Source organism: Rhipicephalus microplus, chromosome 5, assembly GCF_043290135.1.
Source record: "Rhipicephalus microplus isolate Deutch F79 chromosome 5, USDA_Rmic, whole genome shotgun sequence".
NCBI lineage: Eukaryota > Metazoa > Arthropoda > Arachnida > Ixodida > Ixodidae > Rhipicephalus > Rhipicephalus microplus.
This window is the reverse complement of record NC_134704.1, coordinates 71,199,799-71,271,887: the sequence shown is the minus strand read 5'-3', so window position 1 is coordinate 71,271,887 and position 72,089 is coordinate 71,199,799.

Genomic DNA, 72,089 nt, shown 5'->3' with positions numbered 1-72,089 from the left:
TTGGTGCGGATACGTCTCTGTGGCGCATGTAGACTAGATATTAACCTCCAAGAAAGCGTGTGATCACTGCTCTTTTCCTAACAATTTTATATGTCTTTTCACTCATTCATCTCTTTTCATCAGTCAACACCATTATCATCATCATCGACATAATCATCAGCACCAGCCCAACTTCGCCCAGTGCAAAGCAAAGCCCTCTGCCATGTTCCGCTAAAGAACGCTGTCTTGTGCTCGCTGATGCCACGTTATACCCGCGAACTTCTCTTGTGGTCACATAACTGAACTGTCCGTCTTTTGGTGCGTTTGTCTTGTGGAATCCAGCATGACCGTGGCGAGGGGGGTTGAACTTTTCGAAAATTTCGAAGTTTGCTGGCTTATATATACACGCGCACATACGAACACACGCACATGCAGAAAGTATGATTGAAACCCTAAACATGCCCATATCTTCTTGATGGCGACTAAGATGTCCTCATCACCCATTACAGTTCTCTGACTCGCGCTCTGCTCTCTTCTTAACCTTTAAGGCTCCACCTGTAATTTTTCTTTCTACTGCTCGCTGCGTTGTCCACAGTTCAGGCTGAGACGTCTGCTCCGCATGAGAATACCACATGAATACAACAATTACCCCAGTGCAGGGCAGCAAATGGGGCGTGTCTCAGTTAACCTTGCAGCTTTTGATTATACTTCACTTCTCTCTCTCTCTCTCTCTCTCTGGAGAGCGACAGCTTCGTGTCCTTCGTGTCCTTCTTGTCTCTGTGTCATCGTTTTATTCTCGCGCTATAACTATCGTCATGACCGGTTCAAAGTTGACTTCAGAACTGAGGCACGCTACAGGTAGGGTTCTCATGTGGGATGCACATGTGACACATGTACACGACCCTTCAGTTCACCCTCATAGAAAGAGATACCACAATTCTTGTAACCAAGGTATTTGCGATAATTTCAAGCCAATAGCTGCACAGTGGCCCTGCCATGGTGCCGGAGCATGATCCGTTCCTTCTCTCGATTAGGCAAAAAAACGCAGTGGTACTTACATGTTAGAGCGAAGGCAAACATTCTTGGACATTCGTCAGGACCCTCGATTCCTATCGATCGTTCATGCCCTACTGTCTTTCTCTTTTCTTCGCCCTCTGTAGGCCTTCACGAACAAAAGAAAAACAGAAAGAGAAAAGAAAGATGTCTAAATAAATAATGAAAAACATATGTTGGTGAAACGAAAGATTGGGAAAGCCCCTCCCCGAGCCACGGGGATCCGACAGAGGGACTTCGCGAGATGGAAAGTACTAATTGAAATCGTGACTGGTGTTCCCTATTGTCCGCCGCCGCCGTTTTGCTCTCTTTCGCGCCGTCCACCATGCGTCCTTTCCCATTTCTCGCGTTCCCCTTTCTCCGCCCTCTTCGATTTCACTTTCGCGAGTGAGAGAAACGGCGAGATGCGGCGAGTATTTAACGTTCGCGAGACGCCAGGGCCCCGAGGCTTGGCCGTACCTCTACCGGATAATATATTTGGAGACCGTGGATTCAGAAAGCATGGGGCGGAGGGCTGCGAGGACGAGTCGACGTTTTCGGGTCGTTTTCCGCTGGAACGAGCGAGCTGCAACGTACACGCTCCGCGACTTCTTCCACTCGAGGACCCGGCCGCGAGCGGAGGACCGTGCTGAGGACCGTAAGCTCGGTTTTCTACCTCCACCAGTCCTCGCCCTCACATCCAATGCCCCCTCGCGTTGGCTGCGGGCGTTATCTTCCGCTCAATGCTGCTGCGGGAACAGCAGACTCGATGTGTTCCTCCTGGTTTTCCTTCTCCGTTTTCTCCTCTAAATGCTCTGCTCGTACACCAATTTTCCTTTTTTTTTTCTACTCGCGTTCCATAACTGTTCTTTTTGTTCAGAAGGAGGAAGGAAAAGACACACTCGGGGAACAACGCGATGCGGCCTTCACTACAATTTGGAGCAGTGCGCTCGCAAGAGCGTACAACGTTTTCCCCTCTGAAAGGGTGAGGAGGACATTCCGAAACATGTGTTATTCCGCTGGACGAATGATAACACCAGTAAAGTAGCAACACATTCCGATAATAGACAAAATTCCGAGGCCCAGTGTTGTCACAAAGAAACGGCCACGCGGAGGTGCTGCCCATGGGAGCATAAAGCCACCGGTTTCGAGCTTACGTAAAGAACTATTTCTTGTCTCGGAAAACAAGCATTTCGGCTTGCGTTCTCGAGAACTGCGAGACTTGGCATCGCTGCACCGAACTCGTCGCGCAGGGCTCGAAAGAGCCACGGCTGGCCGGGTACTCAAGCGCGGATGCACCCCCTCTTTCGTGTTCGTCGTCTGTATACTTCCGTGCTTACTGCGCGAACTCCTTCTTAGCTGCTCAGTCCACGTCGGCGAAGACGCCGTGACCGGCGTGGCAACGGCGCCACAACACCCGAGTCTGTCCGTCCGTCGCTGACCCAGACCAGACGCTCTCAAAGGGGAAAGCCCGGGGTTCGCCGAAAGGGCCCTTATGGCTGGTGCAACTTCAAAAAAAAGGAAAAAAAAGAAACGCGAGTGGAGGGTGATGCCTTCACGAGTGGCTATAGTGAGTGTATACACCTACACAATCATGCAACCGCTAAAGGGCACTGGACGTCGCTGCATTTCAGGAAAAGTGCTCGCGATATAGCTGCAGCCCTTGCTCTGGCAATCGAAATTAGGCTGTTCTCAAGTGCACCAACCAGTTACCAGTGGTCTTATTCATTCTTTATTTATTTATTTGTCATACTGTTAACCCTCACTTGAGGGTCGTTACAGGGAGGGTGAAGAATTGAGTTGCACAAAATTAAATATTTGAAAAATCGTGAGATGAACTCTGTAACATGTAGCATAATTATACAATATAGCAATTCTTAATTGAAGCGGTAATGCTGATGTCCGCTTGAGAGCGACACTGCGATTACCACTTCTTAATTTTCGAACCGATATATTGGTGTTATAATGCATTGTTCCACTTGTATATTTTGTGTGAGCTGCATATTTGTTATGGTCTGGTGTTACTGCGAGAACACTGTTTTCTATGTAAACTTTGAGCCCTTTATGCTCTGGTGTTCGACCCACCAAAGAGCAAAGGGGTAGCCGGAGCTTCACTTGAAAACCAACTTATTTTTACATCGTCGCTGAAAGAAAAAAAAAATAGTTGTGTTACGCTAATATGAATTGGTGGGAACATAAACAGCTGTATCATGACCTTTGGAGATAAGCCCCTGGTATATCGACCTTTATTTTAGTACCAATGCACCGAGACACTGTACACCCTCAAGCACTATATAGTTTGTACGTTAAAAACATGTATACTGAAAGACCCGTGGCGAATTTGAATGTATAATTATGTGAACCGAGCTGTTAGGAATTACGTAAGATACGTTTATTAGAGATGTTTACCATGAAGATGCAGGATTTTAAAAAAATAAACGAAGTCAGAAAGAAAGCATGTAAAGAGAAAGGCATTTAAGACACGAGCACCGGAGACACAGTGGCAAATAGCGACACGTTTATCTGTATCATGCTGGAGGGCCCTCCGGATGATTGAGCACAGCGAGAAGAGATTTCGGTTTCCGGTTTCTGTCACAATGTTGTCTAAATTCTATAAGCTCTCGATGTGGCCGTTGCGGAAAAACAAAAACAAAAATTATTCCGCGTTCCGGAGTATCACCGCCGATAAGAGCCCCCAGGCGGCGCTCGTTGTTCCCGCTGAGTAAAATCCAGTGACTTTATCGCTAGGGGCAATTGTGAAGCCTCCGCGAAGGCTACACCGTAGGCGGCCAACATTATCGACAGGAAGTTAGTGAGAGGCACCGACGAAAAGGAAGAAAATGAATAAAACCAACACTTGCAACATGTAATACAGCTACTCGAAGGAGAAGTTAATAATAAACACTGCTGCCCAAGAAGGGCATGTATCGTTTACCTTGATAGATGCAGGGGGATAACAATTATGGCAGTGATTATTATACAGACGCCAATGTCAATAACGGCAATAATTAGTGAGATAAGCTAAGCAGGATGAATGACTTGGTGGTGGCTTTATCAATAATTATGGAAGTAACATTGGTGGTCCTACGCGGTGAAGTTGTATCTGTAGATACGCAACTTATTGATTTTGTGATTATCTATGTGAGGAGCTTATAGAATTTGTACCTCCCGGTATGCGTACTCGAGAATAGGGTATCTTATGACTAACGCGAAACGTTACAAAAAGACTGGCAGATGTATTCTTCGTGAACTAAGCATAATAAGCAAAAATCATCCCACACTTTTTCCAATGATGTACTTTACCAAATACAGAAGATCATCATTGTCTTCATCGTCGTCATCATCATCATCATCATCATCAGCCTGGCTACGCCCACTGCAAGGCAAAGACATCTACCATTATCCGCCAATAAACCCGGTCTTGTGCTTTCCGGTGACACGTTATACCTGCCAACTTTTTAATTTCATTGCCCACCTAACTTTCTGTCTCCTCTTCGTGCATTTGCCTTTTCTGCGAATCAAGTCAGTCACCCTTAATGACCAGCGGTTATTAAAAGTCACTGACTGTACACGTTCCCCGTAAACGGATACAATATTGCGGATGACACCACCTCAAGGATTTTTATTGGCATCTCATGTAAGAACTATGTTTGCGTCTTAATTTGTGCCTAAATTTCGTGCCTAAATTTCTTGAAATTTGTTTCACGAGCAGGCGTATATTGACGCCACCTTGACCGTCGCGTTGTAGACCGGAAACATACCACGAATATGAAGGCGCAGACCGGTAATTGTTTGACTTATCTTCCGCAGCTGTTGAGTGGCGCAGGTGCGCCGTTCCAATTACGGTTGTCACCCGCGGCATGGTCACTGGACTTGTGGTTTACGCGAGGGCACAGGCGCAACGACGAAAAAGAAAGCCCAGCGAGTGCCAGAGGCGGTGCGGCGCGCGTGTTACAGACCAATAGAGGGGCTTATGTAGGTTGAGGTCCTGCGTGGTGTACACGGAACGCTTCACCCTGCTCGGCGGTCGCACGTATACGCACACCGCTGGCGTTCGCCGGTCGTCTCTTCCTCGTCCGACGACGACGACGATGAACGAGCCCTAGAACCGCAATCTTTACGGCTTTGGGCGGCGGAAGAGTGGGAGAAAACGAAAAAGAAAGGTCTCTCCCGAGGACACTCTCTCGTTCCATTAACTGTGCTGGTGCTCTCCGACGGCGGGCAGCTAGCCCTGCCCAAGGCTGTCCCCCTCGGAAATAAACGTACATGTAGGCAGGCACGAAAGAAACCAGTGACCTACGACGTTCCTTGCGGACATTTAGGCGACCATGAAAGTTTGGAGAGCAAGGGAGAATAACAACACGGAGGTGGCGTGTGAAATGTGAGCTTGTCAGGGGTTACCAACAGGCCGAGGCTGACGTCTTTCTGTCTACTTGATTCCTTCCTTCGGAGAAAGAATATAGTTGTGATAACGCGTATGGCTTTGATGATTTTGACGTGGTACTTTGGAGCTGCTGTTTCCCATTGAAGCAATCAGCATGTTTTTATGTTTTTTACAGGTAAACTAAAAAGCCATTCCACACACACACACACACACACACACACACACACACACACACACACACACACACACACACACACGCACGCGCGCACACACACACACACACACACACACACACACACACACACACACATACACACACACGCACACACACCGGCAGAAGTTCAGAGGTAGATCGAAGCTTACCGAGAGGAAAATTGTCAACGCGGTGTGCCTAAAGGCTCCAGCGACACCTCGGTTTCGTTTCCTGAGCATTTTCGACATAAAAAAGTGAGATTATGGCCTGTTTTTAGATGTAATTTTTTTTACAACATTACAGCACGCCTCATTATCCACCCAGAAGGGATGGGCTGCGTCAGTATTACAAAACCTGTGGGCCGAAAAGAACGTTCTCAATATTTACTGTTTTCCAATGAAAGCATTCACATTATAGTTGTTATGTCAGAGAACGGTTAACACGAGATTATTAATTATTAGCGAATATGCCTGGACAGTGTAATGTAGATGAGTGGAGGTTGAGCTTGAATTTCATGTCAGGCGCAGAAAATTGTCTCGTAACTAAGTCGAGCAAGCGGAACGGCTGCACGAATGGTTAACAGCAAAGTCGTATCTTGCATCTTCACGTTTTTTTTTTTTGCAATATTTCTGGTAGGTTGCAACAACCCCTCTTTTAACGAAAGCCTCTCGGACCTACTGTTCATTCACATCAGCGCTCAATTGTCAAAAAAACGCACCAACAAGTCTGTTGAAAAACGTATGCACTTGAAAGGGCGGTGAAGCATGGTAGAGACAAGTAAATGCCCAACAACAATGAAAACAACAGCAAAAAAGCTCGGAAATTGAAGCTCAGAAAGAGAAAGGAGCAACTTTTTTTCCTTCTCAGACGCAAGTGTTACCCGACGTGGAACCTGTCGTCCTGCGGCAAGCAAAATCCGGCATCGAGTGTCCAGCTGTGCACAGCGAAAGCTGACTGGCAGAGAAGAAATTCGCCGCTCACCACACGCGTTCGTACAAGAAAACGGCAGCAAGAATAAGGCACAGAAACAAAGGCCGCAAAATGCAGTGCGTCCAGGCACCGTGGAGCTGACAGCGGCGTAAAAGCCTCCTGCGGCGTGAGTTGCCCCGACGGACGTGCGCCTCGTTCGGGACGTCCCGTAAGCGAAGACAGCCACGCTCGCTTCCATCACAACACGACTCGCCCCGTAATCACGACTGCCTTTTGCTTTTGTCTTCGTTCACCGATCTCGACGCTGAAGGTGGTCGGCCCTCCTTTCCCTACGACAGACTGAAAGCGAGAGTTTAAGACGAAGACGACGAAAACGTATCCTAACTAACGAAACAACAAACAGATTGGTCAAGTGTGAGAGCTGACCGCACAGTAGACACGTACTTGCATTATCACGCTATAAGGTGAAGGACGAGATCTTCGAACTGCGCACCACTTAACTGGCGACCGCGTTCAACGGGCGCCTACTGGCGTTGGCAAAGTCCAAGACCGAAAACATGTCGACTGGACAGTGTGCGTTGACAAGGGCGTCCACAGAAATCATTGCGGGAGGGGGCATTCACATGAGAAAAGGGGGGGGGGGGGGTGGGGCCTGATGCAGCAGTGGCAGCATTTCTTGCACTGTCGTGACATGACCGGCAAAGTTAGTCAATAGTGTAATGCGCAAAATTAGCTGAGTGTGCTAATCAAGGCGTATGCATCGGTTATTGCTACTGCATAGAAAATATCAAGCGATTTTCTAGGGGAGGGGTGGTGCAGCACTCATCTCTGGACGCGCATGTGTACAATATAAGCGCACACAGAATTTTGTGATTATACGTACTGTGCTAAGAAAATAGTAGCAAACTAATCGATGCTTTAATGGGCTGCATGCACAATCCCACTCAACGAAAATGTCTCAGTAACGAGTGAAACCTGCTAAATATTAAAATTTTTTCGCAGTGACTACTTTCTATTCACGCCTAGCAAAACATTCTTCTAAGTAAAAGGAACTCTTCACAGCTTTATGGCAGCTGTCAAGTTTCTACAGAACGAGCTCCGACGAAAGAATATAGACTAAACGGGCCCGAACTATGAGATCACTGGCGCTAAATCTGACTTCGCAATTTTTCACCTTTAAGTTAACGCTATAGGCAAGGCGTTGCAGACATGAGCAAGGTGTAACTCGCCTTCATAACTTCGCCTCAGGTGCCCATTCAAAGTAATAATAATAATAATAATAATAATAATAATAATAATAATAATAATAATAATAATAATAATAATAATAATAATAATAATAATAATAACATTGAAAGGTCTCGAATATGCAAATCTTAATATAAAGCTTCAACAAAATCAAAATCTTGAGGCAGAAGAGTGCAGACCGTAGGTGCACTTTTGTAGGGATTAAATTGATAACCGGAAGCAAAGAAAAATTTTAATTCGTGCAGATATGGCGTGCTATGTGTAATTGTTGTGAAACAATATTTCGTCCGAGAACTGGTAAATAAACAACAACAACAACAACAACAACAACAACAACAACAACAACAACAACAACAACAACAACAACAACAACAACAACAACAACAATAATAATAATAAAATTAATAATAATAATAATAATAATAATATTAATAATAATAATAATAATAATATAATAATAAACACTGCGTATAACTGAGGCTGCTTTCATTATACGAGAAGCGTGCTGGATTTTCATCATTTCCCGTAAAAACTGCTGCGCAGGCGATTTGACTGGTTTGCGTATGTTGAAGCTGTATGTGTTTTTGCAATCAAATCTTTTTTAGAATAGTGCGTGCATCTGTGTGCGCGCCCATAGGACAACTGTAGGTGACCGCAAGAGATTTGAATCATTTTCTTTGACATTTTTACGCCCACATTCTCGCAGAGCTCTCTTTTCACTCATCTCATTTTCTGCAGAATAGCAAATTACCATTGAATAAGCGCTGGCTCATAAATCTGCTTTTCAATGAAAACACATCAACTCTCTTCCTTTTCATGCGATTGAAATGCAATAGAAACATATTGCTTTATGTTTATTTTTCTTCCCTATTGTGAACTTTTTTCGATTTACACAGCACACAGCCCTCAAGGTTGTGTGCTGTGTAAACCACAATAGCAACGACATAAGTGTGGGCTGTATAGATTGCAAGGAGTCGTTGCGGCGATGTCACAAAGAATTTGGCGTAGAACGACGCAGGTCCACGGTGCAAAATCGGCATGAGTTTGAGCTATTTGAGTGTACAGTTCAGACACACATCAAGCGACACACACACAGTAAATATATGTACTATACTTGCGTTGCATGGCCGTTATGGGTAGTTGACCGAGCATGAGCACAGTACTAGCGATGCATATATATATAGCTAAATATTCAAAAGAAATAACGCAAACGAACCAGTTCGATCGATATAATTAGCATTTCTATTAAGTGTTCACTGGTCTTTGGAGATTGGTTGGGCGATATTGTATATCCAAGTTTTATGCCACTTTATTTATTTATTTATTTATTTAATATATTTCTTTGTCTTTCTAATATTTTATTATGGTCTTCTTGCTTTCAGCGGGATAGAAGTGAAATTCTTGATTACTGGCACGTTTGAATCCGCCAGAACACGTTTGAGTCCACCAGAACGCTGTTTGCGAATGCTGACTTCCACAGAACGTCCACGGCTTTTCATATACTTCCACACACACACACACACACACACACACACACACACACACACACACACACACACACACACACACACACACACACACACACACACACACACACACACGCACACACGCACACACGCACACACGCACACACGCACACACGCACACACACACACACACACACACACACACACGCACACACGCACGCACGCACGCACGCACACACGCACACACACACACACAACACACACACACATTATATACGCCCAAATACGAACTCACCAAGCAACACATCGTCTAGTATATATGTAGACGTCCGTATAACAGCCACATCAAACATTGTAGCACAACCTTAAGGCTTAGCTGGGAATAACAAAGCCGATTTGGTCGGAACTTATTCACGTCCAACGACTGAAGGGCGTGCAAACACGGGCACATACGAGAAGTCAAGACACCATACAGAGGCTTAGCTGCAGACATCGCTACCAAAAAAAGTCATGTAGTAGCTGATTATCTCCTACGATCGCTAAATGCGCCTGAAAGTTCGATACGTGCTAGCCGAAAACGAAGAGAAAGAGAGAGCTGTAAAGATGGAGCTAAGAAAACAAGGTTGCACATTCGTTTTGCGCCTGTACCAACCTTGAAGGGGCAATAAACGTTCGTGCTTGTCAGTACAGCTTCTGCAGTTTTATTTTAGATACTCCGAGTGTGCTCGCTCTAGGCAGAAAGAACGTAAACTGCGTATTTTTGATCGCATCAGCTCAGTCCTTGACGCTCCGTTACATAGAAAAGAATGTAGCCCAACAGGTGTTCCATCTTTGTAAGCACACCTTCATCACACCAGTTATCGGGTGTTGGCTTACTTATTCATTTATTTTTGTTGAATACGTGTTGTTAAGGTTGGCATCAAGTGTTAAGCTTGCCACCCTTTGCATACTTACTAACCATATCAAATATAGCGCTGTTCGAAACAAACAGTACAGAATAGTAACAGCAGATGCACGTGGCTCGAGCAGGCACTCAAACTAGGTGTAACTGAAAACAGGTTTAAACGCACAGACGTAGCTCACGCAGGGTTCAAAAGAGTTCTGCAGTTCAACGGTAGTTCCCGGGACGAGGAAGCGAATAGTGGGGCGTTTCAATTTCATTCGAACTGCTTCTTATTTGTACAAACCTTCCATGATAGCTATGGAACATTATGTTTATTAAAGGTGCTTCTCTCTCTCTCCCATCAAATATTCTACTACGCCTCGTGCGAGTGTAGTAGAATAGAAATACGTATGAGCAGCTGTTATACGCCCTTCCATGATTTCCACGGGCTTTTTTTACAAGATGTAACATTAACGTTGTTATTTCTCACTAATATTGTATCTAACGAAGAAAACGAGCCTTTAATTATATACTTCCTTCCTTCAAACATGTAAAACAGCGCTGTAAGCGACATCCGCAACTGGAGCAACCTTAGAGGTTTTTGTGATATACTAGCCACAGTATCGCTTAGCACGTTGCATACTACTATTACGTATAGATGCGTTTTTTTCAAAGGACGCCGTACTCTGATGCTGGTATAGCCACAGGTCCACAGTTCTTTCTGTATTGTTACTTTCCCGCATTCTTCTCCCTATATCCTATAGGACCATGTTTTCGCCATTCCGCGCTATTCTGCATGGATAGTAGCATACGTAGGTGAATAAACACCGGCTAACTACGCTACATTTAATAAAGATCTTTCACTCTCATTTCCCTCTCCGCGCTTTCCCTTCGCTTTCCTGCTCTCTCTTTCACGCATGACACCTACGTCCTCAGGAGCTACAGCCAGGAAAACATCTCAAGTGCCAACTAAAGGCTGTCGCTCAAGGGGTGCAATGCGAGATTTTTTTTCGGGGGCGGCGGTGTCAAGCCATACTTTATAGATATCCATGCGTTCGTTTGTACATGTGCGTGTATACGCAAACAAAATTGAAAAATTTCGGGGGAATTTCAACCCCCCAAGCCACTCCCCTGGCTTCGCCCCTGTGTCGCTACATATCTCGCAACATGTGGATTAACGAGAGTCAGGTGCTTGATCAAGCACAGAGCGATGATAAATAACGCCAACGACACCGAGAGGTTAAAGTAAACAAAGCAGCGACTGCTGTAGCGCGATATATGGGCGGTTAGAAGTTGGCTCTACACATGCGACTACCGAACGCGGCAGGGCTGACAAAGGGGGCGGACAAGGTAAGACGCTTCCTCCACTTCCTTTCCTTCCCCTACGCGTGTGCTTCCTCTGGCAGGTAGGTGTACAGTACAGGCAACACCGAAACCACCGTCTTCAGGTCTCATGTACAGCCGTTGAAGGCTCACCGGCACGTACACGTCAACGCGCGTCATTACAAGTACGGACGCTTGAAGCCGCAAGCTCGGCGTGAAAGCTAGAGGGCGTGCGCGAGCCAACACCCCTACAGACTCTCTCTCTCTCTCTTTCTCTGCACTCGCTCGGCTTCACCGCGCCTTCCTTCGTTTCGCTCTTTCCTTCTTTCGCCTCGCACTTCGAGCTCCGTAACTGCCGACCACACGGCCGTGACAGCTGTCACATTTTCCCGTCGCCGAAAGCGGGAGCCACTCAACAACTCCCGTGATGCGCTTCATTGTTTCAGCTTTTCAGCGCTTTTCCGTCCGTAACGGCTCGAATCATCCTCGCAGACGCACGTGAGCATACGGCAGCGCGTTCGTGCGCGCATTGCAAGAAAACTGGCTACCAGGAGGGATGGAAAGAAATAGGCTTCCTGTATGTGGACGTTGCATGCTTTGACGTTGCACCTTTCCTTTCGTCTCCATGATTCTTTTATTTTTTTCCCCTACCTTTCTGTACAAAATATCGCGCCGGGCTTGCCTCCGTTCTTCTACGTGCCGCGATGGCGTCCGTCCGATATCCACTTTCTCGCCGAACCTGGCACTTTTCACCTCGTCTTCTGGCGATAGCGATGAAACGATGGCGCACGTTCAAGCTGCAGCGTTTGACGATGAAACGAAAGACAACACATAGAGAAACAATAGCGGAGCAGCCGGTGAGGCGATGGGTCGAAGATATTGGAGGGTGCAAGGAGGGAGGGCGAGGATGGTATATAGAGATTGGTATAGGGTGCGTGACCGAGAGGATATCACGCTGCACGCTCTTGTACGTGCGTGCCTTTTGTTGCGGAACGCTAGCGTGTGTGTGTGTGTGTTGTGTTTGTGTTGATATAGAGCAGGCGAAGACGGCCACAGCCGCTCGCTCCGTGTGACGTGACCGCTTTCTCGTGCTTGAAAGTTCGATATTTCGTGACGCGATGGGTGAAAGGGGAAAAGAAGAAGAGAAAGCAAAGAAGGGCCGACAAGCGTGGTTTTCTGTCCTATTGAAGGCGAGTCTGCGGGTGCAGTGGCGTTTCAAACGTATGAGCCATAGAGTTTCATACTATATATAATGCCCAGAGGGGAATCTGGTGTCAGTGTCCCCACTGGTTCCACACCACCATGGGAATGATGGGAAGTGCAGGCCTCTGCCGATCTGCTTGGGATGGATTACGTTATTGTGGTTTGGGACGCTTGTTTTCAAAGAGTAAAACAAGATAGTATGAAGTTCACAATTAAACATTTATGCATTCCCTTGCGCGTAAACCTTGTTGCAAAAGATTTCCTTGACTGTGAGTTTGAAGTGAAACCTGGATGGACAAATTAAACAAACAGGGTGTGCATTGTTCTGCAATTGTGTTCCATATTTGCCATCACAATATAATCAATTTTTTCGCAACACTTGAAGACAAACACGCTTGTCTTTCACTTCAAGTAAGTATTATCTATTTATGAAAATAACGGCGCTGTATTGAGCAAGCAACAATTTACGTATCGCCTGCTGCGATTTCAGTTGTGTCTGTTCAAGTGGTCTGCACCCACGCATTTCTCATTTTGTGGTGAAGTCCACCCAGTCAGAGAAGCGTGACAGTGCGTCTACTCAGCTTCGCTGTAATTTTGCAGTTGATTTGAACGAGTTTTGGGAGCACGTGTTCATTGAATGAACGTGAAATCTATGAAATATCCGGCATTGCCATGCGACGCCACATTTACGCGCAGTAGTGAATGCATGACTCCGGTAAAATTGTCAAATACATTTGCAAAGCTGCAACGTCGAAGTAAATCAAGAGATCTAGCGGTCTTCAACATCTGTTAACATCAAAGGCTCTGCTGAGCGATTTTCATCGAACCTCACTGCCCACGTTGCGCAAAGAACGAAATCGTAACTGTAGAAAAAAAAATTGGCAGCATATCCACGGAGTGAATGATGGAGAGTAAGGCGAAGCATTCGTCCGTCCATTCGTTCTTGCTTCCGTCCGTTCATGCGTCCGCCTGTGTGAAGGTCCATGCGTCCATTCGCCCGTCCGTGCGTGCGTCTGTTCGTGCGTCCGTCCCTGCGTTCGTCCATGCATCCGCCCCTGCGTCCGTACATGCGTCCATCCATGCATCTGTCTGTGTGTCCGTTCGTCCATCTATTCAACACTCCAAGTACCACCATCTTGCATCCTTTCATCATACTGTAGCGAAACGTCGGGGTTGTTCAAGTTAGGCGCATCGGACGACCACGGAGACGAATAAGTGTGGGTGAAACTCCGCGGAGGCAATCGATGAGACGTCAACACGATGATTTCGGGGAGCACTCATTGGGGGTTTATTTAGCTAACACAACTTCAATTTACAAAATGCACTGGGTCACAAAGAAAAAACATAGAAAATGGTGACATACCCCTCGGCCTGCATGGCCTGGTCTCCCGTGGTGAGATCCGCTGTTTACCCCGACTCCGCTCACTTTTCAAGTTCAAACATCCTCTTTTTAACCCTTGGTCGAACAAAGAGTCTTCACAAAAACCAATCACATGTTGGGACTCGCAGCATCACAACCAATCACAGAAACACTTTCATAAAAGGCACTACATTTGTAAAAACCTCCTTACCAAAATGAAACACGCAAAGGGAAAGGTCCTCCGCACGTGACACTCTCTCCCATGCCAGGCCGAGCTGCCTCCTTCGGCCGACTATCGTCGGCGGCCGTTCCCACGCTCAGGCCCCGTAAGTTCTTTCATTAACTGTTGCTTTCTAGAAACGTCCTTAAGAGCGATGGGTACACCATTGCTTACCAGGTGTACATGCGACAGCGAGGCGCCCCGACATCCTAACAAGAGCGCGGGGGAATATGGTCGTTTACCGGCCGCCACTATGTCTCGGTCAGGCTAAGTGGTCGCGTCCCCATGTCATTCTCAATGACACGCGTGCCTGTTAACAATGGCTTAGACTCAGATGGTGGCGCCGGACCTGCCTCTTGTTAGACGCTTTTCCTAGTAAGCTTTCCCCTTCTAATCCCGAACGGGGGCAACCTTGACTGCTCCGTTCGTAAGCCGTAAATGCAGCGTGTAGGCGCCTGTCCCAGGCTGGAAAACACGATTTATCCCACATTCCATTAAAGTCAAAAGCTGAAGCTCTGTAATGGCCAGAGAAACAAACCCAGAGGTAGAAGAGTACAAAGAAAGACTTAAAAAAAGAAGCAGAGGAGTTGGTTTTGCACGAATTTCCTCAGAAGATACTGGAGCTGGAAACCTTGCTCTCGCGACACCTCCCCCCTACGAAAAAGAGTACCCCACTCGTTTTATCTGCAAAACACGACAATAAATAGACTAATTATACAAAAAGGTTTTGCATTCAACAAGTGTGTGAGATGTTTTAAAAAATTACATAAAACAACAGATGAAAAACAAAACAAAATCATTGGACACAGAAATATATGGGTTCACTCATCGGTACTGCAATACAATTCAGTGTCCGTTTCGTAAGCACTGACATTCTGTTGTGCGCTGTTATTATTTGAAATTGTCTTCCAGTCCGAGTAAAGTTCAGTGTCCGTGTCGTAGCTTTCGCACTGCTGTACTGGAACACTGGTCTGTGTCCCGCGCACACAATGTTGCAAACGGAGTTGCTGACCCACTCGCGAACCGCACTCGCGCACATCACCATTGGAGCCGCACTCGCGCACAACACTTTGATGCAATCCGTGGTCATCTCTCCTTGCACTGCACTCGCGCACAACACTTCGATGCAATCCGTGGTCATCTCTCCTGGCACTTCCCTCGCGCACATCACTACCGAGATCGCGCACGTCATGATTATCATCAGACTCATCGTCCGCGTCGTCGGCATCGGAGCCCAATCGAACGTGGCAGGGCTTTAAACGCGCCACATTCACAACGTCACGTTTTTTCCCAGTTTGGTCTACCACCTCCCAGTTGTTCTCGGCTACCTGGCGCACAAGACGGAAAGGTCCGTGATATTTGTGAAGAAGCTTTGTCGTCTTCCCTTTCGCCCGGGAGGGAGTCCACAAGTACACCAAGTCGCCCTGATGATAAACAACACTTCGTCGCCTAGCATCATAGCTGCGCTTGTTCTTCTCCTGCTGACGCTTCTCCCATTCATTTACTATTTTTCGAGCCTGCCGCAGCCTGCGGGCCACTTTCATTGCATCCAGGGTGTAGTCGAATCCGCGTTGCGCGCCCGACCCTACATCCACCGGTAGTGTCGGTTCATGTCCGTGAAGAAGAAAGAAGGGAGTGAATCCAGTCGTCTCGTGGGTGGAAGAATTGTATGCAAATAGAACGTACGGTAGGAATTCATCTCAGTCGCGGTGGTGTGAGGAAACGTACATGCTGAGCATGTCAGCCAACGTGCGGTTAAAACGCTCGCACAAGCCGTTTGCCTGTGGGTGGTATGCTGTTGTGGTGGCATGCTCGCTACCCACGAGCCGGAATACTTCTTCGGTCAAGTTGGCGACAAAGTGCTGCCCACGATCGCTTAATACTTTCTCCGGGGCACCATGACGTAGGACGATTTGTTCGACGAAAGCTCTGGCTGCTTCTGCGGCAGTGGCCGCTGGACACGCGACAGCCTCGACCCATTTCGTATGGTAGTCGGTAATCACGACGATGTAGCGGTTCCCTGCTTTGGATTTAGTGAAAGGCCCAATGAAGTCCATGCCCACCTGCTGAAAAGGTCGACCTGCAGGTGGGATCGGTTGGAGGAAACCAACCGGCCTCCCCGGTGGTTGCTTTTGTGTCTGGCAGTCGGGGCAGGAGAGAACGTACTTGCTTACGTACGAGAACATCTTCGGCCAGAAATATCGGCAACGAACTTTCTCCCATGTGCGCTTGACACCTAAGTGGCCTGCCGTGGCGGCGTCATGGCAGTACCTTAAAATCTCAGATCTCAAGCACTTGGGGACAACGAGCGCAGCACGATCCTCCTGAAACCCTTTCGCCCTTCGATACAGTACACCGTCGATCAACCGAAAGCTCCGTGCCGTTCTTTTAGTTTTCCTGACAACGGGCGCATCCGGGTGCTCGAGGTGCTGCATAATTTCTTTCATCCATGGGTCTGCCCTCTGCTTTTTTCCAACACCCGCCTTCCTCATGATCCCGCGCCTGTAAGCGAAGAAAACCCCTTACCGTTGCTGGTTCTGGATCAGGTGGATGTTGGGACACGCTTTCCCGCCTTCCACCTGATCCAGAACCAGCAACGGTAAGGGGTTTTCTTCGCTTACAGGCGCGGGATCATGAGGAAGGCGGGAAAGCGTGTCGGCATTTCCATTCTTGAGGCCAGGGCGGTGTCGCAACGTTATGTCGAATTCTTGAAGCAACAGGGACCATCGCATAAGACGACCGTTCGGATTCCTTACTTTCATTAGCCAAGCCAGGCTGGCTTGGTCAGTCACGACCGTGAACTTAGAACCAAAGACGTATGGCCGAAACTGTCCGCAGGCGTACACAACGGCGAGGCATTCTTTCTCAGTGGTACTGTAGTTCATCTCAGCCTTGTTAAGGTGGCGGCTGGCATAGGCGACGACTCTCTCTTGAGTTCCAATTTTCTGTACAAGCACGGTGCCAATGCCGTAATCACAGGCATCAGTGTGCACCTCTATCGGTTTTCCCGGCTCAAACTGACGCAGAATTGGGGCTGTGATCAGCTTTTCTTTGAGGGTTTGCATGGCCGCATCGCATGCCGCATCCCAGACGAAAGGAACATCCTTTTTGGTTAAGTTGGTCAGAGGTCGAGAAATGCGAGAGAAATCTTTGATGAATCGCCGATAGTAGTTACAGATTCCGAGAAAGCTCTGTACACCTTTCTTGTTTCGTGGCTTTGGGAATTTTTCAATCGCTGCTACTTTGTCTGGGTCCGGCTGGATGCTTTCACCTGTGAGAATGTGTCCAAGATATTTGATCTCCTGGCGAGCGAAGCTGCATTTCTCGGACTTCAGTCGTAAGTTTGCCACGTCCAAAGCCGAAAACACACTTTCCAAATCTTGCAAATGAGTTGCCATAGTCTTCGAGAAAATAACGATGTCATCCAAGTAGGCCAAACAAACTCTCCAGAGAAGACCACTGAGGACTTTGTTAATCATTCTCTGAAATGTGGCAGGGGCGTTGCACAGGCCGAAAGGGACAACATTAAATTCATACAGGCCGGGTCCACAGGAAAATGCGGTCTTTTGCTTATCTTCCTCCTTGATGCCCACTTGCCAGTAGCCTGATGTTAGATCAAGTGTGGTGAAGTATTTTGACCTCTGTAGCACGTCGAGAATGTCATCAATTCGTGGCAGTGGATGTACATCTTATTTAGTGACTTCATTGACTCTGCGAAAATTGACGCAGAAACGCCAAGTCCCATTTGGCTTCTTCACGAGGACGACAGGTGATGACCAAGGACTGTGAGACTCTATAATTATCCCATCGCGCAGCATTTCTTCTACTTGTTGCTCAATCTGTTGTCTTTCAAAAGGGGAATGACGATATGGGTGCTGATGAATTGGTCGAGAATCACCTGTGTCGATCACATGTTCAGCGACATGAGTCTGCCGGATGGGGTTGTCACTGCTCGTAAATAGATGGTGGTATTTCTCAATGAGCGACAGCAGTTCATCCCGCTCAGATGGCTGTAGGTGATCCCCAGTCTCTATGTCAAACTCTTGAGGCACTTGATCGTTCTCGGGGGCCGTGATTGCCAGCTGTGCGTCATGAATAGATGAAGCCCATCCAAGCTTTGTTCCGCTGAGCAGGTTTACTGGCGACATGGTAGGATTAGCTATGCGAATGAGGCCTCTCCCATGCACGATCCTCGTTATTGTGCGTGCAACCTGAAGTCCGTTTTTGAGCGTGCTGTTCGGTTCGACGAGGTGAATTCCGTCCCTTGCGACCTTTACTTCAATAGCGACTTCTGTGCGAGGTTCAATGCGAATTTGTTCGTGGCACCGCACTGCAAGTACATCATTATGTTCGGGGGCACTTGAGTCTATACGTAGCCGGAAAATTTCACCGTTTAGTTGCAGCTCTTTTTTGGAGAAGTCAATGAGAAGCCGGGCTGCTCGACAAAAAGGAAGACCACCGAGTAGCTCGTACGGGCAATCCTTAACCACTAAAAACGTCTCGTGAACTTTGGTGGTGCCAAATTCAAGTTTTATTTCAGCTTCGCCATTGGGGGTGAGCAAGCCTCCGCCAATTCCTCGGATGAATATGTCTTTTCTCGATTTGAATGAAGCACCTATTTTGTTAGCTAATTCTTCTGAGATGACATTTACGGCCGAGCCAGTGTCAATTACAAGCTTTGTTTCTGTACCGTTGGCTCGTGTGGGGACTGTGAGAAGCTGACCTTCCGACAATGTGCCGATGGGGCGGCCGGGCTGGCCCCCTAGGCCCGGCCGTTCTCGTTTCCCGAAGGATTAGGCTGTACATTCTGATTGCCTTGGAGCTCCGCCTGATCGTTCCTGCCATCTCGGAATCGCTGCCAGCACTGTTGTGCTATGTGACCTATGCGGCGGCAAATCTGGCATCGGGGACGCCCGTCGTTGGCACGGGAAGTTCTCTGAGGCCACGGCATTGGGGGGCGACGCACTTCGTCTTCGATGCTTTTTAGCCGGTCAGACAGCACGGCGATCGAGTCCGCAATCGCTTTTAGGTCTCTTTCGCTGTCAGCAGCCTCCCGTGGGCAACGCAATTCGGCCGCGGCGCAAGTGGCGACACACGTAGGAGGAGAGTACCCTGTCGCTGCGGTGGGTGTGAACCCTACGGGATGCGCGATGTTTTGCATCCACGACTGTAATCCGGTGGAATACTGGATGCCAATCGGTTGTGGCGCCGACGCACAGCTCATCAAAGCTGCCAGATTTATGCATTGCAAAATTTGGAGGAATGCAGGGCAGCTCTCCGGGTTTGCGATTATCATCTTCTCCAGAATATCCGGACGCAAACCGCGCGTAAGGTGCCGCAACCGATCATCTTCCGCCATGGACGGGTTCACTCTTGCACATAACTGTACGACGTCATAGTAGTACTGCTCGGGGGTTTCGGACGGCAATTCGGTGCGGTTTTGTAGCCGCAAATGGGCGATCTCGACTGAGTGGCGACTCGTAAAGGACGTTTTAAGTAGCGTCGCCCATTCTTCCCATGTATTAGGAGCACCAGTTAGAATTTGAGTGGTGTGCCACTTTTTCGCATCTCCGTCTAACGCCAGATATAGAAATTTCATCTTCGTGGCTTGGTCCCAATTATTAAGCGACGCTACATGTTCGTAGCAAAGTAGCCACTCTGAAATAGATTCCTCCGGCGCGCCTCTAAAGACTGGTGGTCCGACGAATGGTTTAACTTGGGGGGGTAGACATAGCAGAGAAGAAGGTAGGGGGTTCCGTCATAGTAGAGCAGTCAGAGGTAGGTTCCTGATATTTGTTGTTGACTCGGGGCATAATTTCAGAGCGGGACTATCGTTACCGAGCAACCTCCACCACTTTGTAGCGAAACGTCGGGGTTGTTCAAGTTAGGCGCATCGGACGACCAGGGAGACGAATAAGTGTGGGGGAAACTCCGCGGAGGCAATCGATGAGACGTCAACACGATGATTTCGGGGAGCACTCATTGGGGGTTTATTTAGCTAACAGAACTTCAATTTACAAAATGCACTGGGTCACAAAGACAAAACATAGAAAATGGTGACATACCCCTCGGTCTGCATGGCCTGGTCTCCCGTGGTGAGATCCGCCGTTTACCCCGACTCCGCTCACTTTTCAAGTTCAAACATCCTCTTTTTAACCCTTGGTCGAACAAAGAGTCTTCACAAAAACCAATCACATGTTGGGACTCGCAGCATCACAACCAATCACAGAAACACTTTCATAAAAGGCACTACATTTGTAAAAACCTCCTTACCAAAATGAAACACGCAAAGGGAAAGGTCCTCCGCACGTGACACTCTCTCCCATGCCAGGCCGAGCTGCCTCCTTCGGCCGACTATCGTCGGCGGCCGTTCCCACGCTCGGGCCCCGTAAGTTCTTTCATTAACTGTTGCTTTCTAGAAACGTCCTTAAGAGCGATGGGTACACCATTGCTTACCAGGTGTACATGCGACAGCGAGGCGCCCCGACATCCTAACAAGAGCGCGGGGGAATATGGTCGTTTACCGGCCGCCACTATGTCTCGGTCAGGCTAAGTGGTCGCGTCCCCATGTCATTCTCAATGACACGCGTGCCTGTTAACAATGGCTTAGACTCAGACGGTGGCGCCGGACCTGCCTCTTGTTAGACGCTTTTCCTAGTAAGCTTTCCCCTTCTAATCCCGAACGGGGGCGACCTTGACTGCTCCGTTCGTAAGCCGTAAATGCAGCGTGTAGGCGCCTGTCCCAGGCTGGAAAACACGATTTATCCCACATTCCATTAAAGTCAAAAGCCGAAGCTCTGTAAGGGCCGGAGAAACAAACCCAAAGGTAGAAGAGTACAAAGAAAGACTTAAAAAAGAAGCAGAGGAGTTGGTTTTGCACAAATTTCCTGAGAAGATACTGGAGCTGGAAACCTTGCTCTCGCGACAATACATTCCCCATACAGAGACACCGCCATCCAGCGGACATTCCAAGGACTAAACGTGAGGTAGCACACGCACACTTTCTTACGGCTTGCGCTTCGTGTCTATTTCCCACTTTTAACCACCTCGAGTTCATGGTATATACTAGTTCACTGTATTCATGGCACTGCGGCCAACGCTCGCTAAACCTTTCTAAAACCAAGGAGGTTACGCCCAGCGAGTATAAGGTAGCAACCTTTTCCTGTCAGATAGTGCTCAATGTACATGATGCCAATGGCTGCTAATGGGAAATGAGAGACCGGAGAATTCAGCTTATACTTTCTTACGGCTTGCGCTTCGTATCTACTTCTCACCTTTAACCACCTGGAGTTCATGGTATATACCAGTTCATTGTATTCAAGGCATTGCGGCTCAACGCTCGCTAAACCTTTCTAAATCTAAGGAGGTTACACCCAGCGAGTATAACGTAGCAACGCTTTCTTGTCAGATAGTGCTCAATTTACATGCCAATGGCTGTTAATTGGGATCGCAGCGTACGCGTTAACTAAAAGCCGAATGCTCCTGTCCCTCATTCGCCATTAGCAGCCATCGGCATGTGCATTGAGCACTATTTTTTATTGTTAAACAACGCACAGAATAAATCTCCCACCGGCACTACCTTATAAGTCAAAATGTAACAATGGTTACACACTGCGGCTACGAGGGACAAACGGGTGCCGCTATAAGTAGCTTTGCTCCTAAAAAAAATCCGTAATCAGTTCGTTAGCTAACCCAATTTTCTCCGAAGCCGGTAGTTCCCGTAATTCCCATTGTCGTACTATATTCGTAAAATGATCGCACCACCAGTGTCCTTTCTAGGTTATTGAGTGAAACCATGCGTATGAACGATAAGCGTTCGTTTTAAACGCGAGGAAAATGGGAAACCTGCTATTCTTACAATTAGGTGACAAACATATTCACGAAACATTATTCAGGGGCCAGTTTTTCAGTCTCAATACCCCTATTATTGCTTGCTTTTTTTTTCTCTCTTATGGGCCGGCGGGCCTACACACTAAACAAAAATGACCTGAAATAACCTCAAAAACTGGGTAAACCATTTGTCCTCTAGCGCACTACCTTTCCTGGTTTTTTTTTACCACCTACTACCGAGGTAAAAATTTACTCTCGTGCTAACTGAGTTTTTGAACGTAGGGAGAGTAGTAAATATTTACCCCAGTGAGGTTTTCAGCGAGTATAGAGAGAGTAAATTTTTGGGTGTGTCTATTCTCCCGGCAACCGGGATAATTGTTCAAAAAAATTTCTCCCGGCAGTCGCCTTCTATTGGCTCTCGCATGTCACGTGACTAACTGCCGGGAAAAAGTTTTTGTATTATTTTCCCGGCAACCGGGAGAATTATTGAAAAAAATTTCTCCCGGCCGTTAGTCACCTGACATGTGAAAGCCAATGGGAGGCTACTGCCGGGATAAATTTTTTTGAACAATTATCCCGGTTGCCGGGAGAATTATTCAAAGAAATTTCACCCGGCAGTCTCCTCCCATTGGCTCTCGTATGTCAGGTGAGTAACTGCCGGGACAAATCTCCTGGCAGTTCTCCCGGCAGCGTAAAATTTGTCAGCATTCTAACGGCAGCCGAACATGCACTCCCTATACACTCTTAAAAAAAGTGAGTAAAAAAGGTAGCGTCTGCAAGCAAATAAGTAGTAACTGCAAAGTTTACTACTTTTCTTGAAGAATTACCAACCTTTTGCAACCTGTTTACTACGTACGCTAGTAAATAGTTACTAGCTGCAACCGTTACAAACTGTTTACCACCATGGATTAGTACCCAGTAATTGGAATGAAATAGGTAGTAACTGATATTGCTTCTAAATTTTTGCAATCCGGCCATGAACTATGCAAATTAAAATAATAAGTAACTCATATTGTATCATATACAAGACGAATCGTCTCAACGTTTCATCTTTAAACGGATTGATATGTGGGGTTTAACGTCCCAAAACCACCATATTTATGAGAGACGCCGTAGTGGAGAGCTCCGGAAATTTCGACCACCTGGGGTTCTTTACCATGCCCCAAATCTGAGCGCACAGGCCTACATTTCCACCTTCATCGGAAATGCAGCCGCCACAGCCGGAATACGAACCCGCGACCTGAGCGTTATCACTGGTGGCCGCATTTATTCGAGCAGTGAAACTTAACTGTTGCATTTGCGCACTCAAGCCCAACAGTTGATCTCGAAATAATCTGGACTGCTCCCGGGAATTCTCTTGGCGCTTGTGCAAGGCAGTAATTACACGTGCAGTGGGCTGGTAACATAAAAAAAAAATAAAAGGTTACTTGCATGATGCATTAGATAAAAAAAAAGTTGCGCAATAGAGATATCTAAGCATCATTCAGCTATTATCACAATGAAGAGGTTCAGGTTAAAGACCCATAAGCAAGTGCTGCACGCATTGTAATACACAATTCAGAAACTATTATACAATCTCAAAAACTATTACTTTCTAACAGCGGATATATTGGCACAGTGAACCATTAAATTGCACTGAGACTGTGTTAATGAGTCGGTACCTAGTTTCGGCTGCTGTAGATACAACTTTCACTTTTATATGAAATAGAAACGACATAATTTTTTATAAGCACGGCTGAGCCAAATACAAACAGTATGATATAGTGCTCTAGGCTGGCATTTTTTATAATTCATCCCGAGACACAAGTGCCGACCTGTGCCAGACATGCATCCTAAAGTAGGGGCTATATAGACCGCGCGAGTCATTTGCTTAGTACTGTAGCATTAGTGTACTTTTTACAACCATGTAATCTTCGCGTTGATGGTGACACAACGCAAAATTACCGGAAGTTGCATAGTAATGAGACATAAATTGACCAGTGTTATCAATGGTGAAATGATGTGGCAAAATGGGCAGGGTACTATCAGTTACTACTTTTCTTTTTCTTAAAATCTCTAGAAGATGCTACCTGTAGTAGTAAATAGTAATAGCTAGGGTAGGAACAGTTACTAATGCCGTTAATAAAGGCAAAGGTAGTAGGAGTTACCACCCCTAACATTGCTAACTGCACGTACTACCTGGATTGCAACACATGTGGCAAACCATTACTATCCCAATGTTAGCAAGTACAACTACCTTTTTTTTGAAAGTTGAGAGCACTGGTAATTGAATTTATACAGGAGCACAAAAGCCAACTCATATGTAATTCCAACTTTGCCTCTAACGGCCAGTTAATACTGTAGGTTGTTGCGACCGGGGTTTCCAGACACCGGAGGTCCGGGATGAAGTTGTCGAGGCAGGAGGAAGAGAGACTTGAAGAGGGTTTATTTACAATATGTACATTGCGAACTCCCTACACGGTGAGCTCTCAAACGTGGCAGGCCTCTACATGTCTCCTAACATAGCGCTACATGGTGCTTGGTTCTACATGGTTCTGCTCGGTTCTGCTCTCGAAAAAAAGCACACACGAATGAGCCGCGGGGGCTCATTATAAAGGGTCTGTCCTCCCCAGATCCCTAGATCGGGGACCGCGTACAGAGGGCACCGTCCAACCACGGATCACACATTACCCGCGAGGGTGACGAGCACGCACGGTCCACGTGAACGTTCAAAATTGAAGCGTGGTCACTGCACGGCCATGTGGCACGAACGTGGCTCCTCCTCGTCAAGGGGTGTCGCTGGGCGAGGGGTCTGAAGTTGATGACTGCATCCATCGAAAGGGCCGCCGTAAACAAGCTTCAAATGGTCGCCGAACGACTCGTTCAATTAGCGGGACGATTTCCGGCCGCCGCCGCCGCCGTCATCTTCCAAAGAAGAAGCGGCACTTGTGGTCTCCCGAACTGCTCACGGTGTCGTGGCGGCAAGACGCCGCACCCTCCGGCCAGGGGGGAACAATACATGGCGGACACAGGCCGCCAGCCCGTTTGGCGACTAAAAAAGGAACATCAAAAGGAACGCCGATCCATTGTCAGACCTGGCGCCGGTCCTAACAGTAGGCAGCCGGTCGTTCGGTTACTTGTTTGAAGATTAAAGGAGCGCCGCTCCCTCTTCCGCTCTGGCGCCGGTCACAACAGCTCGTCCGCCGGCGGGAGAAGCGACCTGAGGGTGACCAGCTGCACAGGTTGCCCGAAGTGTCGCTGTGTAGTGCTGTCTTCCAGGCCACTGCTGATGACGCTCAGCCAAGGACTCTTTCCCTCTCGCTCCTTGTGGCTCCCCTCTGGGAAAAGCATTCATACACACCACCACAGGCACGGGAGAGCACCCTGCCCGCACTGAGACACGTCGAGTCCGACAAATTATCCAAAAGCAACCTTACTTAAGTGGTATTACCAAACACAAAGCAGCAATCGGGACGTTTCTCTGAGGTTTCACCAAAACTCCTAATCCCGATCCGATAATAATCTTCCCATCAAACTGCTTTCAAGAAAACTAACTGTCAAGTGATGCGCTCACCGTGGCATACCCGAGTGCTTGCGTGAGCAATCCGCCGTAACCCACCAGGTATCATACTCATAAAATAAAGCATTTTACTTCACGCTATCTTTTAGTTCCCGAAATTTAGTGCCGCCAAAGCCAGTCGTCAATTCCTTTTGAGAAGACGAAAGCATAACTGCCGTGCTGCACCTGCATTAGGAACATCTTTATTATATATCCGCAAACGCACATCACAGTGCTCCTGCCTGGATGAGATACCACCTAACCGTTCCCTTGCTGTTGCCACTTTCACAAAGCATACATATAAACTCACGAGCTAGCTTTTCTTACACACCGGACACATGCGAACAAAACATTAAATGAACAACAAAAAAAGGTTTCGCATGAATCCTGAAAAATCTCGCAAGCAATAACTTTGCGTCTCTACGCTCAGTCATAATTAGTTCATAACGTTGCTCCTGCTCATTTACACGTATCTACCATGACGCAGGCTCCTATGCGTGTCGTTTATGCAATCGCATAACGCTTACCTTAGCTAAACGTACAACGCCCAAGAAATGAACAAAACCAAAATTGTGTTACCTAAACACTATTTGGTAGACGAGATTCTTAAAAAACACATTAAAATCCAAAACAACTTAAACAGTCAAAAGCAAATTTCAAAACAAAATAAATCCACTAATGACCATCGTCAAAAGCTCACGGATGTCTACTCCTTTTTGGGACTAACGCGCGGTGTCGCGTCCTGTGGGTCTTTCTAGGCGAACGGGAAATGGAACAATGGCAAAACCCATTCGCTTTGCCTCCGACCCCCGCAAAGCTCTGCGCTGACAACCTGCGTTCTTACTCTCGCTGAGTACCTCGCACTCCCGCAGTCCATCAAACATGCCGTCGATAGAGCGACGAAAGGGTCTGCCTTTCTACCCAACGTGCTTTTTTTTTTTTTTCGTTTTGTCCGGCGGCTCGGACGCATACAAACCAACTCCGGTGCCGATGACAAACGCCTAATTCTGTACGCTCTAATGCGTGTCACTATCCTTCCAATAGATCTATACAACGTATATAGGCTACCAAAATGATAGAGCGCTAACGAAAACAAAGTACAAACGAGTTATTTACAAAATCACAAAAACAAACAAAATGTTCCTTTCAACAGTCCCGAGTCGACGCTTTCCGAGAGGCTAACAGCTGTTCGCAACAACTCTGAGTCGAACTCGCGGTGGTCGCGCCCGGAACGATTTTCTCGAGAAACGGGGTCTACAACACGCGTCAATCGCCCTGCTACCGAACCCCGCGACGTTCCTCGAAGCCGACTTGCTGTCGCTTCCTGCCTCTCGAAAACCACCGACTCTTTTGCCCCGCACCCCGTCCAATGCACCGCGAGAACAACGGAAGGGTCTCTTGCCCTTCGACCACTTACGCACACCATGCGCTTCTCTTTTCTTTGTTCTCTGGCCGCTTGGACGCTTGCGATACGGCAACTTTCTTGAAATTTCGCTCCGCCATTTGAATACATTCCTCAAACGCGTCGCGATTTTTGCCTGCCTGTTTTTACGGCGCTTTCTCCGTTTTGCACGTCTCTTGGTGCCGTCTACGGAGCCTTTCGCCCATCTCTGATGCTCACCAGCACCCACATGCTCATCTGATTTTTCGCGCGGACTGTCTGGATAATTGCCTAGCAATCTATCCTTCAAACACTGCCGCGTACGATGCGCTTTTCTTTTCCGGCGGTTCGGACGCACACGATACAGACCCGTCAGAGATGACAACGGCACTTTTCCCGCGATTTTACCACGCCGTTTGAAACCCTTACTCAAACGCGTTGTGCTCATCTCGAGCTTTGCCTTATTGTTGCCCTTCGGACGCTTTCTCCCCTGTGCACGCTTCTTTGTGCGGACCTGGGAGCCTTTCGTCCTACTCTGACGTTCTTCATCACCGATATGCTCCTCCGCCATCTCGCGCGCCCAGTCCTGATGATTGCCTATCAGTTCATCGTAAGACCGCGGCCGCGTAGATTGCGCACTTCTGTTCCTTACTCTCCGGCCGCTCAGACGCCTGCGATTTAAGCCAGTCAGAGAAGACAACGGGCCTTTTCTCGCAAATCCGCCACGCCGTTTGAAGGTCCTCGTCAAACGCGCCGCGCTGATCGCGAGCCTTGCCGCGCTTCTGTTTTTCGGACGCTTTCTCCGTTTGGCACATTCCTTGGTGCCAAACCTGGAGCCTTTCGTCCGCCTCTGACGCTCATCAACATGGTCTACAGGGCTGCAAGGTTCGATGGAACACTCTGTTAATCTTAACTTCGTTTCCCCCACCACGGAACCCTCACACCCTGCTGTGACCGCGAGCTCTTTTCCCTCAGAATGGGTTAAAACCTGTTCCATTCCCTTACAGGCACTAGCCTTCTCTTTGGCCTCAAACGGCACCGCCGCTATATCTACAGATATCAGACCCGCAGCACTCTCTTCGGCCCTAAACGGCACCGCTGCTGAAACGCACCGTTCGTGCGGTACATCTGCAAATTTCTGACCTGTAGCCCTCTCTTCGGCCTTAATCGGCACCGCCGCTACGTCGCACCGTTCGTGCACTTCATCTACAGATGTCTGACCTGTAGCCTTCGCTTCGGTCTTAAACGGCACCGCCGCTACATCGCACCGTTCGTGCGCTACATCTACAGATGTCTGACCTGTAGCCTTCGCTTCGGTCTTAAACGGCACCGCCGCTACATCGCACCGTTCGTGCGCTACATCTATGGATTGACCACTCTGCTGCAATGCCACCAATTCACAATTAAGCCTTTCTATCTCTTCATCTAATTCCTGCATCCTTTTTATATGTTCTTCATGCCTGCGCTCAGCTTCCAATTCCTCCTGGCGCCATCTTTCCTTTCTTTGCGCCCTTTGTACTTCCTCCTCCTGGTCCAATAAGTACATATTCCCGAAGTGCTCGATTTCCTCATTGTCACTATTGCTTTCGAGAATCACTTCGCGGAGTTTAGAAGCAGGCATATCATCATTAAAATCTAGCTCCAGATCCCAACACAGGTTCAGCAGGTTCTCTCTCGTCAATCTCGTAAGATCCATGGCGACTACTTTGCTTTGGCTCAGCTGTGACAAAACACAAACCCACCAGCGCTTCAATTCTGGGTCTAGAGAAATTGAAGCCTGGCAAATCTCACAGCGGAGACCACAAGCTTAAGCACCCAAGTAGCACTACGTGGCCAACATCCCTCTCTACTTTTTCTTGTTAATTTTTCACTCCTGCTTTTTACAACATCCTAAAATTTAACCCGCAACGTACCCTTAGAAATTTTGAAACATTACCCCTTGTTCCTATTGAATCATCTAAGCTTTCCTGCTTTAGCGTACTTGCTCAGATAATCATCCAGTGCTGCCTTGTGCTGAGATAACAACCACAGTGGCCAGGCAGTTGTTGGTTATATCTATCTTTTAACGAATTTAGGCTAAAAGACTCGATATATCTCAAGCACAAAGCCAGGCACTCACCCCATTACGTGCGGTGGTGGTACGCTGCTTCGATCCCGCCGAGTTCCAGGGCTTTCGGCTGGCCTCCGGTACATGTCGCTCTCCGTCGCAGACTCGTATCCCACCGCTGCCAACCAGTTGTTGCGACCGGGGTTTCCAGACACCGGAGGTCCGGGATGAAGTTGTCGAGGCAGGAGGAAGAGAGACTTGAAGAGGGTTTATTTACAATATGTACATTGCGAACTCCCTACACGGTGAGCTCTCAAACGTGGCAGGCCTCTACATGTCTCCTAACATAGCGCTACATGGTGCTTGGTTCTACATGGTTCTGCTCGGTTCTGCTCTCGAAAAAAAGCACACACGAATGAGCCGCGGGGGCTCATTATAAAGGGTCTGTCCTCCCCAGATCCCTAGATCGGGGACCGCGTACAGAGGGCACCGTCCAACCACGGATCACACATTACCCGCGAGGGTGACGAGCACGCACGGTCCACGTGAACGTTCAAAATTGAAGCGTGGTCACTGCACGGCCATGTGGCACGAACGTGGCTCCTCCTCGTCAAGGGGTGTCGCTGGGCGAGGGGTCTGAAGTTGATGACTGCATCCATCGAAAGGGCCGCCGTAAACAAGCTTCAAATGGTCGCCGAACGACTCGTTCAATTAGCGGGACGATTTCCGGCCGCCGCCGCCGCCGTCATCTTCCAAAGAAGAAGCGGCACTTGTGGTCTCCCGAACTGCTCACGGTGTCGTGGCGGCAAGACGCCGCACCCTCCGGCCAGGGGGGAACAATACATGGCGGACACAGGCCGCCAGCCCGTTTGGCGACTAAAAAAGGAACATCAAAAGGAACGCCGATCCATTGTCAGACCTGGCGCCGGTCCTAACAGTAGGCAGCCGGTCGTTCGGTTACTTGTTTGAAGATTAAAGGAGCGCCGCTCCCTCTTCCGCTCTGGCGCCGGTCACAACAAGGTGAGATTAGAAAATAGAAAAGTGTAGAAAAATATTTTATTGCACAATCCCGAAATTCTATTAAGCTATACAGGGTGTCCCACATAACTTGAGCCAAGAAATTGAAAATGAGAGAGACTTCAGTGGTGAATTGAACCAAACGCGTACTACTCGCACTAGCCTATAGAGACTCGGGCTAGTTTTTCTCCCCATACTAATTAACTAATCATTCTTAATTATTTATTTTATTATTTATGGGCTGGAAACCCAAAATATGAACACTGACATGTAAAGCACTTTCAGAAACTACCGACTAAATTGTTTCCTGTCCGAATCATCTAGCGCTGTTATTTATTCCATGTTGTAAAGAAAGCCTATAGCAGCACTATAGCAGTGCACTCGCAGTCCCTCGCCCGACTCCTTTTCACATTTCACGGGCTTTCTTTAATCAGGGGGTCTAGCCTGTAGGTACTTACCAGCTTGTGAATATCTACAGGCTAGTGCGAGTAGTATGCGTTAGGTTCAATTCGCCTCCTAAGTGCCTTTCACTTTCGAATTCTTGGCTCAAGTTATGTGCGACACCCTGTATATGGAGGTGCTGCTTTTTTCACAAAGGCAACGTGCTACTGCGCTGTAGCAGTGGTTGTACACGAGCCACATTTCCACAGTTTTGTCTTGGGTTTCTGTTTTACACCAACACATGGAAGGTGGTACCATAATAAGCACCAGTCACACGATACTGCATCATGGTCATCTAGTTTTGTTTTGCATTTTGTGCACTTCCACTCCTCATCCTTTTTTACACTAAGGACCATTAGCACAGCTTTCCAAGCATCATCTGTGAAAAAACGCCGTACTAGGTTAATGTCAACCATTTCATCTCGAATGCCGTCGTGTATGTCTTCAGGCCTTGCTTCCACAGATTCTTCGTCAAGTAGTTTGCCTTTGATAGCATCTGATGCTTGCCGCTTCCCCACCAGCCAACTGAGCACGGCTAGCTTTTTCTCTCTCATTGTAAGCTCAGAGAAGGGTCCAAGACTTGCCGTTCTCTTGCGTTTTTTTGGAAGGCCAATAACTGTTAGCACATGACCTTTAGGACGACCACATTTTCTCATAGCAACTGGCACTTTGATATTTTGAAGGTCAGAAGGCTGCGACAAAGAATTCTCATCTGTGCTGGCTTCATCTTGTCTATTGCAGTGTTGGCTGCTTGAATGCTCGCTGACTTTAGTGCTTGCTTCCGAGAGCTCCTGGTGATGTCTCGCCTCTTCCGAGGCTCTGCACAGTAAATTCTGATCAGCATTGCTCTGTACATCTACAACAGACCCTGGAAAAACCTTCCGAGTTTGCACTTTCAGCTGCAACTGCAGCTGTCAAGTGATGTGCAGGCTCATGTGCAGTAACATGAACTTTAGAGCCATTTCTCCAATGGTCGAGAATTGTCTCTAGGAGAGCCAGCCTCTCTTTGAACATTTCCGTGGAGCATTCTGATGCCATACTTGCAAGCTTCGATGCAACGCCAGCTGCTTTTTTAAACTTTTGATGTGCTGACAATTTTTTTTCATTGCTGTGAGTGCTTACTTGCACATGCTCTACGTCACTGCACATATCACTCTTTCTTAGTTGGATATTGGCTACATAAGTATCTAAAAACCAGCGCTCAGCACATAGTCCTTTATCGTACTTGGGCATGTTGGATGCCGTTCGTACAACGAAAATGTGTCGACAGGGCAACAGCATTGATTTCCTGAAGGCACACGAACAATCTTCAGTTGTACAAATCTTGCCATCAGTAATAGCATAATTGATTTTTTCTGTCGCAGTCATGGAAGCTTGTAGCTCTTCATTTAAATGACGAAATGCATAGGGAGTCAGCAGGGTGGCGTACAATTTGGCTGCTTTATCGCCATTTGGTATTACTATCTTCTTTTGCAGCATAACAGCTGCTTTGTGAGCTTTCTCATTTCGCTGAGTGTTGATCAAGGCGAAGAATCGCTCAACAAACAATTCCAGAGAACTAAAGCGCTCTACAATCTGCTTTAGCTTAGAGTTTAAGCACTCTGCTCGGTTGTTCGTGGAGTTGAAAAAGTTGCCGCACGACCACTTTGATCCCATTGTCCATTCTGTATGAATGGCATGCCAGTTGGTAGTGAAATATTCCACTACTCCCTTTGCTGCTGTTTGCTGCAGCAAGGCAAAAAGCTCATCATATTGGTCTTCATTTTTTGCATAGACCATTTGCTGCAATAGGTCCAGAGCAGTGTCTTGTTCAGCTTTTGTGATTCCCAATTTCTGCACACTTACTTCTCTGCGGAATGCTTGCAGGACATGGAAAGCACATATATGGAGTGCCGAGGATGGAAATAGTTCTCTTATTACCGGTCGTTCCTTCACATCTTTGTCCGCCATGGTCACCCTCACTGAGTTCCAACTGGGATTCAAATTTTTGAACTCTTCGAAAAACCAGCGAAGCGTGTCGGCATCTTCAGTCGAAAACAACCCAACAGCGACAATTTCACTCTCTCCATTACCATTCTCAATGATGACAAGAAAGCAAGACATTCTTGTCTCTAACAACTTGTATGTAGCGTCGATAAAGATGACTTCAGGCCAGCACCGAAATGATTTCTTCATCACATCATCTTGAAAGTAGACAGCCTGGAGCTCATGGTTTTCATCTGTAAGCAAACGTACTGTTGCGTTGTGCTTCTCTTGAAGCATGCGTACAACTTCGGGCAAATCATTCCTTGGTTGCAACAGTCTATGTTTGGCTGCAATATTTGACAAGTCCTTGAGAAGAACAGCACTACCACTCTCCTTCTCCATTTGTTCTCTCACCATCATCTTGTTGGCCTTCATTTTCATCAGCTCACGAGCCTTGTTTTGAAGCTCTGGTGCCAACCTTCTCTGTTGAGGTAAATGCCGAAAAAGTTCCTGGTCAACGGGATGATTGTGTGACAAGTCGAGTGACCTCACTTTCAGGAACTTTCCTTCCTTCTCCGCAGCAATGTAGATATTGAAGCTGCAGTCCCGTTTGAATGTCCTAAAAAGAATGGGGGAAAGAAAATAGAAATAGTATATGCATTACAAGGGCGAAATTCCAATAGCAGCTCATGAATAGGCAAGTTTAACAGTTTAACGACGTGCCACTTTTGTTACGGGAAGACGCTCTCATGCCAGCAACAGTGATGACTCGCCGGGTTTGCGATTTGCGTATGCAAGCGAGCACTTGCGCGAAGGCGTTATACGTCGCGTCGCGTGCATTTTTGCGTATATGAGGTTTTGGCTTTCAAGGCTATTCTTTTAAGTGGTAGACGGTTCGCAAATACTAGAGGTCCGTTCGAATCACCTGCAGCGATCGGAACCGCTTCACGGCTGTGCACGAGAAGTTGAGTTGAGAAAATGTGCAACGCGAGTTCAGTGGCGCAGGCACAATGCGCCACCCCAAACGAATGACAAGGTGCCGAGACGGTGCAGGCCTTATTTTTGTTTGCTTAATTATATACTCCATTCATTCAACTAACACCCACCGATGGCAAACCGTACACGTGCACAGATTATGAGGTGCAAATATCTGGGCAAAACACACTGCTTAAGTTACGCCTAAGTGCAACCTCGTCTGCTCAGCGGCACGCGCGGCTGCACCATGCCGGCACCATCGGCGTAGAAGGTGCCGCAAAAGGTGAACCACCTACTAGTGCAGCACAGTTCAGTAACTCAACCCAAAATGCAAATGAAGAGCACACGCATAGCCGCATAAAACTACTTACGATGATTTCCGCGCGCCTTTGTTGGTGCTGATAAACTTCGCGCCGCCATGGATACAGCAGTATCGAAGCTGGTAATACTTCAGTGACTCCGACATCTTGCTGGCCAGTTTCCCCACGCGGTTTTTCGCCGCCGCAATGGTCCTTGCGTCCCGTTTCCATAACTGCACGCAGTTTTCTGCACTGAAGCGGGAGATACACGCTTCGAGGTCTTCAAAAGTGCCGAAGCGATCACCGACCACAAGCTGCACTTTGCCGTCCTCAGCCTCTTGCATTAGTAAAACACTCGATGGTCTGATGTCTCGTAATAAATAACAGACACCACGAGCAAAATAAATACGGCAACGAAGCAGCAACGCACGTTGCACGTGTTGCGAGCGGAGACAGGTGTACGAATGGGCTCGTCACGCACGCAAGGCTTCGTCTGTCCGGTCACGGGTGGTCCCAGAACGGGTGGTGGGGTGTTCTCCCCGGCAGTTAGTCACGTGACATATGAGAGCCAATGGGAGGCTACTGCCGGGAGAAATTTTTTTGAACAATTATCCCGGTTGCCGGGAGAATAGACACTACCTAAATTTTTACTACCTTCACAAGGTTTTTGAGGTGATCACTGGGAGTTATTTCTGGTGGTAAAAAAATAAAAATTGGCGGGTGCATTCGGCCAGAGACGACAAATTTATTGAATAGCAGAACTGATTGAATTTATTGAACGGCAGAATTGGTGACACATAGATTCACATACAAACACGCACACACAACAAATGCAGAATAATACACCACTAGAACAGACTGCACGCGTTGCTCTACTACACTTCGACAATCCGGTATATATATAGGCACGACTTTTTGACCGGCCAATTAGTACCGGTAGGAGAGCTCTTTTTTTCCATCGATTAACAACAATGCTTGAAGGTGCAAGCGTAAGCTTCAGGTGGGCTGCAGGGCACTAAATGTCACACCGACCTTTTATTATAAATCTACACGATCTCACCTTTTTGATTATCCAATAATTGCTTGGCACACCGTGCTCTTTGCCCCACGCGTGTTAGCACTGCTGATGCACAAGTTCATAAAATATACCTAAGTACACACAAACCATGGTAGCTCAATGATTTTCATTGAGCGACGGTGCACAAACACAGTAGCAGCACGTATTCATCACAACGGGCGTAGAGGAGCGGTGCACGCCTGCACACAAGCTTCTTACCGACGGCGTTCTAGGCCTTTTCGAGGAGCACGGCTATCCGATGAAACACAGCTGGCGATCACAGAACACATATCTTGTGCGAATTTCGTCGTCATTTCAGACACAAATGAACACGTGACCACTATCTTGCGGAGACGGGTCGGTGTATGCATACTTCCAACGAAAGACCACCATCCGGGCAGGTCCGGGTTTTCTTCGTGCTCACCGGCCGCCGCTTGTTGGTTCCCTCTGCCTCTTATCGGCTTCGTGCTACATGTTTGAGAACAGTTGGTGCATGAGGTGGGCAATTCGGGCAGCACTTTACTCGTGCAGACATCGCCTACTGTGGAACAAAATATATGCGATGCTTCTTTCACCTGCCCCGGCGACACACTCACACTGGTCACTGGTGGCCGCGGCTCGGTGCCGACGACAGAGTGAAGCATCTTGCTTATTGCTTCTCCAGCAGGCAAGCACGGACGATGACTCCAGATTGATTTTGTTACCACTGGCAGATCTGGAGATATCCGCGAACTGGAGATATCCGCGACGTGCAGGTTCGGAGGCACTCGGAAGAGCACGGTCGCTCGATGATGTAGGAAACACGTGAGATCCATCAGCCCAACCAGACACACAGATACCGAGCTTTTTGCACTGTCTGTCTCCAAAGCCACCGCTGAGCAAAAGCAACAATTTGCGAAAATATGCAGGACAACTTTCCACAGCAGGTTTTCTTTCTTTTTTTTCTCTTTTGAGAGCCCCCCCCCCCCCCCCTCCGTCTTTTTCTTTTTTTTTTGTTCAAAGAATGCTGTTCTCGCTTGTGCTTATGCTGCCCCCAGTTCCAGTAAAAGTGCGCCGAATCGAAGTCAGTCCAGAGGCACGATGCAAAAAAAAACCAAAAAAAAAAACAAAACAAAAAAAAACATCTGTGGGCTTCGCGTACCTTCAGTATTCACTGAGAGCGTCACAAGGGGGGTATGGGGCAAAAGCCGCCGAAGCAGCTGCACCTTGCAGTCACGTGGTAATAAACTCTGAAACGCAGGTTAAAAATCACGTGATAGAAAACTCCCTAAGTGGTAAAACTGGATTTTGACATCCTTTTACTACTTGCCTGAGAGGTGGTGGTAAAACTATGTCATGTACCATCTTTTACTCCTACGCGAGGTAGTAATTTTAAACGCGAGAGAGTTTTCAGAGGTCATGAGCCGGAAAAACCCCAAACTCGGATAGTTTTTGCTTACAGTGTACTTGGCAATAGCGGATATATTGTTGTGACAGGGGACTCAGTGGGTAGTATAACAATTTCGCACAAATCGCGGGAAATCACATGTCATGATGTTTGAAAGAAATATACTTTCTTTGTGTGCAGGGAACGTTTCAGAAAAAAAAAAACAGATATGACAGCCGCACACTTACAAGTTGTGAGCGCAAACTTGGGTTATAAGTGTGCGCTCTCTTTTATCTCTCTTCTTCCTGAAATGCTCCATGCGCACTGAGAAAGTATATTTCTTTCAAAAACGCAATACAAACCAGCCCAAGTAAGTAGCCACCATTTTGCAGTATATCGCATGTCATGACTTTTTCGTTCACTTAAAATCACGTTCAATACGTGCTCACACAGAAGGACAAAAAACAACAACAACACAAGTGTTTTCTATGTAAATAGTGAACGTTCACCCTCACTATATCATCGATTTACCGGAATGATAATAAACTATAACAAATAACTGTTCCTCGGCATTCTTCGCAGTGTTGGAAGTCCGCCACAACACACCTTTAATCCTTCAAAACCCACTTTACACGTGCACGGTCTTCCTCTCTACCTTCACTGCACAGGCCGCAAGGATTACATAAGCCTAATCCGACTTCGCTAGAGGCTCCCATTGATAGACTTCCTCTTTTCACAACTTCCCCGAGCACGCCGTTTACATAACAAACGCCCACATCAAGCGTCCAACATCCGCGTCTCACTTAAGCGATTAGAGCCGACCTTGACCTTGCAGTGAAAAGCGTCGCACGAGCGCGCATTCCCTCGAGTCTACGCGGACACGCTTTCATTCCCCTCGCTCTCCCACCATCGGCGCGCCTAGAATTATGCGCATTTTAAGCGCTTCCGCGTAGCACTGCGCGGAGATATTTACCTAATGCAACGTATACGTGGCATGCCACCGCAGCGTGCCCGCGCTGCTTGCGTATGCAACGCCGAGCGTGAGCCGAGATAAAAAGAGAGATCAGTGCAAGGAGGAACGGTGCGTAATGCCGCGCTCGAGGTAACCGATAAAACGCGGGCCCATTATAGAACGCGCTGCCCTTTATATCTATTATTCCTCTCTTTCCTGCTCCTAGACGGAACGCCGGTATCAACTCCAGGGTCGCCGACCTTGGCAACCCAGTGGCCCACAGACGAGAGTCAAATAAACGCTAGCATCGCATGGAGTGTGCGTGTGCGCATTAGCATCCCAAATAACACGACGACGGCGATTGAAGCGGTCGCTGAAAAGAACAAAACAATCGTCGAGACAACTAAAAAAAGAAAGAAATATAAAAGTAATAGTGTCGGCCATGCTGCATAATCGGACTCGCACGCGGCATTAAGGCGGTCGAAGACCCAACCATTCTACCACCACTCCTCACGTTCTCTTCTCGCCACCGCCACAAGAGAGACGCGAAGAGAGATTCCCTTCGCTCCTTGCGTTTCGTCGACGTCGTATATAGGCAAGAGTTGGTGACGTCACGAGACAAAACGGTTAACCGAGGTGCCACGGAAGCCACGGGTCGCAGTTGCGGAAGAACTAGCATTACGCGAACACACACACAGGCAGGCCATGCAACGGCTACACTACACGGCGGCCTATGCACTCACTCAACCCGACCCGGCAAGCAGAAGCGGAGCCTTGCTGAGCGATTCGGCGCGAGTGAGTGAGATACGGAGAGCCACTTTCACTTTCGAAACCGTGCGACGCATACCGGAAACCCCCTTCCCTGCTACAACCCCCCCCCCCCCTCTCTCTCTCTCTGCCTCCGTCTAGGCAGCGGCGGCACGCGTTATTCAAGGCTAATTCATAATGCCCGGTGAATTTAATTTGTATACATGAATACGTAAGCGGGACGGCAACGGGGCCGTCGGAAACACCCCTCTCTCTCTCTCTTGCTCTCTCTTCGCTCCTTCATCGAAATCGTCCGGAAAAGCAGCATATCTTGGCCGTGCCATCGCACCGCCAATGGACAGCGTCAATGTCGCGGGTTTGTGCGTATGTGTATGTGGTCACTTTGGAGAGAGTGTGAGAGGACGGCTACTATTTCATTCACGTGCGGCCATCCATATGTAAGCGACGACGCGTACAAATGTAGAACTCTTGTTCCCTTTTTTTATACGTGGATGAGACGGTCATACCCGAGTAATGCGCCTGGGTATACTTGCAAATGAGGTGTCTGGCACGGGCTTGGTTGTTAGGAAATCGGCCACCGTTATAACGTCGGGGGGGGGGGGGGGGGTCGGTGACTTGATTAGAATCAAATATCAATTATGGAAGCCACAATTGTAAGGGTCAAAGCTTGTTTACGTCGGTGAGTGCTGTTCCGGCAGCTGGCGCTGGGAGCGGTTGCGAGTGATGTGTCGTTTGACGCGTGAGGCGGGAAATAATAAGGGATCACCGCGGGTTTTGTTTGTCTGCAACGAGCAATAGTAAATAAATGTGTTTAACGTGGACGTGCTTAGCATAGGCGTTGTACGAGAGAAGCACCTTTCTCTGCACAGGCACCGTGTTTAGAAAAAAAAAACGTGTAACGATTTCGAGTGCTTCGTACTCAGCTATGCGAGTGCACTGAGCCGTCTCGCTAAAAGATAAAACAAACGAAACTCACGTTTTTAGACTTCGGTGGCCCTTGATGACATCAGGTTTTATTCACCATGCGCCTCAGTAGCATGGGTGGGCAAGAAAAGCTCTAGAAAGTAGCCTGCTAATTTTCTACACTTTTCATCCCTTATTTGAGAAAATAAATTCAAATAAATGTTATTTTTAGCCACCTAAAAGTTGTAAGATATTCCCCTGAACTTCCCGCGGGTGTTCTTCATCTGAAAAACTAAAGAGAGACTTCCCTTATCCTTGAAAGAAACGTGAAAACGTGCTTTTAGTTCGACCGTTAGGAGCTGTTAAATTAAATGACCGGAAGGATTTTTAGGGTTCAAGGCTCGCAGTCTTTTGGGTGCACGTTAAAGAACCCCAGGTGGTCTAAATTTCCGGAGCCCTCCACTACGGCGCCTCTAATAATCATATGGCGGTTTCGGGACGTTAAACCCCACATATCAATCAATCAATCAACGCTCGCCGTCTTAAAACCGTCTATAAAATTAAACCTGATCGACACGAACACACAATGTACGTTTCCGGTCATTTTTGACGCACACGGTCAGACGAATGTGCTATCGTGAAGACTACAAATAAAGCTATACTGGAACGGTTTGTGTGCCGCGAGAAAGCAAGCGTAATTAACATTCAGCACAGGACGGAGTGTAGAGACCATGTTAGCGGGTGGCTCACGCAGACCATTACCATCCCGCTGCCGTACCGAAATTGCGTTGGCTAAGTAAGCCTCGGCACTTCGAGAAAGAGAGCCTTCTTACGCACACCAGTTCACTGAGCCTGCCGAGCACCGAGCCGTCCATTACGGCTTAACTACGGACGCAGTTTAGTCGGCCATTCCAGAACAAGGTCCAACTGAGTGATGCGAAACGGGCAGACAAATCGCACCAGACGGTCCGTCACAAAGAAATATATATAAAGACATATGCTTCAGCGCATTTCGCCTTGCCGCGGTGATGGGCAGCGGAACAAAGACAGAGAGAGAGAGAGAGAGAGAGAGAGAGAGAGACCACGCGCAAGCAACGCAACGAAGACGATGGCGTCAAGCGGTGCGTGGCTTCTGGAAAAGCAGGAGGCGGGGATGTGCGGCGGAGGAAGCAGTCCGTCTTCCGACACCGCACATACATCGCTGGCCACACACGCCAGCAGCGTCTCCAGCATGCTCGGGCCAGAAGCAACAGGAGGGTCACTGCCTCGCCGTTGACTCGTGGTAAGAGGGGGGTGGTTGGGGTGGGGTGGCGCGGAACGTTGCGCTGGCTCTCCGTCGGGTTGCCGCTGCTCACCGAATCGTGTCCGACCAACCCACCTTCGCAGCAAGCGGTAGAAGCAAGCCCCCTCCCCTCCAGGGGGGGGGGGGTGGAGGGATGCACATACCTGCTGCTCAGGGTGGAGTGGTGGCGTTTGCGCCAAGCCCGGCAGGCAGGGAGCCACCGAGATACCACGGCTGCTGATGCGAGTGACATACGCCGACCGACCACCACCGTCTGCCAAACCCTCCTCTTCTATCTTTCTCCTTTGCTCTAATTCTTTTTTTCTCGAGGTAAATTCTAGGTATACAGTGCCTACCAACAAAAGCCACTACCCTCAAGGGGTCAGCGCCTTCTGAAGCAAGCGAAACTGCTTCGTTTATATAAGTATCAGCGTACCCGCACGTCTAGGTGATGCCTTCTTTTGGACCAGGCCGACCACTTGTATTCTAGGTGTTGTTCACCCTAGTCAACCAGTCCGCTCATGCGACTCCGACTCCCGCAGTGTTTCGCGCGTGGATGAAGCGGCTTCGTCACGCGATGTCGTGGGTACAAGTTGAGCGCTGCTGCCGGCTGCCCGTGTATAACACTTCGGCGTGTCAAGTACAGAGTCACCCTTGCGTGATCAGCCGCTTCTGTGGTTGCCTGAAATGCCCTTAAAAAAAGTGGGTGATCCCGACACGCTGCCGTGGTTATCGGTAAATTAAACAATTATCGCGTCAGCGAGGTAACTAGACGCGACCGGCTTTTTGTCCGGGCCTTACCCTCCGTCGTCGTGTCGCCGCACTCTCATATTTTGTGGCGTGCCGTAGCGTTTAGTTACCAGACAGCAAATACATGAAGGCAGTGACTTCATTCTGGGATGTCTAAATTTGTCCAGCTTCTCGTTCTGAGAAGGCTTGTTCGAAAAGGTTAAGACATATTTCCACCATAAAGAAAACATTTTATTTAAAACTTTCATAGTGATCAGTTTCTAGTACATACTTACCTGCGAAGCTTTACAATTTTATACGTTACACCCTTTGCCACCACTAATGCATTAAGATTACCGGACTCATATTAACACTGTATTTAAGCCATCCTCTTCCGTTATCTGCCGTGTCACAATGAGCTAACACAAACTCCGATAAAATTGTTTTATTGGACGAGAAAATTTGGTAAGGAAATGGAGCCTCCTTAACACTGAAAGACTTCAATAGCAGTCACTTGACGAAACGGAAGAGACGTTCTCTACCGTAATGCCTGTAGCGTCAATAAATGTGAACTATAACAAAAATATAAATTGATGCGAATCTTCAGTGTGTCCACCACGGTGGTGTAATGGTGGCGATGCTCGGCTGCAGATCCGAAGGTCGTGCTTTTGATCCCGGCCACAAGAATCGCATATCGATGGATGCGGAATGCGACAGGTGTGTGTATTGTTTTAATGATGTCAGTGCACGTTAAAAAACACCAGATGCCCGAAATTTTCGGGGCCCTCCACTACGGCGTCTGTCATAATCATATCGTGGTTATGGGACGTCAAACACCACGTTTTATTATTCTTCATTGTCTTTCGAAACTGCTGCTATGCACTGCATATCTGCGTACATTAAAATAACATGACTGATAAGGGCATGTGCTGAGCAGAAACTTTTAATGTACAGAAATGTTACAGTTACAACAATAAATGTTCAGGATAGCTAATATAATGGCAGCGTAGTTAAAAATCTCGCAATCCTAGTGTTGGAATCACGACAGTGACTGCAGACCATTGGAGGCATCATTAATTATCAGACAACCTTGACTATAGTTGTACAATGATTTGTGCAGCTTTCATTTATGACATCAGCACAGCCTGAATACACATATAGCAATGATTTACGTATGACTATAAATAAAAAAGTCACATATAGCCATATATGGCTTTCATCTGTATATAGGCTTCATAAGTGTAAGAGTATACAAAACCATATATTCCAATTATATGGTGAACATTCATATATGCCCTGATATGCATAACTTTTGACGAAACAAACAGTCATAATAATGTTGTGTCGAATAAAGGAAACGAGCCCTTAAATTCGCACTTTTTTTATTTCATTCCTAATGTAGCTTTATATTGGAAAATTCGCGTTGGTCCACACATGACATTTTCGTAAGGGTACGTAGATTTTGGCTTGTGGTAAAACTTGTCCATAGAGCTTATCGTCAATGCTACGCATTGGTTTTCTTACTGAGGCCGCCGACTCCAACGTTACTATGTCTTCCAAACAAGCCACGAAGCAACACTGCTACATGATTGGCTCATCCATATACGTTAAGCGCAAATGTGAGAAAATGATGAGAAAATTTCAGAAACGCACGACTAAACAAAAAAAACCCTTCTTGATTGTGAGCATTAACCCTTAATATATGGGATCTCACATCCCGAAACCACGATATAATTATGAGTCGAGGGCTCCGGAAACTACGGCAATCTGGTGTTCTTGAACGTGCACTCATAGCGCACGCTGTTAAGGCTTGTAACATGTAGACTCCATCACATCGAAATGTGGCTTCCACTACCGTGATCGAACCCGTGACCTTCCTTCTCGCCAGCAGCAGAGTACATCGGGAAATTGGCGCTCCAACTGTGCAGTTGCAGCGTGTCTGCGCTTGCAGATGAAGGCTATATCAGCTTGATTATTGTTGACAGAAGCACACTGTAACGACACGTATGCACACGCAAACACGCAACAGTGTCCTGCAAATACCGCACGAGGTTGTTACTAATCCGTGGAAAACGCCATAGGCTCAGCGGCAATCACTGGATGTGTACCGAACTGAAGGCTGCGACCTGAATTCGCTATATCCCATATACGCTAGGCATGCGATATCGTCGATCGGCCATCGCCATATTCACCATGCTCTCGGTATCAGTGAATCGGGGCTTTTATCTCCACCACAACTTCTGACGTTCCTTCGGACGGATATGTATCAACGCGAACTCCGTGGTACGCAGTAAACTTAGCCGCGCACTTGCTCTCACGGCCTTTTTTACGAATTCGCGCACGTGAAGTCCGCGTCCAGGGCGTGGTGCGCAGCACCTGTGCCCTTGAATCTTTCCAAGGTCCCGTCCCGCCACACAAGTTCATATATACAACGTGTGTGCGCGCCCACCGACCACTTAGTAGCGGGTGAAGTTCGTTTCGCACCCAAAGATTTTTTTTCTGGCACGTCTTCCTTTTCTATGCCACCTTAACTTCAAGCGCCTCGGTCTCTTCTATACATTAAGACGCCAGCGAGACGCTAGTATGCAGCAAAGGCACGAGAGGGAGGAACTCTTTCCGTCTCAGAACGGCTGCGAAGCGGAAGCACTGCGGTCCCGCGAACGACATGGTCCTGCTGCTCCGGTGCCAAGAGCTCGGGAAGGACGCGCAGGTACACGAGAGAACGGCGCGTTTATCGAAGTGGCCGATCGCTTGGGCAAGAAGAGAAATATACGCCGCCGCCGCTGCCCCGCGGGGCGAAAGGCAAGAAGAAAGTAAAAGACCGAGTAACCGCACAGGTAAAACAAAAGAAGGCGATAGGAAAGGCAAGAAAATAAAATGATAAAATGAGAGTCCCCAAGAGGAAAAAGAAAAAAAAAGAGCAGCAAGAAGCGAAAGCGCCAAAGGGGGCCACTACGCGAAGAAACGAAACAGGTAAGAGGTGCAGGTTTCCTCACGCGCTGTATAGGCGCAAGAGGATGTGTGGGGGGGGGGGGGGGGGTCTGTCCCCTTTCTTACCACATCCGTCACTGCCAGGAACGGCCTTTCTTATCCGAAGCTCGCATCTCGCGCAAGCGGCCAGCAGCCATCTAAGCCAGCGCGCTTCCCAGCGCACACAGACAGAGACATGCAGGCCAGAGAGCGTGGATACTATACTTCACTACTCTATGGGCACTATAGCATATCTAGGACTACTTCGAAGTGGTTGCCGTACTGCCTTCTTCATCTCACGAGCGCGACATGGGTCTGGTATTGCGTGCTCCCTCATCTGCTGGCGGATGACGTGTCGACGGCGTGGTTTGCGCTGCGGGGAAGAGACTAATCTCCCCGCTCGCCCTACTCCGTTCGCCCCTGGAAGATTCTTGCGGTCTTCGAGAGCGAAGGACAACTGTGCCCGCGGGCGGCGTTCACCGACGACGGACGACGTGCTGGCGCCAGCGGCTGCCGTGCCGCGCAGGTTGCGTTGCCCGCCGACGTTTCTATAGGGTGTACAGGAACCCGCGCAGACTATACGCTGTGTGCAGCGAATAGCGGACCTAGAAGAATAGTCACGAAGTCAATTAACCGAGCGATCTCCGAGACTTATGTACATTTTATATACGGGCTCTTATTGCCTTCCTAAACGCCGTAAGGTGGGTATTATTATTACACTAGCGAGAAGAGTCGTGTACATGTGAAGGACAAATGACTCTGAGGAAGCGAGACGATGATATAGGTGATAGGGCTCATTCAACGTTGGCGAAAAGTGTTGAACTTGCGTACCACCCGTGCGCAAACTAATGGGGCCCGAAATTAATTTTGAAATTGTGGGAAGTTGCTAAGGGACCTTACAGGGGCCACGAGTTCGTGAACAGCGGCATTCAGAGTGCGCGCTTTTGTTTTAATACCGTCTTATACTGCGCTGATGCGTGGTGACCTGCCCTTTCAGGCCAGAACTCATGTCATCCCACTAATTACATGAAGAATAAAACATACCCTGGCTATAGGGTAGCCAGCTACGTCATAATTAAGACGCAATAAAAGGACAGTCTTTCCATTAAGCTTTCATTAGTTGGCCATCTCGCGCCTGGCATTCATCTTCGCGTTCCTCTTCCTTTGTGCTATTAGATGTCGGCTTGTCCTAGATTTCAGACCGCCATGCAGGTTGAGACATCTGATGCACAGTGCTTTAAAATAAGGCCAAGCACGAGCTTTTGGCCCTTTCCTATTTATTCGATACTACAGGTAAGTTCACAGTTGTTCCAAGACACAAGAACACCGAAATTTTTGCTTTGCATTGCCGTTGGAAATGTGGGTATCAGAAACATGGGGCCCAAGGATGATATGAACTATCCTATGACTGTGCCTCTGTCTCATATTCGCACAGTCGAAATAATAAGCACTGCTCTACCTATAGGAGAATTATTGATTACGAAAAATACATAGTGTTATAACACATTATTACGATAATTGTTGGGGTTTATTATCTCATAACTGCCATTAGATTATTAGAGACGAAGCAGTGGAGGGCCCCGGAAATTTTGACCACCTGGGTTTTTTTTTTAACGTGCACACAAATTTGACCACAAAAGCCTAAAGCGTTTTCACCTCCATCGGAAATGCAGCCGCCGTAGACGGGATTCGATCCCGCGACCTACAGGTCAGCAACTGAGTACCTTGGCCACAAGACCACCGCGGTGGGGCAGTGTCATAACACATAGTTTGCACAGTCAGTAAGGTTTCACGAAACCTTACTGCCACGTTTAGCCCACCATGTTTTCAGCGCTGTTCGACTGCCAATATACTAGATTGATTGTTTTAAATGCGAAGCATTTCTTTGCGTACTACAAGCACTTTTTGCGCCTATCTACGTATCTATCAATCTAGCCGCCTGCGTCTGGGTACTCTCGTAATACACCCCTTAACTTGGGATAAACCAAAATTAGTATGAAGGTGGGTCAGATGGCTTGACGAACACAACTCACTCGTCATAACATGAATAATGCCGCAATCTCGTCAGGCGGATATGTGCCACTGGTATACCAGTGTGTGCCACAGTTGAGTGACACTTTATATCTACTCAAAAACGGTAAGTACACAAATGGGTAATCTTAACGGGTGAGCGTTAAGGAAAAGTTGACATCGGCTGTGTTGACCCCATGGATGTAAATAAAAAAGAATGTCAGGGTCCAAGAAGTAATCGAATCCAAGCACGCTGCGGTTCAACCAAGTATTCTACCACAGAGCCACGCCTGGTATATATATATATATATATATATATATATATATATATATATATATATATATATATGTATATATATATATATATATATATATATATATCGCGAATGCTTTTCAAGTAGACCGTAATGTTCGTGAGACGACAATTGTGGCTGTAGTGCTGACTGTCCTATCTTATAAACCATACATACGTACTCCTACCATACAGCCGTCACGTCGGGCTATGGTCAATCGTAGTGAAGTGCGATCCACTGAAGCTCTTTTATCTAGCAGTGTCCAGAACCGCCATCCTCGCTACCACAAGCACTACATATCAGCTTACCCCTTCTGGTGCTGCTAATACCCATGTGGCTGTTGGCATTGTTACGTGACAGTAAGCATGCGACTGTTTGACATATGTCTGTGCATACATGTGTAGATATATTTAGCTTCATTTCATAAAGTTTCGCTCAATAAAGAAAATAAAGCACAGTTACCTTCCCTCCATACCATCAATTCCCACGGTACGTGGGATATTTATTTATTTATTTATTTATTTATTTATTCATTTTCCTTATATATTGATGTTGCCATACATGCAGGTATATGGAGAGACAACCTGCAGCAATTGTGCAACTTTTTATAAGGCTTCAAAACGATGTCGACAAACCCAGCTCCGCAGGTCGCGGGATAGCTGCGACGGCTGCATTTTCGATGGAGAGGGAAATGCTGTAGGTTCGTGTGCTCAGACTTAGGTGCACGTTAAAGAACCCCAGGAGGTCGAAATTTCCGAAGCCCTCCACTACGGCGTCTCTCATATTCACATGGTGGTTTTAGGACGGTAAACCTCTCATATAAATCAATTGATGCACGCCCAGTTATTGAGAATAATATGGCGACGATCATGAGAACTGAAAACTTGGAGCATACGAATAAAGGGTAAAAATTTATTTGCTAGCATTCTTATTACATTATTACGCAGCCACATTACATTGTTGCCGGTGTATGAACGGATGACGGTTGTTGTTGTTGCCTGTAACAAATGAAGAGTTGCGTGGCTAAGCACGTCGATGGAGGCCCGATTCATGGCAGAAGAAGGAAACAGTTAAAAAATAGCATTGCCCAATGGAAAGGAAATAAATAAATAAATAAAGAAAGAAAGAAAGAAAGAAAGAAAGAAAGAAAGAAAGAAAGAAAGAAAGAAAGAAAGAAAGAAAGAAAGAAAGAAAGAAAGAAAGAAAGAAAGAAAGAAAGAAAGAAAGAAAGAAAGGGACTGAGTACGTCATATACTCCATTTTCCCGATAGGGCAAAGGTTCCGAAATTTTCAAAATAATTGTCGCCGAGATGTGAATCGGCCTACGAGCTCATCCCGTTATTCAGAAACTTTCCGCACAGCTGCCCCAAGGTCGCAGCCGTAGTCTGTATGCCGTCCTTTCGCTCCTTGTAAAAAAAGAGTTCTAAATCAGGCTCATGAACGCCACCGGGTATCTAGCGCGTGACAGGTCTGGTTCCTCACAGCGGAGCCAGGCACTATCCCGCCGGTTGTTGACGCAAACAGCGATGTACATATACGACAACCACCAAGGCCACGAGCCACCACAGTTGCGACGCCACCAGCGGGGTTTCATCCTTACATATACCGGCCTTCCTTCACTGCAAGGTGCGCACCTGTTTTCTTTCTTAGTACGCACCTCCTTTCGTACGCGGTAATTTCTTCTTTCTTTTAACTCGCGGTCTGTCCTTCAGCCTTTCCTCGTCTATCCAATCTCGCGCTGCTCTGTACGCGTGGCTGCCGGCTCGCTTGTCCTGCATTTTTCAGCCGCCTTGCTATGCTATAGAGTTGCGACTCACGGACGCTGGTCATGCCTTAGCATTTGGCGACGTGTTCGGGCCTGTCGAGTCCGGCGATGCGGATCGCCGCTGTCCGTACACCCACATGCTACTGCTAAAAGAAAAATTTTGAACTAAGGCATTACACACGTTTCCTTTCGCGTACGCATGCAAACTAATTGAACTGTTTATTCTACCACTCCAAAGCAATTTTTTTTCTTGGTGCTTATATTCGTATATTCCTAGATAAATTCGTATAATAATCCAACCATAGGCGGCATCTAGCGTGTCTTATGTGTGATTAAGTACAGGTGTATCAACGCTTGCCGACTGTTCTTGTGTTCATTCGTTTCGTAAGGGTATCCACGGAGACGGGAAGCCGGCAGGGCGAGCGTGGTATAGCAGATAGCTCAGGTAGTGAAGTGAGAGTGTCACATTGCGTTGTGCTCGTGGTTTTCATCTCAGAGATCGCACCATGCCTATCTCGTGGCACTGTGTAGCCTTTATGAAGTTAAGACGTTGAAATTAGAGCAAAAAAAGTTAAAATAAGAGCACCATGACCTGTTGGCACGCATGTACACTTACAAAACTTTAGTTAAAGATGCAGTTGCGACGGGTTACTAACGCGTGCATTTATTTATTTATTTATTTATTTATTTATTTATTTATTTATTTATTTATTTATTTATTTATTTATTTATTTATTTATTTATTTATTTATTTATTGTACCCTCAGGGCCTGGGGGCATTACAGAGGGGAGTGGAGATATACATAACAGAAGCAATGTAAAACAGCCAAGAAAAAAACTCGCAGCAGATAAGTGAAATAAAGTAGGCATAAATGACAACAATTTATAAGGAAAAACGTATACTAACAATAATAACCTTATATATACACACATATATACTACATTATATATATATATATATATATATATATATATATATATATATATATAAACATTTAGAGAAGAATAATAGTTTTACGAAACATACTTTTATCAGTTATATAAGCGATATCATGCGATATCATGGGGAAGATCATTCCAACTGACACAAGTTCTGGGTATGAATGAGTCATGAAAACATTTGGTGTGACATGATGGAACTGCAACTTTATTGCGGTGATCAATTCGAGCTGATATGTATGATGGCCTTGTTAATAATTTCTGTTTCAGATAGCTCTTGTAATAAATTTTGTGAAAAAGACATAATGAAGCTACTGACCTGCGATGAGAAAGAGGAGGGAGTGACAAACTTAATTTCATGGCGGTTACGCTGCTTGTTCGGCGATAGTTGGAGAGTATAAAACAGCAGGCACGGTTCTGCACAGCTTCTAAATCGGAAATGAGCGATTCAATGCCGGGGCTCCAGACAGATGCAGAATACTCTAATTTTGAGCGAACCAGCGTTTTATAAAGTAATAGTTTTATTGAACTGGATGAATAAGACAAGTTCTTGCGAATATACCCAAGCATGCGGTCGGCGTTATTTATGATATAATGAATATGAGTTTTCCAAGACAGGTTAGAAGAAATGTGAACACCTAGGTACTTATAAGAGAGTACAGTACGATGCCACGAGTATTTGAACAACACTGAAAATATTTTGGAGCAAAGTGCAAGAAAAAAAAAGGTAGAATACGTTGAAGCGTAGGACCTGGTTATGGCAACATAAATGCTGTCTGCTTGAAGAGTGCTGGCAGGTGCAGAAACTTCGTAAATATTGTACATACTAAGCTATCTCTACTTACTTGTCTACGAGGTCACAGATCATTCGAACGAACGCCACAATGCCAGCGCATAGAAGATCAAAAATGAACGAATCAACTAAACAAATTAAAACGAGACTCAAACTGTCGTCAGGATGCCACGACATTTCTGAGCAATGTCGTATAGAAAAAGTGGACGAAAACAACAAACAAAATAAAAAAGGCGCCGACAGGTGCCAGCTCCTATTCGATCAAGGGAGATCTACTCGCAATGTTAGATGTATACCCAGTTGGAATCACCGAGGCATAAACCACGAGTGAATATTAACATGCGCCCGGCGGCCACGGGCCAACGCTGTGTCGGGCATCGTTTAGCCTGAGAGCTCATAGGTCTCGTATACCAAAACCACCGCTGTGTTGAAGGCTTACCTTGGCGTGGGACGATATCTCTGGGCGTCTCTTAATCATGCCTCTACGAGTTCTTTCCCACTCCGTCAACCCCGTCAGAAAAGTGGGCTGCTCGGTCTACAAAGGAAAAGAAAAAAAGAACCTCGTCCCAAACTCTCTAGTTTTCACAGAACCCCTACCCCAACAGTGAGGAAACCACAAAAAAAGATAGTTTAACAAGAAAAGAAAGAAAAAGAACAAGGTAGTTCAGAAAATTGAAGAACAAGCAAAAAAAAAAAGAGACCTGGACAAATTTATCAAGTACGTGAGGTACGTTTCTGGGAAAAAGAAGCGAAAAGTTGCTGACTGACATCTCTAGGCTGCGTTTCTACAAATCCCAGATGTCAAAGCTCTTCACATTGCGTATAATTGAGGCGAGGAGGAAAGAAAACCAAACCACAGCCATTCGTAGTCGGGAAAAGATGGGTAAGCTTGACATAAAATCGAACGCAGATAAAGCATCGACACAGAATCGGAAATAATAACTTCGAGAAACGTGCAAACCTACGGGAACCAATAGTAGAAACTGGTGGGAACAACAATAAAAAAAAAGCGTCCGTGCCGAGGCTTTCACTCCGCTCGGTTGAGGCAGCACAAAAGGTGCACCGTACACACACGATGTCGGTGTACGGCGGGACGAAAAAAGAAGACATAAAGTCCCGCTTCCCGAATCGCATCGATGGGCCAATTGAAAAACGCTTTTACGTCTATCTGCCTTTCAGCGAGACCGTCTTCCCATTCAAATAGAGGACGGTGCACTCTCATCAGTTGGTTTAAGCCCGCTGCTTTACGTCTCTTATGTGCCTCACCCGATGAGTGGGTGACTGCTGAGAAAGATGGGGATGGACGGAGACAACGGACTAAGGAAAGCACTCGGAAGATAGTTCCGGCCTGGCTTAGTGACAGCAACTTCCTCGACTTCCTCTTTCATTTTTTTTTTCTTTTTGTCGGTGACCGGTGTGGGTACGTGTCGCATTGTGTGCCCAGCCAGATTACTCGGAAACCGTCCGTTTTTGCGTATGTAGTTTCGTGCTACTTGTCGAACTTCTTCGGCTTACGGACACAGACGTGACTTCTTCGTCGTGCTTTGAAGTTCCCAGCCATAAACATCCTTGCGCACGATGGTATGTGAAGTGAATGTACTTATGTATATCCTTTGATTCCCAGCTGATATTACAACTGGTAACGTTACCAGCTGGTATCGGATTTTGTCGTATGGCTGCTCAATCATCATGCAATGATTCCTTAATTGTAGACCCTACGTCGAATATTTCCGGAGCCCTCCACTCCAGCATTCCGTGTAATCATATCGTGGTTTTGGAACATTACACCCCAGATATTATTATTTTTACATCTTTCGGTCCATTTGGCGCAAAACCCCTCGTACGCCATCAGCATCGTGCCCACCGCAACCCCACGTCTTTCGTAAACGCCTTCTTCCACGGGAAAGCCAGCAATACAGCTACACAAATGGAGAAGAAGAAAAAAATAATAAAGACGAATCGCGAAAAGGCGAGACTCGGATAACGATCCGACGTTAGTCAACTCGCGACGGTCGCCACGTGCGTCGTAAGCTCTTCACTTCGTATATGCCGAAACCTTTAGGACAAAATATTTATGGCTCTACACACAAGCGGACCACGTTCGAAGAGTCTTCTCTTTGAGCGGCCTGCAACTGGCGTGTTTCGCTCGCATATAGCGAAAAAGAAAGGGTTCGTCAAATCGTCTTCCCACGCGACTACGTACAACACACATCCTCGCCAGGCGAGAAAGACGTGGCAGCCAAGTCCACAACGACGAGAAAGAGAGGGACGGGATTTCGACGAACGGAGACGACGAGGTGGTACACGGTGAAACGTGGCATCGTATATGGCGCCCCGTTCACGCGACGCCTCGCTCCTTCTGTGCGCACGGCCACCCACGGAAGGCAAAGTCGTAAAGAATCACTCGTTTTCTTTCTTTCTCTTTTGACACTTTCTACGCGTGCAGTGCGCACCGCGAAGAGAACCGAAGCGCCACCGCCGTCGCCCACCTACGAAACTTTCGTACGTCTTCGACGGCGAACGACTTAGAGAGACCGAGACGATATTGCTGCGTGGAAAATATTGAGAAACGGAACGCACCCAATTTGAAACAAAGAAAAAAAGAAGAGGAGGAAGAATAGAGCGGGGGACAGACAGAAAAGGTGCTTAAAACTTTACAGCTCTCGGCAACGACGTCACTTTACGGTGTTGGTCAGGGATCATCTTCCGCAGCACCAGCTGTCTCGAGTGCACCATGCACGCTATCGTGTGCGTAGCTGCATGGTGCTGGAAACGTCTCAGCTCTGTTGAAGACGGTTACGTGGAGGCGAGGTCGAGTGAGGGCAGATTGAACCTCGTTGGAGAAACTTCGGGCCGAGTCATAAAGCTCCTATTCCTAAAGCAATGGCCCCGGACAGGCACCTTACGTTGCGAAACGGTATTATACTCTTGTGGAAGGACGCGCGAAACGACTTTCGTCTCTCGTTGCGGTGTTTCCTCTCCTTCACAGGTGGCCGCCACTGCGATATACACCTGCCACCTCGGACAATCATAAGTGATTTAGCGACCGTCTTTTAGGACTGGCTTCAAATCACCGCCACACACGCCGACAGACGCGGCGACAGATGAGTGTAGAACCGCACTGAACTTAGTCCGGATGACACTCAAAGCAGTGCTCACGTATACAACTCACCTGCAGTAAACTCGCATTCACCGGCGACCACCTTGCGAAGTAAAAGCGATAACGTTCGGCAATAAGAGAAAGAATTCAAAGCAGACGACAGAGAGCCAACACGTCACCTAAACGTAGCTGTGGGTGTTTTACGCGGCAAGACCGTGATATGATTATGAGGGACACCATAGTGGCGGGCGCCAGAAATTTTGACCATCTCGTGTCCTTTAGCGTGCGCTGACATCAAACAGCAGAAGGACCTTAACCATTTCGCCTCCATCGAAATGGTTGGGATCGAACCCGCTACCTTTGAGTAAGCAGCCGAGCACCGCAGCCACTGTTCCCCTGAGTCAGACTAGTATGATTAATCTACAGCTAACCAAAAGGTTTCTCTAGCGGTGTTCATCAGTGATCTATAGAGTATACCTATTTATTACCTACTGTGGCGCTCATCCTCTGCTGTAGAGCCTGTCCAATTACTCATTTATATATATTTTTTTTGTCTTTGTGTAAGCTTATGTTCTGAAGGGCTTTGACAAGTTAGCACATCTTCATAACAGGTATAAATTGCGAGAACTAACCAACACATAGACCAGGATTGCACTTGTCCTTGTGTCGCCGTGGTCTATGCGTAGTCGTTAGTAAGCGCAGTTGGTACGTTTGGTTGCTAATGGGTTCACACTAGAAAATGTGGAAAACAAGAACGCCGTTGCTTCCAGCAGTTCCGAACCGAACCCGCATCATGCTTTGAAATGCGCGCCACTTGAAAACCAGGCTTAAAGTTTTCCCATCTTCGGGTGGTCCTTCCTTCTCGTCTGCAGACCAGATCGAGGGAGCCCTCGAGGGAGCGTTTGAATACCGCCGGTGCCCCGCTGTCTGCGAGAACCGGACGGGAGTTGTCTGAAAGGAGGGAGAGGGTAGACGCGAGCGAGAGGGACAAGCCACGGGGAAGACCTTCGTCATTTTTTGATTGCACATACGCAGGGTCTGACAGGCTCCGCGAACTAACCGCATTTCATTGAGAGGCCACGCAAATGCCTAGCGCATGCATGCCGCAGTGTATATTCTTCATCAGGTCCCGCTTAAAGTGCTAGATATAGCCAGGAAACCACACATTTTGCGTCTGGTTTCCATGATATAGCCAGCATTTAACCAGGACCTGACCCACCCAGCACTTAGCCAGGTGAAGGATAGGCAGGGAACTTAGCTAGGTCGGAGCGGGTTTGCTACCCTACATTGTGGAAGGAGGAAACTGTAAAATTAAGTAGCAGGAAAGAGTGGGGGAAAACGGTACAAGGGAAGCATGTGTGCACACAACAGGCAGTGACCTCTATGCGTGTGTGCTCGTATATGGCCCGCGCAGAAGTTATCGCGCGACTGAAGCACAATGTCTTATTCTTTATTAAAAAAAATAGCATGAATTTAGTACGTTATTGAAATTAGTGCAATGTCATTTCAACATGCGTACATGTGCTTCGTTGACGCTTAGATAATTGGGCCAGTTCTTTTTAGGTCACAAATATATTTACGACTAATTAATCAGTTCTACTGAACGAGGAATTAGCAGTGGAAACTACAGTGTACTTGAAACAATATGCAATAGGTTCGCTTCACGTTATGCCGGTGCTCTTTTCTAAGATTGCTGTACGTGATAATTGCGACAACCTGTAAACAAGGAAACGGCACCTTAATTCGCTCAAGTGAAACTCGACTCGAGCGCAATGATTTAATTGAAAACAGTGAAATAAACGAGTCACGCCAAAGTCTTATGGTTAAAATGTTGATGCTTCAGGTGCGTTCATTCATATCTCTTCTTGTGCTCGCCTCGTTTGCGCCTTATTCCTTCCGACAAACGTGCACCACATAGCCCAACAAGAAGTTCTACTAGAAGTTATAAAAATATAATGTACTGTACATAGCATGGTACCCGTGGGCTGTGGACCACGCAACAAGCACTGGAATGAATACCACCAAGTGAACGTTCACAGTAGGAAATGCAGCATCGTGCATTAAAAATCAGGAGGATTCAGTTGGCATTTTCACAAAATAAAGAGATGCAATTGTATCGAATGAGTGAAGTTGAAGACGGCATATTATGTGCGGTAAATTTGGGAAAGCATAAACACAGGAGTGATAAGAGAGGGGGCACGTATAAATAAACAATATAGAGGTCTTACTCCTGCTACAAAATACATTTGTTTCGTCAATGAGAATGGTGAATTTCAACACTCATTCAACAATATTCAGTGACATCAGATGTCCGCGGAACAGCTTCAAGAAAGGTACAGTTGTCAACAAGCTTAACTCGAGCGCTCCGCAAGGTGTAATGGTTTGATTGACGCTAGCGCCTTGCAGCTTTGGGTTCTGTTACCGTGACATTACCAGTGCATGACAACGTACTCTCTAAGCATACTGAGATATTTTCTCGAGAACAGCGCCTAGCGCTTCGCGGCTGGCAGCAGTCAAATTAGTCTAGGCAATGTTGCGGAGCGTTTGAGTTAAGCTTCCCGATGACTGTACATCATAAAGTGTAAAACGTGTTTCCTTGTACGGCATAAAACGGCACCTTTGTAGGACTCATTGAACGTGGGTGCACCAAAAAAGCCCCGAGCACGGCCGTCGTTTATGAAGCGTGCAAAGCTTAAAAAATTATGGACCATCTCCCCGAAGGGCACCCTAATGAAATGCGAAGCAGTAGCGGTGTGCACGGTGTTGACCTGGTTGAAATTGGTGTCGACGTGGGTGCTGGAAGAACGGTTTGAAGCGAAACTTGGCGTAGCATTCACTCGAGTGAACACTTGTTTGAAACGCAAAGACACGGGAGGTGGGTTGGGTTTCCTGTAACTTTCATCGCAGAAATACTGTTCGTACGATGTGTGCTTGAACGCTGTGAGCAGTGGAGAGGGTGAAGCGAGACAGATGACACGCGGCGGACGGCAACAGGCTAGGGAGAGAGTGACGTGAACACGCGCGCACTGCGAGGGAAGGTATGACCTACTTGGCACCGCCCCTACACCTGCGGCCAGGGGAGCGCGGTGTGGACGGAGGGATAGCGTTACACAGGCTAGTCCAATAGCTGCTTCCCATCTAAAAGTAACTCTATTCAACATTTACCTTTGGCTGTCGTATAAGATTTCCTGCCCCAAATTTCACGTGTACTTCTGGTTGAGCTTGCCAGCTTACTCGAACGATCATATTGATAATTGTTCTGACGGCTCATTCGAAGTTACGAGTACCGACGCCGTTTTTTGGAAAGCAAGAAGGAGCACCGACTTTCTCGTGTCTTCCCACCGGTGTTTCGAGCTGCCGGTGCAGGTCAGCCAACCGAACCACCGCACTCACTTTCAGCTTGATACTCTCGGAAACGGCGGCGTTATCTCACCCACTGAGAGACCTACCTCGAAAGGGAACACGCACGCTGCCCGCGCGTTTCGCCTACAATAATAAAAAAGAAATAAAGAAATTCAACCGCGCAAATGCAACAGAGAGAAATAGTATAGACAAAAAGCATTTATGTGGTCGAAGAAAAGGCCAGAGACACGACGGACCGGAAGGTATACGAGGAACGCAGCACTGTCCAACTGATCGCAGGTGGGAGTGAGGGAGAGAATGTCTCGTGCTATATCTTAGCGAGATAGAAAGTGCGACGGAAGAGAAGGAGGGCTGTGGGACGAAGAGCAGAAGCAGGGAGCCGAAACGTCGTCCCGTCGAAGACGCGCCAATGGTGGCAGTACATGTAGATAGGAGCATCACCGGCGGCGACGAGACCCCGTCATATCTGCCGCTTGAAGGACCCATCCGCTTTGCCCCCCCCCCCCCCCCGTCTCTGTGTATATTTTTGTTGTTTTTTCTGCCCGGTTTCGTTTGGGTGTATGATCATAATCTCTTAGAGATGGTGGCGCTTCGCTCCGTGGCTACTCGGCCTGGAAGGTATACAAATAGAGTGCAGGTAAGCAGCAAAGTTTGTATAGTTGCGCTATTTTAGGCACCCGCATCTTGGCGCGAGTTTTCTTGTTCGACCTTAGCCGGCTACTTACCTAAACAGTGCCACTGCAGTGTGCGCCAAGCTTTCGCCTTAGTGACAAGGAGGACTGTACGGGCCTCCTGGAGTCTGTGTTGGGGGGCTCTGTGAGTCGTCCAATTTGCGTTTGTCAGAGAACAGCAGCGAAAGAAAGACACTTAAAGCAGTGGTTGCCAGGTTAACGAAGCAACGTCGGAAGTCCTGGCCGACGGTTGTTTCGACGACGCCATTAAGAAGAGCGTATTTGTAGCTGGCTAGCCGCGGTGGCCGTCTTGCCATCTGTTCTTGTCTCCGAGTCGAAAAGCGTCGGAACGGAAGCTGGGATCCGGGCGTCATCTTAGTCACCCCGAGTACCTTCACGTTTGGCCGTGGGCTGTCGGCCGCCTGCTGGTGTCGAGATTTAGGGCCTCACGATCGCTGCTGACGCACTTAATGGTCGGCTCCGTTTGTATACCACGTATAGAGAGCGCTGGTTCAAAGCGACCACGTTAGATGTGAATCACGCGGGAACTGAAGCGAAGTGATATAAGTAAAAAAACAAGGACGCGTTTTGTACAGTTTTGTACAGGACGATGCTAATAGGGGACAGGTGCCTTGAAGTGCGTTGTTGTAGTAGGTGTCGACAGATATCTCGAGTTCAAACTCAAGCGAAGAAAATAATCCTAAGTAGTTGGCTGGAAGGCAAGCTAATAAATTCCTTTAGAGGGGCTCCTAATAGGACCACTTTGAGTGACATATGCTGCAGTGCAAACAGCAGAATACTACAAGGAACACGTTGGTCCCATGTTCACAGTTTCTATTTGTCATCTTCGGGAACTGTCTAACTTTCAGCAAAATGATGAAAGCTCCAAATCTCAAAACAATTAAAGAGCAAGCTAGATCATGAGCTCCTACGAAGAATGAAGTAATATGGTCCCTTGTTTAAATATGTGCTTGTTTTCTAGCCTTGTTAGTCTTTCGTGGATAAATTATTCCTATACTGTCACCAGTCAAACTGGCAATCTCACATCAGATAAAGCTTTCTCCCTCCAGTATAATCAGAGCTGAAAGGTGGCTGAAATACCGGCGCGTCGTTCCAAGAAGTGCTTGTCAGATAATCAAAAGGTGCGAATGCATACGACAATGTAATTTATATTCACGTCAGACGCATTGGAAAAACCCAGCGAAACAAGCACAACGCTTAACTGATCACGTGCGCACTATTTCCACAACAATGTGGGAGGCGGTGCGCTTGGAATGATTGAACGTTATGCATGACGTCAGGTTTGCATGGCAACGCTTTGTAATGCAGCTCAGCAAATTTACGAAAGTTTTCTAGGGACGTGTGTTCGTGGAGTCAACTTCGTAGTTAAGCATGACAGCGAACAGGCGTTACTCAATGTGGATTCAGTTAACTATACTGTTTATTTTATACTTGTTTATTTTTTTCTCTTTCAGAATACGGCCGTTCTCGGCGACAGTTTTCATTCTAGGTGAAATACGCTGGCTCCCATCAGGCAATGGTCCTTGCGGACATGCGTCAACGTGTCATCACAACGACACTGGTACAAGAACAGAAACCAGACGCCTCCGTAGAAAGCCAGCCGTACTAGCGCACTGCAACCAAAAGCGTGAGATGGGCGAGCAAAAGAAATCAAGCGGGCTCCCAGCCGTACTAAGCATAACTATAAACGTAAAGCTTTATCTAGCGAGATAATTTTACGACCGCGCAGTTGGTAGAGGCCCTCCCTCTCTGCAGGGACCGTCAGTTGGCCGCAGGGGTACGCTACTGCTGCACGGTCCCTGAAGCACGGCGAGGGGTCTTTCTTACGGGCAATTAGACCCCGGACATATGCGGCAATGCGGACTTCTAGCTTTCCCGCACTTTCGTACGCTTTCGGTTCACTTGCGCTGATGCGCGTATATATGTGTGTGCGGTGTATTGAGCGTACCTTTCAAGACTAAGATGACTGCAGAAGTGGAGGACATGGACGTCAGGATCGAAGATTTGTGTGTTTAATTTATGGCCCTCTGCAGAAACTACTTTCAACGGAACTTTACACTTCTTTGGTAACTCGATACACATACAGGCGGCCGTAGTTTAAAAGGCTAGGAAAAAAGAAATCAGGGAGGGGGGGGGGGGGGGTAGAATGTCGGGGGCAGCAAGTGATGATGGTAAAAGCGCTAGAACTTGAATCGGTTGGTGTTCGCTACACTTTACGAAATAGTTATGACTCACATATACCCTGTCGAGTTTTATGTAGCCCTGCCTGCGTAATAATTTACGCAAAAACGTTTCCTACACAATCTTTAGTGAACGTTATGCTGGTTTATGTCGTTATCCGTTAATCAAGTCTAAAAAAATGTTCATTACTTAAACCCATAACGTCGGCGAACTCACTCAAGAGTTGATTAACTCAAACTCAAGGCTCAGATGAAGCCTTGAGTCTGAGTCTGAGTTAGTCCGGGCCCAGTGCGTAACATTTTGGTGAGTTTAAGCCCAGTGAGTCCGGTTGAAGAAAATTTTCTTAAGCATGAGTTCGAGTGAGTCCGGCTCAGGAAGATTTCAGTGAGTCCGAGTCCGAGTGAGTTCCAAGCACAAGAGGCATTTCTTTAGTGATTCTGAGTGAGCTCCACAATTTTTACTGACCTAAGCAAGTGTCAGCTGTCACATTAGCTACTAATAGAAAGCACAGTAACCTGTCTACATTTGCTGAAGATGACTGGAAATCAAAAGCCATCTTTTTTTTTTTCTCCTCAGTCGCTTGCATTCGCTCTCACCACCCTCGACTCAAAATTCTTGCGAACCCAACGGGGTTTTCGGCACCTAAGGGATCCAGGGAAATGGAAAATGTCTGCACCTTACACGACTTCGCAGTGGCTCCGTGAACAGTCCTACCTTTCACTAAGCGGTAGTTTCACGTGATGACGTCGTCATATGAAGCCACCAATTTAGACATTACCTTATTACGCCACGATGACGTCTTCGCGTGATTATTTTTCGCATCACTTGTGCTGACACCACCGACGGTAATGTTTCGCGTTTGGTAAAGCATCCATGGCTTTCGCGTTATGAACAAGTATTTCTGCAGTGACCAAGTAATTCGCGCAAAATTAAAGTTTTGCGTGCAACTGTTTCCGTGAGCTCAGCACTCTACGCTTAGACCTGGCAGGTATATTATTGGCAGCAAGGGCATAACCCGAATTTATTTTTCAAAAGGAAAGGGGGAGGGGGGCAGTTCGAGCACACTTTATCTACGTTCGTGCGACCGACTGTACATATTGATTGACTAATATGTGGGACTTAACGTCTTGAAACCACTATATGATAACAAGGGACGCCGTAGTGGAGGGCTCCGGAAGTTTCGACCACCCGGGGTTCTTCAACGTGCACCCGAAGCACACGGGCCCACAGCATTTTCGCCTCCATCGAAAATGCAGCCGACGCAGCCGGGATTCGATCCCGCGACCCACGGGTCAGAAGCCGAGTATCTAAGCCGCTATAGACCACCGCGGCGGAGCTGTATATATGCGCAAGCGAAATTGAAGAACTTCGGTGAGGGGTCGGAACCCCACGATTCCCACGCCCCCCCCCCCCCCCCCGCTCTGTATATGCCCCAGATTGGCACGTCCATCGGTGGATCAAGGCTAAATCTATTTACGACTCCACGGATCCTGGATGCACGGTATGCACTCATACCCATGCCTCCGGCGAAAACACCTGTTTGTGGACTATCCCGCCGACCAGGTCGATTCCCACGCCCTCCGTGCCTCCCTGCGCTATGGTTATGCGTCGGCAGCTCGTAAGCATAGTTACGAGCATCGGAGTACCACCATAACACCGCCATCGGCATGCCTACTGACTACAGTAATGCAAAAGAAAGAGGGACAAGCCGCGATACACTGTATTTCCCACTGGAAGCTTCATCCGCCCCTGTTGGCGCACATGAATATTAATTTATGAGCCATATAATATAAGCATCACCTTGTTGCCCACACGATAAAAAAGCGCGGAGAATGCAATGTAGCCACTACAGGTCTGCTGTCTATACTTTACATTATAAGCTCTCTTTTCGTTTTGGTCTTTTTTTTCTTGTGTTGTCACTTATGTAAAGCCTGTACGATTGGTATAGTGAACCTCTCAAGGTAACACCCCTTTTATTTTTAGGAAAGGGGGAAGAGGAGAGTTTATCGCGGAGCAAGAGTAGTTTTCTCATTATTTTTTTCCAGCCTGATAGTATTAGATACGTAATATACAATGACGAAACATCAAAAGAAAGCGAGGAAGAAATTCAAACTTTTTTTTTTGTACTGGCGAACCATTGATTACCCTAAAATCACAATATTCAAAGAACTATACAAGAGCCGTTTCTCGCAGCGCAGCTACTCGGCGCTCCTTGGTGAAACGGAGCGTAATTAAGGGTTCACGCTGACGTATTGTCACCAACTGACCCAGCTTTCAATCCTTCTATGAGCGTAACCTCTCTTTCTTTTACTTTTTTTCCATGGTACGATTGTTTTTTTAGCAAGGATGAACTGCAATGGTTTAATTATGCTTTGGCAGCGGACAAAAGCAAGAGGGGACTGAAGCAGGTTGGCTTTTCAAAATGTAGAATTTTCATGCTCAATAATACGCTTTCGGTTAACCTGCATTTCTTCTAATATTTCTTTTTTTTTTCCAGTGCCATGACATGGTTGTCCATTTTATTGTGATAGCAAATATTAGGACCAATTGTGATAGCAAATTATTATCTTGGAAGAATATACACGTATATATCCACAAAGAAAAACAAATCAGAAGAAAATATTCCGAGGCACCCACCGGATATTCGAATTAGCAACCCCTCGCTCCTGAGCGCGCTGCATGCATTAACCAACTAGGTCCCGCCGCTCATACTGTTGTCCATAACAGTAACGACGAGCTATCTATATACACCATTTGCCACTGGCTTACTGTCAATGAAAAGAAACGTTCTTGAACAAAGCATGTACTTTGTTTGGACAAGCCATACATGCTTTCCATTAACATTAACGAGTCCGATGGCTTCATCAATGGAGGGATGGGTTCACTGAAGCACATACTGTTCAATTAAAGGGAAATTCCAAAATGTCTCTGGCTACACTTTCACTCTGAAACAACTGAAAAGATCACTGGCATCAAGTCCAGGACTATTCGTGAAGTTGCTGGTTCTGTCGTGCCTGTGAATTCGGTTCTCGTCGAAATGTACACCGCCACTGTTCAGAGAGACTGACTCAACTTGATGCCCCAGCTAAGTTGATGCTGATGCTGATGACCTCAGGTGGATGGCGCTCACCCACAGAGGGGGATGGGTCAAAAACCGGGCGGCAGGATACTTAAATGAAACTAAAATGAAATGAAAGCCAATCTAAAAATTAGTTTACAGATAAAACTGCCAATAAACAAAAAACGTTTTTCAGCAAGTGCACATGGTCAAACCATCTCTTGTTCCTGACAGACATAGCTACAAATCATAAACTAAAGATCTGAAAAGGTTAGGGTTCACAAGCACGGTAATCTTTTAGTTGCGTTGATGTAGTCAAACACAGTGAAGCATATATCCCTGTGGCAGTCACCAAATGAAGTGCCGCCAAATGATAAAAGTACTGGTACATTTACTTGTATTCCTACCTTCTGTAATGAGGCTTCTAAAAATCTCTTTCTCTGATAAGAGTAACGACGAAAGAATAATAAGAAATGTTCAATTGTTTCAATTTCGTTGCAAAAAAAGCACAGAGGTGATGCCTTGAGTCGAGCTTAGTTAAGGTAATAATTTAGCTGGAGAACTGTACAGCGCTATCTCGTATAAGTGACTTCTAACTGGCGAGATACACACCGCTGTTTATTCCAGCAATACCCTAAATGCTCGAAATCTTTAAGTTTATTCAACTTACCTATTTCCCATTGCAAACGAGCATTATGTAACCTTAGCGCTGTCACATAAGCCGTATCTGGCAAAACTGGGATGGTGGATCCGCTCAGGGATACTGCTGCTAAAGAGTACGCCATTTCGTTATAGAATCCGCGGTGGCCTCGCATTTTTCAAGTTGCGAGGCCACCGCGGTTTCATGGTCATTTGTGCTTGAATCGACACTAACGATGAGTTGTGGTGACGCTTGCGCCGTTGAAACATCACACGTCTTCGTCGTCGAAGCAGTGTATACATCTCACCAGGATCGAGCCTTGCAGACGGACGTCACGAACCCATTGCTGCACAACTTCGCGCGGTGTGCCTGCAGGCTGTGCCGGAGATAGTCGTTGGAGACGTCAACGTTCATGTACTTTGAAGTGAAAACAAGGGGGTTGTCATGTTTCTCGAAGCCAAATGTGGACTTTACCTCCTGTCGGACGTCACGCATTAAATATTCCCAACAGCAGCTGTTTAGATAATGTGGTTATTGCGTTGCTGTCAATTCAAGCACAAATGACCATGTTCGCTACATATCGTATGTTCCTTATTCTCCTAGCCTTATGGGATGGAGCAACTTGATAAATGCGAGTGTAGCAGACGACAGCGTTGCCTCTCCTAGAATATAACAAAAATGAAGATACATTTGAAGCTTACGCATCGGAAAAAGAAGACAAGGTTCTCGCGCTGACCGGATGTACGAGCTAAAAAGCCTATTACTTGTATCTTATTTATTGTAAAACGTACAATTGTCATTTTCTATTTTCTTTTTAAATCTGCTAACGTCTTGGAATGACCTCAAATTTTAAACTACTCATTCTTGGCCAATTTCCCACAGTGGGTACGCGCCAATGTCTTCAAAGGGAGCGCCGACAAGACAAGGTGTCAAGAACGGAGCTGTTGGAACGCCGACAAGACAATGCGAGATTGACTAGGGCGAACCCGCAATTGCGTGCGAGGTTCTCGGGAAGGGTTCCTGTCTTTGAGCCGTTGACGTCCTCGGGGCACGGCGTGTCAGCGTGGCCAGGCATGAGTTCTCGGTGGGCCCTCTTGCGGACATCTTAGGCACGGCGAGCGTCCTTGAGACCCCGGAGCTGCTGACTACACCTTTATCGAGCCGACGTCGCTGACTGTTCGCGGCTACGACTAGGCCTGACGATTCCTGCTGCACCTGGACGCTGACCTGTGCACCCATGTGACGGCTGCACCACGAGCACGCGACGGGCCTCACCTCAAGACACCGGGTTACGTCAGAGACCTACGAAACTGCCTACTCCTTTTGTTATGTTTGCGAACCGCGTGCACGAGGTATATTTATTGTACTTATGTGTGTCTCATTCAATATAACTTCGTTTAGTGTTCCGCCTGGTCCCCATCTTCCTCGAGTCATCACATGACGTGACGAACCTAACCATCGCACCTTACTTCATATAACAGCCCGATATGTTGCTATCACATTCATGCTTCGGCATTGTGCCCATTAACCGCATTGGCATTCCTCATGCCCAAATGAGTTGCAACGTACTCCGTACGTTAAGCCAACAACTGGTTGTTTGCTGTTTCTTCGGTGCGATAATCCAAACAATGAGGCAACTAGCGCATTTGAACGAGTACAAAAAAAAAGGCATAATTTGATGCATTTGTGCTTAAATTAAGCCATCAGTCAACGTAAGTAAGGCATAGCTCTGCTCCACCTCAAATAGTCGAATGTTTCCTAACCAAGTGAAACATTCCGACATTGCGAAACATCCGACATTCCGACATCCAAAACATTCGACTATTTGGAGTGGAGTAAAGCTAGGTACTCCGAGTTTCCTTCAGGGGGGGGGGGGGGGTGCTTACGTAGCCATTTGTTCATTGCTGATATAGTAGATAAAACCAGCCAAATAGAGGCAAAAATAAGCAAAAAAAGAAAAATTCATTTAGCCGTTTGGTCTTTCTTCGATGGTTTTATCGAGTAGCACAACATACCCTTGTGCAGGTCACTTTTGTTGCAAAGGACACGCGCCGTAAATTGTGCATCAGAGCGAGGATGTGGTTAACTTTTTGTGACACGTATAATTTCTGCGGGGACGTTTTCGGTGCAGAGGCTATGATGCTGCAATAGTGCTCAAATACCTCTGATTATCGGATATATCTCTGCTGGCGCGGCATCAATAGTATACCATGATTATACTGCTAACATGCATAGGAGTCTCTTGATACAAGAGGGGTGAAGCCTCGACCAGTAGAACCTAAACATGACACGAATGTGAGCAACAAAATGCACCAGTAAGCTTGTTCATGCATTCAGCCTATTCGATGGCGTGATCTGCCTCATCATATTTACGTTTTCTTTAGAAACGTGGGCAGCCGTATCCATAGTATGCCCCTGTCGTCCTACAAGGCACACGAGACTCGGACCTAACGCAGGCTCCCTTCGTAACTGCGACATAAGCGAAGGAAGCCAGAAAGCATGCTATTCTTGGCGTCCATGCTACTGGCTATCACTTAGCGGATTCGACAGCGTCATGGCAGGTGCTTCCGCGCCAAGAAGCTACAGGTGCCTCCCTCTATTCGATTCAAGAAACCGGAACTGGACTTGCGCGTATGCGGCGGGGGCCAGGAGAGATTCCACGCAGCAGGAAAAGTCGAACGGGCTGCGAGTCCCGATCGCGTCCAGCCGAGAACAGAGGGAACCCCAATGGGCCTACGCGCGCTGTTCCTGATTGGCGCTGAGGAAGAGAAAGAAGATAAGGCAGCCCGGAACAGGAACGGCCGCTCGGCGCGTAATTTATTGTGCGCGGGGGGTGTCTTCATGTGCGTCTGTGCGTGTGGTACTCCTTGCTTCCTTCCTTCCGCCCTGCTGCGGCTTCATGAAGAGACTGCGAAGGAGCGCACTGCCACAGCTGCCGCCACTATATGGCACACGCTCCCGACACTCCCCAGCCGCATAGTTTGGCGTGCCGCTCGCTTGGGCGCTCTTATATTACTAACGCGAGCTTATATTGTTTGCGCACGTGCGTGTTAGTGTGACCGCGCGTAGGTGTCTACACACTAAACAAAAATGACCTGAAATAACCTCAAAAACTGGGTAAACCATTTGTCCTCTAGCGCACTACCTTTCCTAGTTTTTTTTTACCACCTACTACCGAGGTAAAAATTTACTCTCGTGCTAACTGAGTTTTTGAACGTAGGGAGAGTAGTAAATATTTACCCCTGTGAGGTTTTCAGCGAGTATAGAGAGAGTAAATTTTTACTACCTTCACAAGGTTTATGAGGTGATTACTGGGAGTTATTTCTGGTGGTAAAAAAATAAAAATTGACGTGTGCATTCGGCCAGAGACGACAAATTTATTGAATAGCAGAACTGATTGAATTTATTGAACGGCAGAATTGGTGACACGTAGATTCACATACAGACAAACACGCACACACAACAAATGCAGAATAATACGCCACTAGAACAGACTGCACGCGTTGCTCGACTATATATATATGTATACACTTTGACAATCCGGTATATATATAGGCACGACTTTTTGACCGGCCAAGTAGTACCGGTAGGAAAGCTCTTTTTTTCCATCGATTAACAACAACGCTTGAAGGTGCAAGCGTAAGCTTCAGGTGAGCTGCAGGGCACTAAATGTCACACCGACCTTTTATTATAAATCTACACGATCTCACCTTTTTGATTATCCAATAATTGCTTGGCACACCGGGCTCTTTGCCCCACGCGTGTTAGCACTGCTGATCCACAAGTCCATAAAATATACCTAAGTACACACAAACCATGGTAGCTCAACCATTTTAATTGAGCGACGGTGCACAAACACAGTAGCAGCACGTATTCATCACAACGGGCGTAGAAGAGCGGTCCACGCCTGCATACAAGCTTCTTACCGACGGCGTTCTAGGCCTTTTCGAGGAGCACGGCTATCCGATGAAACACAGCTGGCGATCACAGAACACATATCCTGTGCGAATTTCGTCGTCATTTCAGACACAAATGAACGCGTGACCACTACCTTGCGGAGACGGGGAGGTGTATGCATACTTCCAACGAAAGACCACCATCCGGGCAGGTCCGGGTTTTCTTCGTGCTCACCGGCCACCGCTTGTTGGTTCCGTCTGCCTCTTATCGGCTTCGTGCTACATGTTTGAGAACAGTTGGTGCATGAGGTGGGCAATTCGGGCAGCACTTTACTCGTGCAGACATCGCCTACTGTGGAACAAAATATATGCGATGCTTCTTTCACCTGCCCCGGCGACACACTCCCACTGGACACTGGTGGCCGCGGCTTGGTGCCGACGACAGAGTGAAGCATTTTGCTTATTGCTTCTCCAGCAGGCAAGCACGGACGACGACACCAGATTGATTTTGTTACCACTGGCAGATCTGGAGATATCCGCGAACTGGAGATATTCGCGACGTGCAGGTTCGGAGGCGCTCGGAAGAGCACGGTAGCTCGATGATGTAGGAAACACGTGAGATCCATCAGCCCAACCAGACACACAGATACCGAGCTTCTTGCACTGTCTGTCTCCAAAGCCACCGCCGAGCAAAAGCAACAATTTGCGAAAATATGCAGGACAACTTTCCACAGCAGGTTTTCTTTCTTTTTTTTCTCTTTTGAGAGCCCCCCCCCCCCCCCCCCCCCCCTCCGTCTTTTTCTTTTTTTTCTTTCAAAGAATGCTGTTCTCGCTTGTTGTGCTTATGCTGCTCCCCAGTTCCAGTAAAAGTGCACTGACTCGCAGTCAGTTCAGAGGCACGGCGATGCAAAAAAAAAACAAAACAAAAAAACATCTGTGGGCTTCGCATACCTTCAGTATTCACTGAGAGCGTCACAAGGGGGGGTATGGGGCAAAAGCCGCCGAAGCAGGTGCACCTTGCAGTCACGTGGTAATAAACTCTGAAACGCAGGTTAAAAATCACGTGATAGAAAACTCCCTAAGTAGTAAAACTGGATTTTGACATCCTTTTACTACTTGCCTGAGAGGTGGTGGTAAAACTATGTCATGTACCATCTTTTACTCCTACGCGAGGTAGTAATTTTAAACGCGAAGGAGTTTTCAGAGGTCATGAGCCGGAAAAACCCCAAACTCGGATAGTTTTTGCTTACAGTGTAGGTTGTTCAGGCAGCAGTCCCTCTTGCGGAAGTTCGAGGCGACTGTTATTATGATAGGTGGGGATCGAGCATCTTGTGGTGGGAGAGTATAACGCGTTCGTAGGCCAATAAGTTTGCCGATACTTAACATTTGTTTTAAATCGTTGTTTTTTTCGATGACTGTGCAGGTCTGGTGGTGCGTGTTGTATTACAAGAAGTGGTTAGAATAGCCGGTTATCGCATAATGCGCGTCATGACGTCTGCTGCCGCGGGAAAGTGATCGGCCAGACAAGCTGCAACAAATGCAAAATGTAATGACTATAGAAAAACGTGGTTTGGTTATTAAATCGCGGGTTCTGACGGTGTAAAGAAGCTTTGCGTGTGCAGGCCGCGATGGAAGAGCTCTGACTCGACTTTGTCTTCTCTCGCTTTTTTCTTCCATAGTACCACTTGAGCCACTAATAATTTAATTTAAACAGCACGAAGCTTTCGGTTACGTGAATAGGCAAGCACACAGGCACGAGCAAGTGCGAAACACCCGTAGGTACGCACACACGACCACTTAGCATCATGAAAATCATTCGACAGGCCTGAAACGCGTCGCTCGTCAAGTCTCACACATGTCTGATCTCTCCATCACAGGAATCGTAAAAAACTAAAGTAAAACGCATCCTCAGAGAAGTAGTTGATTGAATGATTGATTGATTAATTGATATGTGGTGTTTAACGTCGCAAGACCACGGTACGATTATGAGAGACGCCATAGTGAAAGGCTCCGCAAATTTCGACCACCTGGGGTTCTTCAACGTGCACCCAAATTTGGGCACACGGGCCTACAACATTTCCGCGTCCATCGGAAATGCAGCCGGCGGAGCCAAGAAGTAGTTTATTGTTGACCATACATTGATATAGGAGAACTTCGATCGATATGTGGGGTTTAACGTCCCAAAACCACCATTTGATTATGAGAGACGCCGTAGTGGAGGGCTCCGGAAATTTAGACCACCTGGGGTTCTTTAACGTGCACCCAAATCTGAGCACACGGGCCTACAACATTTCCGCCTCCATCGGAAATGCAGCCGCCGCAGCCGGGATTCGAACCCGCGCCCTGCGGGTCAGCAGCCGAGTACCTTAGCCACTAGACCACCGCAGCGGGGCAATATAGGAGAACTTGAGCAACGTCTATCAGTGCTTGACAGCTATAACACCTCTTAACACGTTAACACTTAGTCACACATACCCATCCCGACGACTAACGTCCAAACGAGCCCTTGTGGTGATAGGGTGGAACAAACCTCCTTGAAGCGGAACCAGAGAAAGCGATGTGACAGCCTAAAGAACGAGACTGATTGGACGCCGTACTTGGGCTAAGGTCGCCGACTCGCGGCAGGAGTTATTATTGAACGCCACGGCACGAACAGAGGGAAACACAATGTGCCTCGTGTATTGTTTGCCGATCAGGGTGTTTCGCGGGGCAAGCGTAACAGGTGAACACGGAGTTGATACATGCGGACGAAGCAGGTGCGTTGCGTTGCAGAGCGATATTTTGGTGATGAACGAATGCTATGAACGATGCTTGGAGTAATTAGCCACCTGGGGGTACATGCATTTGGCGTTCACAAAACTGCACATACGCCTATGCTGAATGCGATGGACGCTTGGATATCTGACACGTTGAAGTAGCTTATGCCATGGTCATGATACATTACCCTGCTGTACCAAGAACGCTGAGAGAACTATGGTAGATGTGTACTTTTTTTTAAGGTCCGAAGTATGTGAGCTTGGTGCAGTAGGTAGCGTGCCCGCAAACTGTTGTCGCGGACCCATAGGTTACGGGTTCGACACGCGATAACGGAACCTACTTTCTTTGTCTTCTGATCATGCATACTTTTAACGTAAATTCTGTGAAGAAAATACGTCATTGAAGTCTTGGTAGGCACCCGGCAAAAAACACTTTCCTGTTAAAATGAAACGAAAGTTAAAGAAAGACGTTCGCGAATTTTAATCCGCTTGTTTCTGGGGCAGCTGCCTCCGTGATGCCGCAAATGGCAGCTCCAATTATGTCTCCGGGCAGCGAGCCGCGCAGAGGCGTTCTAAAACACGCGAAAACGACGACGCTTACGTCATCGCTCACTTATCCGACCGGCTGCGGAGCTCGCGGCTGACCACCATTCTTTAGCGCAAGTCTAAAGACGCCTAAGAGGAAAAGCGAGAGAAGCACCACGCAAGGCCCCGCGAGGCGGGACATGTTGCCGACGGCGAAGAGCTGCAGCTCCGCGGCCTTTTCTCTCAAAAGGTTCTGACGTTGTCCGGAAAAAGGAAATCTCGAGCCGCAGAATCAACCGAGCCCGCGGGCGAAATACTCGTACTTTCCAGCGACGGTCCGAAACGAAGATTAAAAGCTAGGGGAGAAACGAGAAGCGACGTCCTACGCTACGTGCACAGAGCTCGGGAGGTGGGGAGTGTACGAGGTCGGGACGATCGAAGGGTCGACGGCGGAAGGGGGGCGACTGTGACCGAAGGGAGGGGCGATAAGGGATTAGACACGGATTAGTGGCCCACTCGGACCCCCCATGAAAAGACCCGGGCACTAGAAGACAAGAAGGGGAGAAAAAAAAAAGCAAGACAAGAGGAAGGGCTGACGTTTGTTTTCTTCAAAAAAAAAAAGAGGCTTGCCTAACGCGGCTTGCGACTCGGAGGCTGAAAGACAGTAGCCATTGAATGTATTCGTGTGTCTACGCACGCACACACTGAGTCAACATTTCGAGCCATGGGCTCTTGAGAACGAGAGAGCCAGTGCATTCAGGAGAAACAGTAAGAAGCTGGAACAGAGAAAAGAAAAGGAAAAAAAATGAAGGGCCTCAAATTAGCCCGTCTCAAAGAGCTCGTGTCGTCCTGACGGTAAAGCAGGGGTCGAGGTGGTCGCGTCCCTAACCCCGCCTGTTGACAATGGGCTTAAAGCGTCGTTCATCCGTGACTCTAAAGTGTGCAGGCCGGGCATACGGTGAGAGTGAGGGCTGTATGTTTTGCGTTTAGCCTCTGCTACGTATGAACATCTGCCTTTTTTTTTTTTTCTGAGGATAAGAGGGGGGGGGGGGGCGCATTGAGAAGCCATATTTGCGTCTTTTATGTTACCATTTTCTTAATGGCGTGTTGAAGTATTTCAAAGCGACCAAAGTCGAAGAAATGTCGGCTACAGTTCTACGTGTCTGAAATAGAACAAGACGTGTCAAATGTAAGAGCTCTTCGAATGGGCTGAATCAGCGTCACCATCAGCCGTTCTTAACCAAGAAAGAGATATAAAAATTTAATTTATGGGAATATGTTTCTTATTGGGACGAGAACTGAGAAGTGGAGGTTTCCCACATTTTCCCTCCCTTGTCAGCGTTCAAGACATTTTTCTTTGCGAAACCACAAAAGAATTGCCAATTGGTGATGAAAGTCATAAAGCAAAGAAGAATCTTCCACTGTTGTAGATGTACAAGACTGATCAAAGATTCGCTCTCACAAAAAGGGTAGGAGGTACAAATTGAGAGTGACGACTTGTACCAGCTGTATTCATAACATGGCTATAGCATGAACTCGAACTAGGCATACAGTATGAAGCGTACGTGAAGGTTAGAAAAAAAAGCAATTTATACGAATTATCAGCAGAGTCATAGACTTAAGCATGTGGAAGTCCTTCCTCGTAAGGCCACATATATTTACTTTTCAAATTCCCAGCGGTCTCGAACGTTGACTGCGTGCCACACGCAACATATGCCACATTTACTTGATTGGAGCACGACCACTATTTTAACGTGAGCTGTGCCTTCTGATTGCGTACAAAAAAAGAAAATAGAATTAAATAGAAAATAGAAAAAGAAATAGAATTTGAATGTAACGCGATGGTCGAAAGGGAGGGTAGACTTTATGTAGCGAAAATCTGATTTAAAAAAAAGAAGAAACGATACTCCCATTACGTTTGGAATAATACGGTACTTGCGTAAACCTCACAAATGTGTAGCGTGTAGCGGGGGCGTCCTTTATTCGACGAATATGTCTTATACCGGGCGCTGTCTTATTTCACACAAAATATTAATTATGGCGTAGTCTATACTCGCTTTTGGTTAGTTCACTGACGACTATAATCGTCGGCGAATCATGGAATCTCTTCAAGTTTCCAACATCCCGTAAACTCGTGCTTTGTTTCGGATTGCCCAAAACTGTTGCGACTCGTAAGCGTCTCGCCCGTGGAAACGCAACCTGGCATTAAACGCACCAGCCGCACCGGTCCAGGACGACGCATTTAGTTTCCCAGAGGAACCACCACGGACCAGCGGAAGTGGACCGACTGCTCGGGCTGGAACCCCCCATGGCGCGACTCTGGTTCTCAAGCTGTCG